The 68,618-nt window shown below is 38.7% G+C and overlaps 1 long non-coding RNA gene across 1 annotated transcript; it reads left to right on the forward strand.

Moving 5' to 3' along the window:
* The first annotated feature begins 30,872 nt into the window (after nt 1–30,872).
* Nucleotides 30,873–60,685, forward strand: LOC148189534 (uncharacterized). Its single transcript, XR_015776522.1, has 3 exons — nt 30,873–31,056; nt 31,710–31,896; nt 59,939–60,685. It is a non-coding gene; the product is annotated as an uncharacterized LOC148189534 (long non-coding RNA).
* The last annotated feature ends 7,933 nt before the right edge of the window (nt 60,686–68,618 follow it).

The raw sequence follows: 68,618 nt of genomic DNA on the forward strand, positions 1-68,618 counted from the left end.
CACTAAAAAGTTTGTCAGTGTATCATTGCTGCTCATTATGTTGTTGTTATTTTGCTTCCTCTTGTTTGCGCTATATTTCTCCTGCTTCTTCTTCTCCACTTTTGTGTACAATTTCCTTCTTCATTTTTTTTCCTGTTCTCCATCCTCTTCTTCCATATATTTTGCATGTATTATTTCTTATCAATGATGCTACAATCATCATAATCAATGAATGGACTTTGGCTTTCTGGACAATCAGAGTTCAGCTCTTGTAGTTCCATAGTGGAGTGCAGGGCAGTCTGTGGGTGAATTCACTAAATCGTGGACCGCTGGAACCAGAGTTGTGGATCTGAGTCACATGAATTGGACCCGAGTCGGACTGGAGTCACAAATTTAACAAAGTCTTGACAACCTGACAGCCCTAAAAAAGACTTCCAACTTAAATTGGGATACAACACTACTGACTCGTGATTTCGCATGGGAGAAAGCATTTTGACTTGAGAATACTTGATCCCCTCCCCCAAGTCCAAAGATTAAAAAATCAAATGTGTACCATGAATCAATTAATTTCCCTTAATTTCTTGATTCAACTAACTTTAAGGTTATTTATTTCCAGCAACTTGACACCTAATTCCCCAGATCCACCTTGTTTGAACCGATCTGACAGCCTCCAATTAAGCTGCATCAGAGAACCATGAAGAGCGTTACATTACTGAGCACCAGTTGGGGAAAAAAATTAGGCAAACAATGATTTTAATAGCGCACAAAAACTGCATAGTGGTCAATAGAAAAAGAATTGCAGTATGCAAAAAATGTGGATCGAATATTACAGTTGGAAAAGCAACAACAACCAGTGTTGCTCGAAATTTGAAGTTGCACAAATAAAGGTAAGCCAAGGTTAATACAAATACAAATAAAAATAATAATAAAAAGTTTAGTATATTATTTAGTATATTATTATTCTATTGTTAAAATTAGATCACATGTGGTGAAGAGCGTAAAGAATTATTTTAAATTTAAGGACTTTGGACTATACTTGGGACGTGAATGCAAAGACTTGAGACTTATTTGTGACTTACAAAACAATTACTTGGTCCCACTTACGTCTGGCACATTTCACAAGTGCATTAATTAATCTGAAAGGTTTCGGGGACCTCAGTTACTCTGGCATTGGGGCTTTAAATTAACTGTTCTAAGTAAACAAAACTGGACTTTGATACCAGCAGTAAAGGTCTACACTACACACATAATGTCTGGACATCACAGGGAGTAATGCAGCATCCAACAGAGTTGTTAACACGATGATGCTTTGTCTAAGGCAGAGTGTACCCGATTTATCTTTCTCTGATTTCTCTGATTTCTCTGATTTCTCTGACACAGGGGTGAGTAAGAGAGATTTGGACAGCCACATGCAACCAGATAGTGAAGCAGAAAATATATCTGCTTAGAGATATTCAGTTTTTTAGAAAATATGATGAAGATTTGATGTTTAATAGGTGTATAAACAGGCTTCTGTTGTGTTTTGTTGTATTTTATGAATGATTAGATATTTTGTGCTAATATTAAGCAGGCACAAGTCAGTCAGTATGCAGTCATAGCAATGGGAATGCTAAGGCTTTGAAATGGCAACCCAGGCAAATGAGAAAATGAAAGAGACTAGAGTTCGGGTTTAGAATGAGTCATGCATATATGGCGAGAGAACATAGAAGGATTTTGACTGAGTCCATGTCTGTGGGTGGATCTTTGGCTTTAGCTGCTGTGACCATAGTTACATTTGCGTCTCCATGATGTAATGCTTGATGACCCGAAGAAAATCCTCCAGGAGCCAGAAGTTGCCCCCTCATGGTCCATTTGAGCCGACACTTTGCGCTGTTGGCTTCAACATCTCCTTCTGCCCTTAAGTCCATCCTGCCCTTTGTTCTTTCCTTGTACTCCATCTTCCTGCTTTTCTTTTTACTGTATCATTTCTCTTTTCTTTCTTTTTTTTTAGTTTAGTAGTTTAGTTATGTTTTGTGAGGTCACAGTAACATTTGAATATCAAATTCAAACGAGTTCATTCTTAACTCAAAGTTGATGTTTGTACAAAATTTGACAACATTTCCCAAAGGTGTTTTTTAGATATTGCATTTTCGAAAATGAAACAGGTGCAAGGTCACACTGACCTTGACCTTTGACCTATGACCACCAAAATTCATAATTGAGTTCAAGTGAACGTTTGCGCCATATTTGGAGAAATTCCTTCAATTTGTTCTTGAGATATCACATTTAGGAGAATGGGACGGATGGACAACATGAAGACAAAATGCCTCTGGTCATGGTTATTGCTGGAGCTGAGGCATAACATGGTAATTTTTATAAAATAGAATTCACAGGATACAGACAAAGATCTGGCAAAACAAACTAACAAACAAAAACCTTCTATGATTTTTTTAAAATTCTCATTCAAAAGAAAACATCTAATATTTTGGCTTCTGTTTGAAGCAGAAAGATGAATTAAAAATTTAATGATGTGTTTTTTTTAAGCTTTAATAATGAGTTTGACATCCACCAGCAATTAAACTAATTGAGGATCCAAAGATAGAGGGGCTCATACGTTGTGCAGATTATGAAGCCCTCTGAGCAAAATTAGTGAATTGGGGCTTTAGGAATAAAATGACCTTACCAGCATCCATGAAGCAGAGAGTCAGTTCGGCATCTCTCTTCATAGAAATACATTCATTTGTTTGCATGACTCAATCAAAATGAATCACAGTGAACTGTCATACATTATGCACTCGCTGAAGTGCACTGCAGAGGAAATGAATGAAAATGAAATTAATGAAATGTGACAAGTTTGCCATGATCTCATGAACTTAAATAAAGGCCAATGAGGCAGAGTAAAATAAACTGACCGAAAGGAAAATATTTGGTTTAAAACGCAATAAAACTCACTCTAAGATACACCAACACAGCACTCAGAATTCCTCTTTGAGGTGACTTTCTGAACACAAACAAAGCTCCCTCTGGGCCGTCAATGATCAGGGGACGTGCCACATCACACAAACTCACAGGCCATGATCAATGTCCTATTTAACACGTCTGGTTTCAGGCCAAATCAATGCAAGGCAGGTGCTCCCTGACCAGCACACAGCAGTTTTTTTTATCTCTGCTGAATGAATTTAACCCCTCTTTGCAATTATATCTCACCATGATCCTGAAGTCTGCACAGGGAGTGCCCTGAAATTCTTTGTGTCTCTGCGTTGAGTATTGATTTAGTGTGTTTCAGGCTCAGGTTAATGAGAGCTTTTAAATAATGCAGACACAGCAGCGCCATGTACACAGCATCTCATGCCCGCCCCTTTTCTATGGGCGCTTTTTTCTTGCTTTTTTCCTCTTTTTTAACTCCCTCTCTCACTCTCTCATTAGCATTCCTTCCTTTTCCCAAACTCATTTTCTCCTCAAGACAACATCTGAGCATCCATTGGGGTAGGTTGAAGAAGGGTACCCCCGCCAGGAGCCTCTTCCTTCCAATCTCACCAGCTCTGATCCATTGTCTTCCTGACTGGTGTGGGATTCAAAGGCACACCTTACTCCCAGAGATGAGATATACCCTCGTGCAATAACAGCAGAACAAGAGGCTCCCAATTTAGTCGCTCCTTCTACCTCCCGTATCAGATTGGATCTGTTTCTACAGGTTTATTGGCTCTTTTGTCTTCAAGCTTGTCTCGGGCTATCTCACTGAAGGTGTGGTTTTATGAATTGTTAGCAATATCCCCTCAGACACAAAGCAAAGCGCTGTATTGTGTAATTACTGTAGTGTAATGAGCCTCCAGATGAATAAGCTCTTTTTAAACTGCATTTCATAAAACACAGTTCTGCGAAGCATAAGCAGAAACGCAGCTGAATAAGTTTCGCTTAATTAAAAATAACCACAAGTGCTCCGTTTCTCTTGCTTACCTCGCACTTTTCCCTGCAAGAGATGTGCCCACTTTTTGAGGTTGGTGAGGTAAATATTCCAGATATTCAAATCCTCAAAATATTACTCAACTATAGTTATGACAAAGTCTGAAAAGTAGACGAAAATACACTCACTGTTTTTTTTTTTTGTTGTTGCTTAAAATAGTAAACGGCGAATGTGAATTCCTCAGTAATTGTTATAAGATATTTGTTAGTAAGAAACTCGGTGGTTTTTGCTTACGGTGGAGGTGATGAGGTTCCCGGCAGATTCAGCAGAGGCCTCTGACAGATGCTTTGCAATGCAAATCACATCATTATGACAAAATGTGAGATTATTCTGGGATGTCTGTTGGCACCAGGGAGCTGTAATAAATGGCTTCTAATGTCATTTTTTTCTGGCGGGATGCACAAACTACACAAGTACACAAAATCTAATAAAGATAATCACGACTCTGCAGGCTTTTAAAAAAAAATTAAATAAAACTAAAAACACAGTCCAAAAACATCAACGCTATTCACAAACAGATGGCCTCCATATATTTTGCTTCTGAAAGTGTCATCAGATACTTATTAGACAATAATAATTGTCATTTGGCTTTAAATTGCTTTTGACAAGCAAGAAAACAGGTATTAGGAGGGATGAGTGTGCAGATGAATGCGTGCTAATTGTGAGCGCACTCTCCTGTGTTTGATTGTGATATGTGCATTGGAGGCAGGCAGGGGTTTCACTACACAAGCTGTGCTGCTTTGGCGTCTGCCCTCGCTGCTTCTCTCAGATTGGAAAGTATAGCATCTTCTCATCTCCGCTCCGCGCTGACTGCCTGTGACAGCTGGGGAGAATGTATGGAGAACAGTTGCTGGGGGTACATTATAGATGCTCTCACGCTTCACTGTTTCTTCCATTAAATCTACTCATGAATCAAATTAGCTTTCTTTCCTCGTCTGTCACTTTTTTTAGAGCCCACCAAAGGCACTAGCCCCGTGTTGTGGCCCTAATAAATGCTTTGATGGAATGAATAAATGGAGTTTCATGTAAATAGAATAAATAATAATAATAGTAGTATTTTGGGTAGGGGGGAGCACACCCTAATCAGCATCTACTGTGGCTGCTGGAACATTCATTAGCATACAGAAATATTCTTTTCCACTTTATTGGGTCCTAATTGTTGATTTCTCTGACTGGATGGCTGCCTCCCCCTGGATAATGATGCCATACCATCCTCCATATGTGAAGCCAGTAAGAGATAGAGAGGAAAAGAAAGCGGGAAGACATAGAGCGAAACCACTGAAGAAATGAAACCCTTCATTTACCCCCCCCATCTTTTCTTTTGACAGTTGAAAAACAAAGTGCATCCTGGCTCCAGTGTGTGAGCAGGAGACGGAGAGCAGAAATGGAATAAATATGGTGTAAGACATAGAGGATTGGACATCACAGCTCTTTACTTTGAAGACGACTACAGACAGGAGTCATCCGGAGCCGCCAGGATTCTTCTGACTTCAAAAGAAATGAAGTAATAAATATATGATAGGTGTCAACTGAACCAAAAACAACACTGCATGCACTTTCACTATAAAGAGAGCCACTGGAGCTTTAATGTATTTTTCATACATTTCAGTCTAAAAAATACTATTTACATCATATCTCGAGTCCCTTTTCTCTGTCAATAGATGTTATGTACAATGTTAAAGTCCAATTGAAATTAATAATGGAATCTCTTTTTTATGTCAACAATATGATTGTCTGGTTAATGTTCTCCCTCAGTTGCTTTAGAACCTAATGTACAAAACCAAGAATATCTTTATATCAATTTACCAATGCACAAGTATTTCACATTGAAATGGGCTTGGAAGGTAATGTGTGTGTATATATATATATATATGTGTGTGTGTGTGTGTGTGTGTGTTTGTGTGTGTGTAAACTAACACAAATTTGTATTAAATTAAAGGATTTATGTATGTATTATGAAACATGGAGTTGAGTGGGCAGCTACAAAGGAGCTCTTCTTGTAGGGGATATTGTCTGCAGAAACTCATGCCATGCCACTTCCTATTGTCATCTATATGTAACCTTGCAGCAGAAGTCATCACAACCCTGTTGATACCACAGATACAATTTGTGCGTCTCATACATTTGTTGATGATATGTATGATTACATGTTACATGTACATTACATGTCTATGAGCCGACTGTGTCACTTGAAGGTGGGGGGAATGGTGGATGGCGTAACACCTATGTAAGACGGCATCTGATGGCTGTCAAGCCGTAGAACTCAAAACCATTAGTATTTAGCAAAACATTTCCAGCGCAATTGGGCCAACAAAAGCAAATATTTTAAGCCCAAACATGATCTCGTCCTCACCAGAATCAAGTTGTTTTTGTGCAACATTATAACATACAAATGTTACATATCCATGGTCTGCAGACACATACAATGCCAACATTTATTCTATTGATTGGGTTAGTCAGTAACATAGCCATTATCCCATACGGCCTCTCGTCCATGTACATGGCCAATATTCAACAAGTTGTTTGTAACTACCCCAGAACGTCATATAGATATAATTATGTCATTGGCAGGCGGACATTATTATTTGTTTTTTAACTTCCCAAACTATTAGTTTAACATGTGACAACCACACAGTTATGGTTGTGTTAGATTTAGGCAGATTGTCATTTTTCTTGGTCTCACAGTATTAGATGAGGCACCTAGCAAAGATGCACAGTGAACAAAAAAATAACTTCAACACTTGTGTTTTTGCTCTCTGCCCCCCCCTTTTTTTCAAATTTAAGTTAAAGATGCGAGTGTGATATTCTGCCATGTTTCTGTTCATATGTTTGTGTCTGCTTCCTGTTTTATTTTGAAATGTGTTCGCATTGTGTTTAGTGCTACCTTTACTTCCTGAGTTTTTTGATTAAAAATTTGAGAAAATTTAGTCTTTTGTGCATAAAAAATCCTAAATATTTAACCTTTTAACCTTTTGAAACCTGCAGCAAATTGACTTGTATCCTTAAAAAAAAAAAACCATGAGAAGAAGACAATGAGCAACAACAACAAAAAAGAAATTACTCAAATATTAGCAAGAACTCTAAAAAGTACAAGAAAATTAACTGAAAATTATACCAAAGAAATCCAAAAACAAAAAAGGTATACATGAATTGGAAACGGTTCTTTAAAGTTATAATAATTCTGTACAATTTCACTATGTATGTATGTTTTTTTCCATAGTTTTTTTTTTTTTTTTAGCTTTTTAAACATTTTCTAAATCTACTAATTTCTTGCACTTGATGGAACAGTTTTTGGAAAGTTGTTCATTGCCTTTTCTCCCATGTTTTTGAAAGAAATTACTGCAATTTACTCAGCGTTCAAAGGTCTAAATACTTTTGAAAGGCGTCTGAAAGCAGCACAGGAAAAGTAATGTTGCTCCACGTTTCTAAAGGTTAGATAAACAGGAGCAAAAACAAAAGTGTTGCATTTTAATGTTTGTTCAGTGTAAATGCCGTCAATTGAACTTGGGCCTCTAGTGTGGTGCTCTTAAACTTTACTGGATGATACAATAAAAATGACTAGCATTTCATTGGCCTAAGTGCAGGCCATAACCAGGTGACTTTAACTTTGGCAAATGTTGATAACTCAAACAGTTAACACGAGGCAACTGTGTACAAGCAGCTCATATTGTATGTGAACATCATAAGAAGAAGACACTGGTGGATGAATGGTAATCCCTGCTTTTACTCCCCTCACTGCCCCTCCCCTCTCCTGACCGCAGTGTGCCCCGCCTGTCAGAAAAAGGTTTACCCAGGGGTGCTCATCTTGGAAGCTGCATGGGGGCCTTCAAGAGCCTTTGATGGCTCCTGGTTTCAAACACATCAAAATCTCTGGGATAATATGGGATGATCCAACTTTTGGCAAATAAAGAGACAATAATAATTTCATCACAATTTCATAATGTTTGAAGTAGTTGAGGTGAGCTTTATCGATCTTTCAAAACTCTTAAAGTGCCTTTAAAGGGAATACTTCAATCATAAGAAGAGATCAAACACTTTTTTAAAATTTTTGATGCTAGATTTATATTCCAAACTTGCTCAACGACTTATTCACCCATACTTAAATGGATCATGAATACATCTATAGCGCACATACATGTTCTCATTGTTTATTTCAACCAGGAGAGACAGACACATCAATTATTCATCACTTAACTTGTATTTATTTATGATGCAGAATAATTTGACATGAATCCTGGCTCACAGTTTTTAATAATTAAATGACAACTATTCAGGTGCATTTGTGTAGATAATAAACTGCCACTCACCCTGTAGTCAATCCAAGACACTGAATTCCTGCAATTTTGTAGCTGAACCTGACCTCTGACCTCCTCAGAGATGGGATTTGTTTAATGAAATGCTCCCACAAGCAGTAATAGATCATCACACAACAAATTTGAAGCCGTTCTATTCAAATGAAGTCGCAGAAAGCCGAGCTGCTGCCGTAGAGCCAATTTTTTCTGATTGAAATATCCCTGCTGTGAGCCACGTCAAACAGTGGAGAATATATTGCACCTGTGTACGTCTGCTAATCTGTCATACAGACATTAGCATTTAAATAAAGTTTTATAGCTCTGTTGAGGGAGATATTATAGTTGATAGATGTGGCTTATTCTATCAGGAACACAGCAGGAAGGGTGGGCCACTCCTCATCAGGAGAGACACGGCTGGCTATTATTAGTGACAGTAAGTCAGTTTGTGTGTATGAGAATGTGCAGAAGTGTAATCCATTATGCTGTAGGGTAATACAAACTATTTAACACTCCTTCGTCATCCAGACATTGGACAAAGGGGCCAGGGAAGGTACAATGGTACAGCACCTTCCCAGGGTATGGAGGTGCATATATGAAAGAGAGGGTGCGTTTAAGTGTTCTCCTGGGGGAAATTCTGAGCATCATACACTTAATTTCCTGAATTCTGGTGAATTGGTTTTCTGCCTCAATGTATTGTCTTAATTATATTTTACTGGAGGGCACAAATGTAACCCTCTCCCCGCAATTTAACTTTGCTTTAGTGTTTAGAACCAGTATTCAAACATTTGATGTATTTTTATATTCATAGAACCTCATAATAATAATAACAACCTAATAATAATAATAATAATAATAATAATAATAATAATAATAATAATAATAATAATAATAACAAACAGTAATACAGTAATTAACATCATTTATATAGCACAAAACCAAATTACAAAGTGCTTTACATGCTAAAACAGGAATCAAAAACATTTTAGGACTGCAATGAAATAAAATCTGACAATTACAGTAAAAACCTACAGTTAAAATGGACAGAAAATATCCAAAAGGTAATATAAAGTAAAATAAAGTAAAACTGACACACACATTATAAACAGCTGTTATCCTATTGAATGAAATTTAAAGAGACACACTTGAACAGACCCTTACGGAGTCTATAAAAAGAAAACAAACAATTAATTAGTCCACAAAATTCAATTAGTCCACAAAATCAGACTCCTTTCACTGATTATGAATCAGATCCAAACTTTATACCTAATGACGTCACTCGTTTGAGACTTACCTCTCTGGTTTCTGGCTTTGAGAGACAGAGAACCTCATATTTACAAATATTTAACTAAACTTTGCTCGGCCATGAAAAGAACAGATTGGAATTATTGATTAAGCGAGTGTTCTCGGCATTATAGTTGTTGACAATATATTTATAAAGACCTTATTATATTCTTTTATGTTTACTGCTTGTTAATGCGCCACCTATATAGAAGGGATTAAACTGAAGTGTTACTCAAACATACAGGAGTCTACTTTTGCATGCTGTTTTGAAAATTTCATGCAGAGATTGCATACATTTACAAGCTAACGTTGAATTAGCGGTACATATGCATGTAATAAAGTATTTATGGGCTGACGTTGCCTCAGCAAAGATATTGAACTAAATGATATATAGTCTTTGGCCCATCGCAGGCTTTCTGTTTCATCTTCAATGTGTAAAGTGGAGGGGAAAAAAAAGAACAAAAAGCAATGAAAATAAGGCAAGAGCTATAAAACTGAGAGTAGCAGAGTAGGGGTAATCCACAGGGAGAGAAAATTATAAGAATGGAGAGATGAAGGGGCTTGGGGCTGAGGCTGGTGGTTGAACCACTCGAGGAGGGGGCTGTAATGGCCTACTAATAACTTGGACACTGCTGAAATATGGAAAACACAAGAGCTGCAGTCCAGTCATAAATACCATTAGGAAGACTTGGGAAGGTGGGAACAATAGGGTAAGGACGAAATGAGGAATGATGTAGGATGGAGTGGAGGGTAATTACTGAGAATGGATGGTGAGAGGAAGGATAAAACAGAGCATGGAGTAGAGATGTTAGAGGAATTGGAGCCAGATGGGTTAAAGCAGCATAAATGAAGATGGAGACTACGGTAATATAGCAGCTGCTGGTGGGGATAAAGTAATACTGTAACTAGTAAAAATTATATGTATATATATATATATATACATATACATATACATATACATATACATATACATATACATATACATACATACATACATACATACATACATACATACAAACATACATACATACATACATACATACATACATTCATACATACATACATACATAAATTGATTTAGATTGTGCGATATTAAATATTGCTGATTAGTTTAATGCAGAATATCACCCAGTTTTACACTTTGAGATCAGTTCACTGGTTTAATAATGAAGAGAACCACTCAGCCTGTGAAAAATGTGGTATAATGTCCTCTGTGACCCTGGAGGAAGCTTTCATAAGTCTGACTAAACTAACCACAGTGGTTTATTTAGGGATTATCCGGGTTTTAGCTTGGAGACAACATATTTCAAAGAGTCTTAAACCTATTTTCCATGTCACATTCTTACTATGAGCAGAGGGATACTGTATGAACATGACATTTTCTGCCAAAGTTACAATTTTTGGTTGTTTCGCATGAAAGGTTTCTGTGTCTGTGTTGTTGTCTGAGCTTTTTTTATTGCTTTGACATAGGCAAGGCTTGGTTGGAAAAAAGGTGATGTCAGATGCTCCCATGGAATTGGTGCAGGCATGCGCATCAGTCAGGAATAAGTTCAAATTTTATCAAAATCTGATGGCATTTGGAAGGTTTATGGGTCACTGTTTATTACATCTGATCAAACCACACCTAAACAGTCATGATGAAGCAAATTAGATTAGTTCTTGAGAGTCAATAAATAATATTAAGGTTATTCAAGGCCTCAACAAGGCCTTGAGGAAATTTTCTGAAATTTGGCACAAACATCCACTTGGACTCAAGGTTGAACTGATTAGAATTTGTTGGTCATGGGTCACTGTGACCTCACAAACCATGTTTTTGACCATGACTCAAGAATGGCATTTCCATGGCAACAGCGGATGCCAGAGACAGAGAAAAACACATGGAGCTATGAGTGAGAGAAGAGCTTCAGGAGTTCAGGAGACTATCTCAAAATTAAAAGAACGGAAATGACATTGAGCAATGACTCATATGACTGGAAATAAGGGAGGTAACTTTAGAGCTATTCTCTTCTTTCCTTTAGAAATTCTGTAAATTATTGATTTAATAGATAAGTATAGTGGCTTATATTGGACTCATCTGGGAAATATGGAATGGACCTGTAAGTAGGACATTCCACCACTAGGGAGGGCACCAGCCATTTGGGGGGTTTTCCCCTCCACCCTCCAATGGGGCCTTTAGAGAGATAACAGTCCCTAATCTGGGAAGTTGTTTTACGTGTTCTGATGTTCTTGCGGGTGTGTTACTGTGTTGAGTAAAAGTATGGGAGATCTGTTTTTGTTGTCCTCAATATAAGAAATCTGCATCTATGGAGGATATTACTATTACTTTATACAACATGGCACTCAAAACTAAAAAACCTATAGGCATCACTGATGGAAATGTTCTAAATGTCAATAGTTGTCTCAATCCAGTCCAACACAACAAAACTCTTACAAAGCTTTGTATAGTGTGGGGGGTGTATAGTTCAAATGTTCCATTACATTGCTTGTAATATTTCACGTTATATATATGAAGAAGATATTCTGTTGTGAGTTGTCACGCTTTATTGAAGCACACTGGTTTGAGGAAAAGGTTTCAGGAAGCAGGAGGGGACAAGAGGGATGAGAGCGAGGGATGAGGGGAAAAAGTGAGGAGCCTAAAAATTGAGTGTAGGCTGTTTGTGTGTCTGTGTTTGTAGAAGTCTGAAAAAGAGGAAGAGAGAAAGCAATGCAAAGCAGACTCAAAGTTGCAGGGACACCCATGACTCTGTGTACCAGACTGCATGTTTGTACAAGGTGACTCATTTTCCAGTTCAGTGGTTAAATCATGTTTAAAACAGCACCCCAGGCATGATCTAACACACACAAACACACACACACACAAAGTCGCACAGAATACACTGCTAACAGTCCCAAGTCTCACAGACAATTAAATAAACAGCTGAGTTACTGGGAAAGGAAAGAAAAATGAGTCGTTTTAAAGAAAGCTATTATTTCTGTGCTGAGTGTGAGATTGCCTCTGACTGTGATCTATGAGACAAAGTCCTGACTCTCTTACTTTGAGATGTGATATGCCCCGGGACATTTATGACCAGCGTGCTGTCACTCGTATATTGCAACAGTTGTTGCTTTGTAATGACTGTACTTCCAAAGGAAGCCTTCCGAGTACTCATATTTTATCTACATAATTTACATATTTCTATCACTTTTTTTTTTTTGTGGTGCTGAAGACATGAGCTTATGTTATTCTGTCTCTTCAGCCGACACCATCTACCACTGAAGGCATAGTGCAACATAATTTATTAAATATCATGATGATAACTGACACAAGTCAGTGTCAAAGATGAACACGCATCTAGTCAAACTGGCATGTACAAAGAAGAGGTCAATAGTTTGGACATCTGAGCATATATAGGCAAATCAGTGAGCAATGGATGAGAGGTTGCATTGTATTGTCTGGACTGGACAATGAATATTATTAAAAGTTGTAATATGCAACTTAAAAAAAAACATTTACACACAAGTACACCACCTATATTTCAATTTATTATTACATCTATCTGAGTTTTTCAAATACGTGGCTGTGCTGGAAGAAAATGATAATCCAGCTCAATAACCTCAATGGTAATGATAACATGAAACCTGTGACATCAGACACGTCATCACCATGTAAGTCAAATCTCATTGCTAAGCAACCAGAAGTGTTTAGAGCAACTAAAGGAGTTGTGTGGTTTTACATGAGGACAAAAAGTGTCACAGAGCCACAATCTGGTCCCTTGGCTCAGAACTTGTGTCAGCACTGCCAAGCCGAGAAAAAAAAAGTTTTTATGCCTCATCCTCTGTTCAGCTCATTACTTGGGGTGTTTAACTTTTACTGGGTGTTGTGTACATGTACCAACATCACCAGAATGATGGTGAGTCTATTCGTCACAGACAACACACCCCCCATAAAAGTCACATCAGCAGAACTTGAAGAAAGGTCAGAGAGACAAAAAATATCATAAGAAAACACAAAATATCATATGAAATCATGGATGGATCATGGGCTCCTGGGAACAGATATGCAAAAGGCCCAACCGCCCTTCCTACAAAGCAGGACATACAGACTTTATGGTGTTCTTTGTTTGTTGTTGCCGATCCTGCTTACAATCCCAGAAAATGTGGTGTGGACACTGTCCTCAAGCTAGTAGCCATGCCAACAGGTGAGGCTGATCCATGTAGTGAACAACATAACTGCATTTTTATGGTGATTTTATCCATAAAATTTGCCCCTTCATTAAGAAAGAGTTAGCATGCAAGATGCTGCCATCAGGAGCACAGGGGTTTATTGGAGGAGCCAGCCCGGACAACTTGCCAAACCATTACAGTCACGCCCACATATCAGTTATAAAAAACATAAAGTGACAGGACATAACTTCTGAGTAAATTGAGACACTGGTTATACAAATTGCTTAAATTTCTCTGTTTCGTCCTCCTCTGTGTGGGTGTGTTCTAAATGCTAATGTGACTGGAGGCCTGCAAAAAAAAAAAAATCTTAATTTGACCAGTTAGCTGTGAATGGGTTTATGGCTCTGCCTCATCTTCTCCCCCCCAAATCCATTTAGTTTTAGATTGGTTCATTCTACTTTATGTCATGAGGGTGTACCGATCATAGTTAGCCATTGTTGGATGTCTAAATAAACATTTGCTTTGAAGGGGGTGACAGTGATTTTGCAGTTTGGAGGTCACAAGGGAAGAATGAGGTGACATTATTTGATAGGCAGACAGGGAGCTATTGGGGCGGATGCATTTGTAGCAGTTGTCAAATCTCATATGCACCCAGACACACACAGCTCGATGTGTTTAACCTCCTACAAACACACATACACACACACAAAACTAGCCCAGAGTCAATTTGCTCAGTCAGTTTGTTAACTTCCTCCTCTGCTTCCTCCTCTTTTCATCCTCCCCTCACTATCTTCAACAACAACAACAACAACAAAAACAACCTAGAATTGTATGTGTGTGTGTGTGTGTGTGTGAGTGTGTGTGTGTGTGAGTGTAACAAGCCGCTAATAATGGAGTCCACTCAGGCCTATCTGACACCATTGTTATTAGCCCCCTTCTCTAAATTACCAGCCACTAGTCACTGGGTGTACACTCTCTGACACACACACACCCATACACACACATGCATATTCACTCATGCGGGCACAAATGCAAACAAGACACAAGAAGATGAGAATATTTCAAACGGGGAAATTTGGATTGGAGGGTAATCGCTGTCCAATGAAGTCAAAAGTGACATAGAAAACTCAACCTCTGCTTTCGCCGCTGAGTGTTACCCAGCGCCGGCTGGCAGGGTATATGGGAAATTATGCAAATGAGGTTCAGGCGGCGTTTCCAGATGACTGACAGGCTCCCTAACTGGCAATTAGCATGTGTTGCTTTCTCATTGGCCAGAACCGTGTGACTGTCTGGTGACAAGTGAAATGGATTTACCCTCCTGGCTCTCAAGCATTTAATCACATCTCTCTATTTGTCTCTATCCCTCTGTCTCCCTCTGTGTTTATCTTCTGTCTCACTCTTGTTCAGTCCGTCTCCACCTCCTCAGTCTTCTACCTCAGTGTCATTCTCTGTCTCTCCTTTCACACTGTTTTCCCTCACAAACCAGTTCAAAACAAGACAAATTCAGTTTTCCTTCATGAAACAGCCAAATAACTGTGATGTAATCATGAATAAAATAGTAAGATAACAACTTCTTAAAGTGCTACTCCAGTGATTTAGTGCTCCATAAGGTTAGGAGATTCACAAGTTTAAAAATTGTCCTGACTTAAAACCTGACTTTTTGTTCTGACTGTGGGTAATTTTCCAAAATGCAACAAACAGAATCTTGTCTGTATGTTTTCCTGCCTGTTAAATGTTAAATTTCATGCTTACCAGTTTATATCACAGGCTCCATGTTAACATGTGTGGTGTTTATCCATTGGCAGATTGTGAGCTGTGAGATTTTGTGTCTTTTCCAATCATTTTATGTCTCTTTGCAGCCCTTTGCATCTCTTTGTAGTCATTTTGTGTCTCTTCTCAGTTCCTTTGCATGTCTTTGTGGTCTTGTGTCTCTGTGTGGTCATTATTTGTCTTTTTCTAGTCATTTTAGTTATCTTTGTACTTGTTTAAACTACTTTCAGTTGTTATTATTTTGTGTCTCTTTGCTTGTCTTTTGCATCTCTTGGTAGTCTTCTTATGTCTCATTTAGGTCATTTTGTGCCTTTTTTGTTAATTTTGTGTCTCTTTCTAGTCTGTTTGTGTTTCTGTGTACTGTTTTGGTCACTCTCAGCTATTATTTTGTGTGTCTCTTTGCAATTTTATTGCATCTCTTTGTGGTCATTTTGTGTCTCTTAAGTGTTGTTTTTGTGTTTTGTGTCTCTTTGTGGCTGCTGTTGCCACTTCTTGTTGGCTAGTTACATTTCTTTGCAGTGCCTTTGCATTCCTCTCTTTTTGTGTCTCCCTGTGATCATTATGTCTCCTTGGTTTGTAAATGTAAATTTGAATGACATTTTGCAGGTGAAGGTGTGGTGTATTATGCTCAGTTTCTTAAAGTTCCTAATTTGGGCAGGCAAGGAGGCCTCGAAGTTAGTGGTCTAGGGATGTTTAGGCCTGGAAGACAAGTGTGTAGAATACTGGCGCCAGGCTAGAAGTAACATGGAATAAGGCTCCTTCCAAATGAGGAGATGCTTGTGGGGTTTTGTGATTGATCACAGCAGGTAAAGAGTTGCTTTACGGACAAATGTATTGATGCCTGTACGTATATAAGAGACTTGCATGAGCTGAAAGGGAGAGATTCGCATTGGTCCTGAATCCTCTCCCAGGCAGACCATGGGGCCTGGTGGATGCTGAACTTTGCTGCAATAAATTGATTATTATGCAACCGAGTCGGTGTCCGCGGAGGTTTCTTCATCTTCCACACATCATTGCTACTTAAGAAACAACTACAAAGGCCAGGGTGAGCCATTATACTTTGGGCCCATGGGCCTGTGCCCAGTCGGTCTGTTCAGAAATACATCTATGTGTTTAAGCCCCAAATAAGATTTCATTATTGTGATTATTTTTCTTATACTTCACAAAGCTTCTCCAGAGCTGCAGAAGACATTATACAACTTACTTCACATGCTAAGTGCCTTGATTCTAGGTTTTGCTTATGGTTTGTTTCTTGTTTTATTTGGAAGGTCACTCTCCACATGTGTCATGTCTGTTTCCCACCTGTTTTTGTACACTCCTGCTTTCTCATTAGTCCTTCCCTATTCCAGAGCTTTTGCTGCACACCTGTCATGCATTGGTGTTATTTGCTCCACTCTTGTGTTACCTATAACACCCCAATTGTCTTCACTGTCAGCCAATCCCTGTGCTTCCCTCCCTTTGCCTGTGCCCACCTACTCCAGCTGTGTCTTATTCTTGTGATTAGCTGAATTCAATTGTTATTGAAAAAATTAGATTATTCTGTGTACGTATTCCTGTGTCATTCCCTTTTGTCAATGTGCCTGTTTGTTGTGTCTCTGGTTCATTTTCCCTGCATGTGTTGGTCTCTTGCATTCATTCGTGTTTTGTTTGAGCCACTGTGGTTTTATTCTCAGTGTAGTCTTGGTGCCTCTTTCTTTTATACCATACGTTAAAGTCTGCCTGCATTTTTAGTTTTTGTTGTCTGCCTGTTTTAGAGGTGTTTTACAAGCTGCACTAAAGCTTGCTTTTTATTCTCCTATCCTGCCCACTTGATGTTTGGCAATTGAGTCCTCTCTTCAACTTTTGTGAAACATAACACTAGTAGTCTCTGTGACCAGTAAACTATTGTGGTTCCTTATTAAAGGTCTGGGTTTGAGCTAAAAGCAAATTGCATCATCTAAATGTTGACCAATCAAAAAATTGCAACTATTTTCAGTCATATCAACACATTCCCATCCCAACTAATCACATATCACTGCATTGTCAGTGGACTTTCATGTGTACACATCACATGCTAGGTATTCTCCTGCATATGCTGTTGATGTTCCAGGATTTCGTAACCAAGAAAGGATGTCAAAAAAATCTTGTGGTTAGGTTTAAAAAAATTAAAATAAAACATGATGGTTTGGCTTCACATTCATATGTGATGCAAACACCGAGCTCCCAGGTGAAAATCAGGGATTTGTTGGACCTATCCATCACCCACATCATACTGCTGCAAAAGGTGGCTTTTGGCGACAGTGTCTGACGTCGAAATTTCAATGTCTCTCTCTGCAATAAATCCCACCTTTATGAGGGTTATAATGTTTACTTATTGACAGTTCAACTTTATGGTCATTATAGGGTCTTGATATGGTTTACTGTAATTGCCTCCCAGACAGAGATTATCCTAATATTGTGATTTCCCATATCAATTAGGGTAGACTAAGTATAACCCACTCTATAGCTTGAAGCTATTGAAGCTAAATGTAGAGAATTTCTATATTAAAACTAATCCTCAACAAAGTCACCCTTAGGCTTAAATCAGAATAATTAAGCATTTTGAAAAAAATAATATTTTTGGCTCAGTTGAAGTTTATACGCACTGAAATAGCTTGTTAATGGTCTAAACATTCCCTCAGAGCTTAGAGGGTGAAGCATCATGCATAAGTGATGTTTCCTTATAGCGTTCTATGGCTTAATATCATACACATGAAAAAAAATATTAATCACAAAATGGGCAAGTGCACAGCTGACTTATCTGCTTCTATAAATGGTCAAGGGGAAAATAGAAAGAGAAGAAACTGTGAAGAGATGCAGAGAGGAACGTCTTGCTTTAAAAACCCTAAGATGTGTTGTCTTCTCAGCAACAAAGACATTATCAAGGATTAGCCCTGCCTACGGAACACTGGATTTTATCAATGCAATCTAACAAGTCCAAATCCTGTTTTTAGTAAGCAAGCCTAATAATTCACTTAGCGTGAGTAAACACTGATTGTTAAAGCTGTGCTTGCAGTAGTTTGTTGAGAGTGTGCTGCTGCGAGCAAACATCTTAATCAGAGGAGCAACACGATGTGCTCTGTGGACACCGTCGTCCTCATCCGTCTTTGTGACAATGGAGCAGATTTCATACAGCTACAGCCCCAGGGTGGATTGCAACACACTGAATCTGCACTGGTGACTGTTGTCAAGTAGAAAATCAGAATTACCATAATTAGCAATAAGCTGGATGAAAGTCACATTCAGTGAAAGTGAAGCACCTTTTATATGTGAGTAAAGAGAGCAATGCATGATTATTAGTACACTAACTGGTGTGTTTGACATGTAAATTGTCTCATGATCTTAACTGCACACAGTTTATCTGCATGATTCTGCACACCAGCATAATGGAAATATAAATATTACTGAATAAATGTGTTTCATGGAAAATTTGAAAGGCATCTTAATGAAACCAGAAGAAAAATCAGAAAAATAAGATGTATAAATCGTATTCAGTCTTTGATTCTTTTTGAATCTGCAAAACATCTTCATTTCTCTCTTCTCTCGCTGTCTCTCTCCGTGTTGCACAACCACACTTTTTATCACTATTGCAGTGGAAGCGGCGCTAATTTTTGGTTTCCTACTGCTTTCTGGGGGGTAAGAAGCATGAATTTCACACCAAAGTCTGTGTGCTTGAACTCTCTCTTCTATCAAATCTGCCGAATCTCCTTGAGCGTTTCAGTCAAATCCCCCAACAGTGAGAGCAAACACATGGGTTTATATGTTCCAGGCCCACTGCCCTATGTCTAAGCCCGCACCCTGCCATATCATTTCAGCGTCACACTTACTTGGAAGGAAAAGGCTGACGCTATTTCTCCATAGAAAATGATCATGTCATGGTGGTAGGCTGGGTATAGTTTTGTCATGTTAGAGAAATCAGTGCTAGTTTCTTTACAACAGTCCTCTCACAAAAACAGAAGTATGAACCTATAAAATGTGAAAAACATGCTTAACAAACTATTCTCACTCCCGACTTCTCACGATGATGTGATGTTGTCATCAGAAACCAATGCACACGGGCTCCTTTTGTGGTGATATGACACACAAGTCCATTTCCATTTTTGGAGTGATTTCCACTTAAGATCACAATGCCGAAAGCTACCTTGCGCATCTGCAGGATATGCCACTGGATAACAATACTGAACGAAGCTGGACAGAACTGTTCCTGGTGTTATTGGCTACTAGATAGGCCCCACCAGCATTTGTGTATGTTGACATCCTGGCATTGGTCGCTATGTGCTGTTGTTGCCAAAACATAAATACCGATGCATAATCCCACCATGTAGCAGCATCCTGGAACATCAATAGCAGACGCAGAAGGATACCTAGAGTGTAATATGTATACTTCAAAGTGGGAATATGTGATGTCTTAGGATGAGAAAGTTTTGAATACACACTAGCGCCATCTATTTCTGCAGCAGTGGGCAACAACCCAACTCATCAAATACTGCCCCTTTGTCAATAGGTCTAGGCATCAGACACTAATGCACAGCAGCACCCTTCACTGCAGCATGATACGCACACAATAATATGCAGTTTACAGTGGAATTAATCCCCATGAAAATGACAGAAAATAAAGTCTGTGGGACAGGGACAATGTTTATGTAAAGCCACATTTTTGTTGAATTTTATCAATGTCACTTTTCAGTTAAAGTTAATTTTCTTCCATTTTCTATAAACCTTGGAAAATGAAACCAAAAGTAAATAGACACTTCTAAAGCCGAGCAAGAAAATATCTTTTTTTCTTTTATTTGAGTTTATTGGCTCTTTAGGTGTTACTTGAAAATGCATTGGATACATATATTTTCATTATTGTTTGTAGCAAATACAATATAGTACATATTGTTTTAGTACTGCCAGTAAATTGTGGTTAAATTTGAATATGCAAGACAAAGATTGGAAATCAGACAGAAAAAGTGACCTTAGTGTCAGACACAGAAACAGAGGATTGTGAGTTGCCGGTGCACTGAGATTGACCAAATCATAAGCCAATTCAGGACTTGTTGCGGGTAGAGATGGACCCGTTGTACTGATGCGTACATATCGGAGAGGGCAGTGCCGGAGCAGATGGAGAAATAAAGTGAGATAGAGAAAATCAATCCTATCAGACAGTAGTGGTGGTCATGTCATTTCAAATAAGGATCATATAGGGTGATCTACAGCTTCGCCCTGAGCCTCTTTCTTTTTTTCTTATTTTTTATTACTGGTTAGATATGTGCCTTACTACATCTAGCCTTCATATTCATACAGTTCATACAGATGTATAAAATATGTGGCAAAACCCTTGTTCTCTTATGCTCTCAAAAGAAATGGAGAGAGATGACTCCGTGGCATTTATATTAGATAGAAAAGAGAACAGGGTTGTCAGAAGATTTTTAATCTCATCACTTTCCATAAAGCTCAGCATTATCACTTATAGTTTATCACCTTTTTGCTCTTTTTAGTGCCTCTACTCTGTCCATGTTGATTTATTTTGCTCAAAGGGACCTGTGCACTTAAACTGCTCAGAGGAAAATGTTATCACTTGTATGAAAAGTTTTGCAATAGATTTTCAGGTAACTTTAAAGGAGAAAAGAAATCCTGCAGCAGCGATTGTTCGTCTCCCTGCTCTTCCTCTCTCCTAACATGTTTTTACTTTCCTACTACATCTGTTGCTGTTGTTGCTGCCAGGTAATCCTTGAAAAAGCAATCTAAGATCGTGGTGGAACTAAACAGGACAAAGATCCATGTAAGCCGCAAATGCAAACCAGTACAGTGTATGCTGTTCTGTTTGAATGGGCTCACCAGCAGCAACATTGCCTTCTATGGAAAGATTTTGATTTGAGATACCTCACCATTAAAGTTGTTCATGTCTTTGTTACTTCTGGAATATATCGAAAGATAAATGCATGTTTTCTTGATGACACTGATTTCCATTCAATCATATGGAATAAAGGGTTTTCCTCTACATATTGTCAACTAACCTAAATTCTGTTATTTTCTTGCAAAACAAACAGAAAGAATAACAAACCATAAATAAAAATGTGAATGTAAGAAACAGAAAAGAATATAAATCTAATTTTATGCTGCAAATTATATATTTATAATAAATGTCTGTTATGAACCATATATCTTTTATGTATGACACATTTTATGTATCCCGCTGTAAGCTCTCCAACCTAAGATTTTGGATATGGGTGATGAATGGTTGTCAGTTTTTATAAAATAAAAAGTGTAACCCTTCAGAGTAAATCTGATTCTCTCTAACTGCACAAACAGCATCAGATCTCTTATTCACTGAGGGTAGGGGGCGGTGTTTTCTTTCCACTTGTGCAATCAGCCTTCCGGCATTCAGGGAAGCAAAGGCATTGGTGTTTAACTGACACTGCAGATCACTGGCTTGTGCTACTTATATTGCTGCAGTGGAGATGGATTCAGAGATGCATCCAAAATACACCTGGTTGGTGCTCCTGGTGAAAAGATGTTAAGTCCAAATAGTGTGGATGAGTTCCAAGTTAACATCATCTAAGAGTCCTATATTTCATAATCTCTCCTGAGGTGTAGATCCTCTTTCCAGTGGCAATAAATAATAGAGAAAAAAGGATAATAAATACATGCTTTTCTGAGTCAGCACACCCTAAAGAAAATCATTTAAAGTAACATTATTTGGTATGTGAGAGACCTGGGCCAGGTTAATTGGAGCAAAAGTCCATAAACATCTATGTGTGGGCAAGATTACATTTATGGTTGAACTGGGTGAAAACACCATCAATGGATCCTTAAAAGTTTCAGTCTTTCAAGTTTCAAGCACAATCGTGCAGGGGAAAATGGTTTTGATGTAACAAAGGGACACTGATAGAAGCCTCATTTTTTCCCTTTTTTCCCAGATCTTAAGAGACTGAAAAGTTTTAGGTTCTTTTGATATATCAAAAGGAGAATAGATAATAAGAAAACAAAAAAACTTTTTCAACTGTGAAGGTTTTTCTTTGTCTTCCAGAGTCAACAGATGGTCACAATATAAATACTGGCTGCCCAAAAATATTAGTTAGTCATTTCCTCTTATAATTGCTTAAATCCTTGAGTTATTTTTCCATTACAACATTCATTTGGAAAAATAAAATGCACTGAAGCAGATAAAGAAATTTGGACTGAATGGAGTGTAATGGATCGAAGACATCAAGTTGGAAGTCATCTGCATATAAAGGCACATTGTACATATTTCCAGCTCTAGACTTTTCCATAAGATGAGTATTAGTGCATTCTCATAGAACAGTTCGTATGACATCATACAAATTAGCACTTCACAAATGACATTACGTCTTTAATGTGTTATGTAATTAACATACAGTTACTGAAGTTAGGTGTAGGCAATAATAAGTAACTATTATTGCCTACACCTAACTTCCGTTGGTTAGGTTTAGGAAACAAAACATGGTTGGGTGACTTTACTTTAAGTGCCTCTAAGCGCACATGCTTTTGAACATGTGTCTCCAAGGGAAAGTCCTGGACGAAAGTCTAGTGTTTTGTAACAGATCCACCACACTAACCTGCCTTGTTCCACTCAGGACTGCTTCCTTTTTTACTCCCGTCAGCACATTGATCACATGGTGGCAGCCTTTCAAAATATATAGGATATGCAAGAATTTGGGTGAATTTATTTTTTGTAGGAAAATGTGCGAACTGTTTGTGAATAGCCTGTATAAATAGTCCCACCCTCCTAGGCCATTACTATAAAATAAACAGGTTTGTAACTACAGGAAGAAGGTGCTTGCCAGCAACAAAAATAGCCATGAGTAGGACTTGTCTGTCTGTGTGTGTGCTCGTGCGTGCGTGCATTTTTGTGCATGTTTAGCAGACAGATAGGACTGAATTGCATATGTCTTTGCATGTTCATACTCTGGTATTAGATCAATATGGTTCTGAGGCATGTCGTTTCAGTGTTCAGGTATTTTTAGATGAAACAGGTTTTTCATCCTGCTACACGGTAGAGTACAAATGAGCTAACAATGGTGGAGGTTTCTCAGGGAGAGCCTGGAAGTTGGCACAGTTACATTTCTTCTTCTGGCACATACACTGAAAATCACTGTAACACCACAAAGATACTGTAGATGTGATAAGATGAATAGAAGTTAGACAAAAGTAGTAAAAGTAAGGAAAGAGAGGATGCATTCTATTATGGTAGGTGAGAGTTAGGCATCAGAAAAACAAAAAAAAGTGTAAAGAGGTGGAGGGTATTGGAGAAGAGATGAGTGAAAGTGTTTTGTGTAAAGAGCCATTGGAGGACAATGGATGTGTGTTTGTGTGCTATTGGTTGCGAAAGGTGTGGCATGTGTCCATGTGACGTTAGGGGTCATCCCAATACATCTGCGGCTCAGATAAATGTCACCCGTTGATGAGTGCAGACACTGCCGACGTGTCCTTTGTGGCTGTCACTCTGATGTGGCATGCAAAGATTGCAATCTTGTTTACTCATCGACCTATACCTGCCCTGCAGTGTGTATGTGTGATTGTGAGCAACTGTTTGCGTACTTGAAGCAGAGTCTTCCTTTTTTCCCCAAAAGACCTTCAACAATGCTGTGAAGTCAACAGAAAAAAATAAATGACAAACAGCAAAAAAAATTATACTGCTATTATAATTCTACCTCCTGTCATAGCGTGCCATGGATGTCTCTGAACACTTTGTGCAGCTTCTCTGAAGCGAACCGAGAGGACACTGGGGCATTTAATACTTGCGAACACCTACAAACAGCATGCCGCAAGGGACAGCAGACATGACAAGGGACAAGGCCATCATGCTAACCTCAGGGCCCAACTACATATGTCAGTCACACACTCATGTTGTCAAGATCAACAACATCAGGAAAAAGAGGTCACACAATCTAAAGATACAAATGTGTCAGTGTGAATCTATATGTATATATTCTGTACAGTACATGTTTGAGTGTGTATGTGTGTGTAAGTGAGAGAGAGACAAAGACAGGCATTCAGAAGTGTGACCTTCACAGCTTTTCCTTTTGCTGCTGAATGAACCATTGAACAGAATTCACTAAAGCAGAATCACTGCATATAAATCTTAGAAGATGAGGTTGCAGACATATATGTTTAACATCTGTGTCCTTGTTAATGCATTCCTTTGTGCTGGGGAAACACTGCCATGCTTTCAGCAGTCTCATGACTCAAAGCGAAGAGACAATGTAGACACACAGCTTCTGAAGTTGTCAGGGTCCTTCCTATAGTTCATCAGTATAAATCTATGTGTGTGAATAAACACTCAGCAGTGTGCTTGTGTGAATAATTGTGTGAAGGAACTGTGTGCTGTTTCACAGGGGATGATGTGTGTCAGAAAACTCTGTCTTTCTCTCATTAGACTTAACTTTGCAAAACAAGACATCAGCTACATCCATCCGTTACCCTAACCGAATGATACTGGTGGGGCACAAGAGAATCAGTTGTTTCAGTAAATAACCCCAAATTGAATTTCTTCACATTCGTGTGCAAAAAGTCCCCCACTGGCCTCTAGTAACATTAAAACTACTTTCTCAATTGCTCCCGGTGGATGCAAGTCATTGTCTGAAGTGTCAAGTTATTATAAAGTGGAAAATTCAGCAGCAGAGGTCAGGGTGGGTCAAAAAAAAAAAAGAAAAACGTCAGACAACAACACAAGAGGACACTGTTTGCTTCCTGTTTTTTTACCACCAGTCATTGTTGGTTTAGTTTCACTTTAGTTACTATGGTAACCATGATGAAGAACTGTGATTCATCCTGTTGAAAAATGAAGAAAGATCGGAAGAAACTTAAATCCATCACTGGCAAGGGCATGGTTCAACACACAACAAAGTTCAACACACAACAACATGACAGTTGGCTGTAGAAAAGTAGTCCCAAAAACTGATTTCCACCACATTGTTTCAGCTGTTTCATATTTCGAAGTAGTCTGGCATCCCTGTATTCTCAGTACCGTTAGGCTATTGGCCTGATGACAATTTAGTCATTTGGAGCAATGGCCAATACCATGGGGGTCCCAGTGAAGCCAGCTGATATGAACACATATTTGGGTTAACACTTTGAAACCTGGATTGACATCAGTTTTTAAAGTATTTAAACCTTTGAACCATAAATTGGTTTGATTTCTTTCAAAAACATGAGAAAAAAGGTAATGAGCAACTTGGCAAGAAATTAGTAGATTTAGAAATTATTTTTTCAAAAAGCTAGGGAAAAGTTTCCAGAAAACTATATTCAAAATATATTTAAAATTATTTTTATAGAATTATTACAATTTTAAGCAGTTTTTCCAGGTCAGTTCCTTGTATTTTTATTGTCTTTTTTTACTCTCCTGTTTTGTGGTTGTTTTTTTTTTGTTTGGTTGGTTTTGGGGTTTATTTTAGTTAATCAGGTAATTTTCTTGTACTTTTAATTAATTTCTCGCTATTTTCTGGGTCATTTATTCTTAAGTCGGTAATTGCCTTCTGCCTGTGTTTTTGAAAGAACTCAAGTCAATTTGCCCAGGTTTCAAAGGGTTTAGACTTCCTCCTGTGCACTGGTCATTGTCCTTCTATTTCTATAAACAGATATCTGTATTTTTATGTAGATACATTTTAAAATAGATACTAAAAGGCTCAACCGTCATCAAACCATAGCCAGTGGGTTCTGGAATTGCATTTTGTTCAATGTTTTCTATCTTTTTTGCTCTCTATAAGGGCCGTAGACATAATTGTTCAATACTACTGAGTGCACACAGTCTACAAACAAATTCTGCATTTATATGCATGATCTGTTTATTGAGATTAGGGTCTCTTTTATGAGATTTTTCAGTCACTGGCCAATACAAAGTACTTAATTATAATTTTAACACTTTCAAGTTCTTGACACGTAGCATAACATTGTCTTCTGAAACCCTGCAAACTCTCAAATGCATTTTCATTTCTTGTGGCTGATTAGTGCTCCTCTTATGTTGACAACTATGGAAGCCCAGAAAAGAGGTCTAATCGAAACAAAAGAAAACACCTTGATGGTTTTCAATCTGATGATCATTTGATCAATTATGAGTTCAGCAGAGATTGACTTTCCAACAAGATCTGGTGAAAACATCTTTTTGACAAGATCTGGTAAAAAAAAACAAAATGCTAACATGGCATATAAAACTAAACTAATAATAATAATGCAGCACCCATTGAACAACCTATGAGAAAACATTGGTCCTGCAAGTAAAATCTCTCTTCTCACTGAGTGTGTGTAATTGATATACTGTTGGTCTTACTGGCTGGTGAGCTTGCTGTCACCATAATGTGCTGCTCCAAGGTGGCCGGTCTGTGTTATATGTCTGGATTGTTGCATGTTTCATGATGAACTAGCCAGACACTTGTTTACTGTTCATGAGGAACCTGATTTAAAATCCACGTTATTTTAAGGAAGGGCTGCTCTGTGCAAAAGCCCACAGTGCCTCTTTGAAATGTTAATAGAGCCATGTGAAATAACAGATGTAGGTAAGGAGGAAGGGAGAGGAGGATGGGTAGGTACAAAATAATGTTGGGATTTAGAAGATGGGCCTGTGGATGCAGAATATGAGGATAAGTGTTTGTTGGCAGGGAGTGATTTTAAGAGTAGAAAGATGGCGTAGACTAAATAAAGAGATGGACAAATTAATGCAAGAAGGAAAAGAAGAAAAAGTAATCAGGGATGGCCAAATTTAGATAATGACTTTGGTACAGGAAATAAATAATAGAAGGGATGGAGGGATGAGTGAAGGACGAATGAGTGAGGAAATGGAAAGAGTGGCCTAGAGATATTGGGTTGGGTGGACTGTGAACTTATTTACATCTACCCTCTCCTCTCCCTTACTTTGCCTCTCTTGGAGATAGTGACCGCCAGCGTATACCCAAACCTTGAAGCAGGAATAACAATTTTGTTGAATTAGCATATGTTATCATTTAATGCATGGCAGTGCACTCAATATTTATGAATAAAAACAATTTTCTACCAAAGTTAGACATGCAACATCCAGTGCTTTCATCTAATAGCCTGGAGCTATGCCATTGACTAACAAATAAGGGGCTGACTTTGTGACTCATGCAAACTTTATTTAGGGCTGTTTTGGTTAAGAAGTTGATAATGCTATAAAATGAGACCTGAAATATATTAAACTTTTATTGTGGTAACTGTCACTGTCAGCTTGTTATTTTAAAGTAACAGTGTAAGATTTAAGGGAACATAGTGGCATCTGGTAGTGAAATTTGAAGATTCCTTCAGTGTTCATTGTTCAAGAGATTTGAATTTAGAACCAAATCACCTGCAGAGATTTCTTCCTCTCCAAAACAAAGGGACTAGGTGATTGAAACCGGTAAAAACACAGAATAAAGTAGTTTCACTTTACAATTCAGTGTTTCTGTGACACTTTGTCATATCAGAGAAGGGCAGCTAAAGAACGACTTTGTTATTTAGGTATGAGGACTGTAAGAGCTCAGTCATTTGGTTCAAATAGTTAATAATCATGTGAACAAATAGTTAAATTTTGGGGGGAGGAGGACGAAGGTAACTAAACCCTTTATTTGATAAATTCTCCCTGTCTCTGAACTTGTGGAAATATGAAGTCAGTGAGAGTTGCAATGTATTTCAAAACAGAAGAAAAAAATTACAGATTCAAGGATATTTTTTCCTCAAAGGCTCTCCATTCTGCCAGAAGCAGAAGGCAGGCATAAAGGGAAAAAAATAGATTAAAATGCAGTTTAGGAGTTCTTGAGATAGCACTCCACAACATTGTGATGCATGTACCAAAATAAACATAACACTGTTGAACTTTGTATTATTTTTTTTTTGACTCTTTGTTTTGCAGTCTGATCTGGATGACAAAGAAGGTCACGAGTACTTTGATGGGACCCTCAACATGTTGCCGACACAGATGAGAGGCTTTTGAGTATGAAGGAGAGATGACAGCAGTACCTAGGTTTATATTTATCTCTATTTGGGCACTTATACAACCTCATATCTCTCTGTGCAGAACTGCATCCCAGTCTTCATGATTCTAAAAAAGAAGAGTTGCAACAACTCTTTCTACAAAACTACCTTTTGTAGAAAATGCATAAACGATGCAGTAGAACAGCCTGACAGTCCAAAAGTCCAAAGTGACATCCTTAAATTGCTTATTTTGTCCAACAAACAGCACAAAAATACACAATTTATAAGCAAGAGACAGATAACGGTTCTGTCGATTCAACAATCGATTAATCAGCCAATAGTCGTTGCACTAATTGGAATCAGAAACCTGTTAGTCTCAAATTCCTGAGCAGCACACAAACAGTTTGATGTTATGAGGTTTCCACAAAGCAAAAAAAAGGAGGTTGGCTGAATTTTGCATTTAACTATGACATTTCACTTTATCTATGTGAAGCAGGCACTCAGGCTCCCATACATTACTCTCCCCACACACTCATGCCTACTTCCACTGCTGATTTGCATCGACAACATATTCCTCGCTGCTGTGCAACCATTTTTCCATCGGCCCCCTCATCATCTCTCTGCACTTGGAACAAAGGGACTTTTTGGCCTTTAGATGTGTGTCAGCCCTCAAAATGTGTCTGCGCCATGCAGTCTTAATTATACCGCATTAGCCGCCATATCACGCGGAAAGGCGTCTGAGTAAAAGGAGTCACTAAACACATTTGGCCTGTAGCTTTAATCCTGTGGGTGTTTGGAGTCTGGCTCCTGTGCGTGAGTGTGTCAGTGAGTCAGTGTGTGACTACATGGAGTTGCATGTCAGCAAGTGAGGGCTTGTGTGTAGATGAGTGTCCTTGTGTATGGATATGTGTTGTGTGTAGCTGTGTGTGTGGTATCCTTTTTTATGATGTGACATTTGAACTACGTACTCAAGTGTATGCAGACAGTCATATAAATGCATATTACTTGGCTAGAGGGTCTATATATAGGTGTGTGTGTGTGTGTGCATGTGTGTAGTCTCCAACCAAGTGCATGCATCTTGTCAGTCTGTCGGCCCATGATGCATACCATTTGATCCACATTTCTCAGTCAAATTGCAGGCAGTGTCATACAGACATGTATTGCCCAGGGGTTTCTATCCATCTCTTTCAATCCTCTGCTACCATGCAGCTCTGTGGTCTGTGAACAGATGTAAACCAAACAGGTCATCTGAAATTAATTTTCTCTCTGTCCTTTGAGATTTAGCCAGCAGTTTACAATGCTAACTGATAGGGTTTGTTTCTACACTTAATCTCCCCTCCTGTTAAAATTATCTTTCAAACTGCTGTGTAATCTTCCAGGGGATTATTCCTGTAAAAACAGCAAGGATATCCTGCTGCCTTCATAACCCCTGCCACCAACTGTCTCCTCTCACACAAAAAGATGATAGGAGTAGTGATCTAACTTTCCTTTGACGTCATTCGGCATTATGTTTTGGGATGATTAAGTAGAACTATTGCTGTGGTCTATCTACACATCTATAGTCAGTCCCTCTGGGAGTTTACAGGTTATTTGGGGAGATTGTAGCAGTGTGACTCATTGCAGCTTTTCTAAAAAAAAAAAAAAAAAAAAGGTGCAAAAAAAAAAAAACTATGTTAAGCATCCATTTTCAATGAAATCTGAGGAGCAAGTGAAAATTTCAAAAGTAGTCTTTTTTTAAATATATATGTTTTAAAATTTTTGCATAACTGATTAAGAATTGAAGGTAACCTGTTCCAGTGACAGTAAAACCACACTGTTCTGAATTTACACTGCACTAACAATACCACAAAGCATGGATATTTAATCTAACTCACCTTATTTTTTTTTTTTAGCATTTGCAACATATTTGGATGCAACAGCCTCTATCACTGATTTTTCTTGTCTTGTCAATGCATTTCAGCCATTCTTTGGGTGTGTTTCGCGGGAGTTAAGTCTTTTTCAGTCAATGACTTCCATGAAACAATTTACCCCCACTTTCATGCAGAACATCAAGGCATTAACTTGGCAATTATTTTTGTTGGTAAATGTGAGAGATGTTGGAACATTCACAACCAGAAAAGTGGATACAGTGATGTTGTGTGGGGGACTGTTATGATTGGTGAAACTCAGGGGAAACTATTATGATTGAATTTGCAGAAAAAATTGCAGTGGTTGGAGAAAACAGCAAGTAGAGGAAGGAGGATTAAAAGGTTATTAGATAGATAAAGAGAGCTTAAATGATATATATAAATAAATGACACCTTAATAATTTAACAGTACTAATGATAATACGTGACTAAATATTAAAATGAAATTTAAAAAAGAGTGAATTTAACAGTGTTTAAATACAGTCTATGGTAAATAGACGTACATTGTTGATTTTGATGAACAACCAATTGTTATCTGGTGTCGTCCTCATTGTCCAATGAGATTGTTTATCCCGCCCATCATGTATCAAGTTAGATTAAGTTGGTAAGGTGAAAGGGCAGACCATCACACTTGGTTGAACCTGAGGGAGAAACCGGTACAAAGCTGCGTTAAAGTTAATGTTGAGTTAGCATGTGTTGGTTCATATTTAACGCTGACAATAGAAACCACAGTGTGGATAAAAAAGGGAGTGCACCGGCCGGAGCAGCGTAAGCACCGAGGTCGACGCCTTTTACAATGCGAATATGCCCGCTGGTGAGTTGAATTAGCAGCGAGCCGTGATGCTAATTTTCGCTATGTTAAACATCATTTACTTATGCTAAAAACATTAGCGGCTAATCTCCGCTAGCTTCGGTGCTAAATTAGGTCCATGTTAAATCTCAGTCGATTATGCTAGAGCTGTTGGCAACTGACAAGCATGAAATTTAGTAAGATTAAAAATGCCAATACTGCCAATACTCAGTATGTTCTGTTATGTTAGTTTAGTAACGATAGTTTACTGTCAATAATTTTGTCTTTATACACATTTTTATTGCTGCAACCTAGCTGCTCCTTAAAGTGTGCTTTGCGAGTAAATTTTACTGTTAACATGGATATTTTTATTTACTGCCTATAGGGAATGTATGGGTATTTTAAAGGTGCGCTGAATGTACTAAATGTTTAGTGTTTGTATTTTATATTATGCACCTGAACCTCAAATGATAATTAGGGTAAGTGTATCTTCGTGTAGCTTAAGCTAGTTATTTTGTTTGGATATGAGTGAAATTGTGATGGTGAAAAATAAGTTCAACTAGCCTGCAAATGTTGTACAACAAAAGTTGTGAAATAGAGCATTGGGTTAACTATATTAGCTGTGTTTTTTAGCTTATAGAAGAAGCATAAAGGTAACAATCTGGTCTCATTTATAGGTACGTTTTTCGGAGGCCCTCTGAGACAAGTCATGACTTTGGAAAAAATCTCAGAGCCATTGGAGAAAGTCAAAGTGATTTAAAGACAATTTAGGGAGAACCTTTTTCCTGCACTGAATAACAAGGCCATCCCACGAGAGCCAGAACCTGCCACTGCAGTGAGGAGGCTTTGAGCTGAACGCCTACAGTAGGTTTTAACACACATACAGCTCTGAGGATATATATATATATATATATGTGTATTTTAGATTCATGTTTGTACAGTTTATTTTTTTAGGGTGTTTTCGAAGTGATTCTGTGAATATATTTACATGGCAATTTGAACTTAGTTATTGAACTTACCATGGGTATTATGCGTGTTTATCACTTTTTCTAAGAATTCAATATACGCAATCAATATCCTTAATTTGAGTCATATGTTTCTGTTCTCTATGGTCTTCCATCCTTGTGGCTACCGTGGTTACCATTCTTAGAGTTTTCTCTTGTCTTGTCCAATCTTTACATGTACATGTGACAACATCCCTTTTCTGTACTTAGTGTTATTTATTTCCTGGCTTGACTACACAGCACCTGTCAGAATATCCATGTAGGATTATATCCAATTATCCCACTGCCATTGCATGCAGTGAACCAGTGTTCACCCAATGTGCTGACAGAGCATTTCACATGGGTCCACTTCTTTTTTCTAAATTATATCTTTATATGCTGGTCTTTTTTTGACCTGCAGCTGCTGCTCCTTGCAGCTGAAATTCACCCATAGATGTATATAAATACCCATTTTTTATTGATAGTTGATTTTAAATTAATATATATATGTATATATTCAATGAGTATAGAATCATAAAACATCTGTTGTCAATTCCAAATGAGCTGCGCATGTTTGTGAAATTGCTTGTGAAACATATAAAATATAATCAAACTCCTCAATACTGTATCACAAATGTGTCTGTCGATGACTGCTTTTGACACACTGCTCCTTAAAAGCTTCATCGAGACACTAAGTGTGACAGGTAGGTGATGGAGCTGTGGCACAACCGTAGCTGCATCCAGCAGACATCCAAGGGAACATATTGTAACAATGACAGTGTGGAAAGTGCATGAAATGTGGGTGTAGACAGTGTGTGCACAGAGCAGTCATAATTTGTAAAATGACTGTGTAATCTCATTGAACATGAAGTGAAATGATGCTTTAATAAGATGTCCACTAGAGGCACGGGGTCAGTTGTCTTTCCTGCAGGCACTGTAAATGAGTCTTGTCTGAAAATTAACTAATAGTCTCCAGTTAAATTCCTTTTTCAAGTAAACATGTTGGCCCTATTCTGTACTGCAGTAGTGGATAAATGGATGCAGTCTGCAGTCCTCACAGTCATCTAATTTAGTGGACAGTCTCTGTATAATAACACAATGAAGAGACAAAGAGTTAAAACTCTCCTGAAATCTTCTCAATCTATGCAAATAAAAGTTTTAAAAAAGAGTTAAAAATGGTTGAGGAATATACAGAAACTAACTGGAAAGGACCTTTGACCCATTTTTGAAACCATTTTCTGGTCTATAAATAAGGTTTTAGTGTGAAGTAACTGCAGCTTCAGCACAAACTGACCCAGTCACAGGGTCACTGCCTTTTCCACCAGCCAACCCTCCCTTAGGGCCCAGGGAGAGATTTGTTTAAAATAAAAATGGATGGCTATTCCAACGGTTTTCAGCTCATAGTCATTTATTGTAAATGGGTGGATGCATTAACACTGAGGGGGAGAGGTATGAATCACTTCTATGGCACTGAAATAAAACTCTATTCCAGTCTTTTCCATTCTCATTGTCTGTTTCTGTCTTTTTGTGCTGCTAACGTGGGTTTTTCTCTGCTTCATTCCCCATGCAGTATTATTAGTCTTAGTTTTGGCTCTTTCTGTTTGCACACAAAGCCCACTGACTAATTCAAAGTTGAAATTGTACGCATTTCCATTCATGAATGTTCCCTCATTAGTAGAAAGCCATGTCGCTGTGAATGAACTGCTGTAATATTCTGGCAGCTGTTTACTTGCTTTTCTGCAGTTTATGTTGATTAGTCTCTACTGAGAGACAGACAAAACACTCTGGAGGATGTCAATTTATGGGTTTTTTCCTCCAACACAGACTCCTTAATTAAGCACAGTCAGCCTCTTCAGCGTTGATTTACTATAATAAGAATTAAGATCTTTATTCCATGAATCCAGGATGCCAGTAAGTACTCCTCAGAAATCACTTGGGTTGCCACCTGCTTGTTTGCTTGTCAAGATATGGGCACCCGATAAACGAGTGCTAGGGGTGTGATTAAAATCGCAATTTTGGATTGTCAAGTACCTTGATGGAGTGGAAGGAGCTCCAGATAGTTTCAATTAGATAACTTCCATTGAGGAATCAAAATATTGACTTCTACATTTAAAAAGAAAAATAGAAAAGGCAATCACTCTTGTCATATATAATCTCAGAGAAACAATAGTTCTTCTTTAATGGTTTTTCATTGTTAAAAGGAACTTGCATGTGTTATTCTGTTTATATATCTTGTAAAAGCTGATTAAGCAAGAAAATACAGAAATGCAGTGCAGAAATACTCTAACCTACTTTAGAATAGTAATAGAATAGTAATACATGTTATTTCATTTAAAACTGCTGTAATTCAAATTTCTTTGGGGGGAATGACTATTGATGAAATTACTATGTGTATTATGTAATGCTTTACACATAGTAAGGAATTCACACATTGTTGTCTCCAGGGAAGGAAATTAACTTTTTTGTCCACCTGCCTTTATGGCTGGTGATAAAAAAAAATCTACCACCCACTCAGTAGATTACTATTGTTTTGTTGGCTGATGAGTGAAGCAAATATAGCAGCCACTTGCATATTTTACCAGCATTTGACTAGTGGCTGGTGCTAATTCCCAACCCTAGTTGTCTCCTGACTCTTTCTGATTGTTTTGATAGACCCAATTGACTTTTTCTGCACATGCCAGTGATGCTATTTGTTGGTGGACTCACATTGTGAAGAGAAGCTGGTGGAGACAAGACACAGAGCTAAAAGGGAGGGGGAAGATTCAGTGCAAATGTTGCTTTGTGTCTGTTGGATGTGCAAATATGAAGCTGTTTGGTATATCAGCATTATTAGGTGATAATATGTCATTCTATCTATCTATCTATCTATCTATCTATCTATCTATCTAGCGCTTTTCGTCTCATCTGCCTCGACCTCTCTTGGTACTGCTCTGTCATTCTACAATCATTCATCTCAAAGAGGCGTTAACGTCTCCACATTATCTCAGGGCCGTCTTTGCACCAGCCGAGTGATGGATGGGAGGGACTGTTTGCGCTGGCAGATGAGTGGAGGTCTAAGGTCTTCTTTATCCATCCACTACCTGTCATTCCCTCACATCAGGTCTTTCATATGTTGTTTCTTTATTTCTCCCTCCCTCTCTCTCTCTCCGTCCTCCCCTCCTGACTTGTACGCTTTCATTATATTGTGCCAGGGTTAAAAGGTGAGAGCGCTCAGGTCCCCTCCATATTGCCTGGCGCTACAGTGCGACTAGTCATCGATCTGGCTTTTAAACTGACTTGCAGCCCACCCATGGGTCTGTAACAGTGACACTGAAGAGTCACATGGGGGCTGAGAGATATGGTCAGTGTCCGCAAACTGATGGACTGTCTGAACACTGTGGCAGCGGCTGTCTGCGGGGAGATAAGCTAGTGTAGCACAGTCGTGTCAACTCCACAGACAGGCCCCTCGGCAGATGCTACTGTAGGGAGCTCTGAATTTGTTCTATTTAATTAGCTTTTTAAGTATCTTTACTGAAAGAATTCTTTTGCACTATAGCCTTTAATTTCATTAGGATTCTGATAAATAGAAAATAGTGAATAAAATATGATGTGAAAAGCACACCAGCTGCATATTTATGTCTTTGTTGTTTTCTTTATTTACATATGACATGCAAGATTGATTAGTGACAGCCCCTGCCCCCTCAAACTCTCCCTGAATCCATTTTCCTGACATGTCATGCATTACCGTAGAATAATTATTCCAAATCACTCCTCCATTCTTAATGCATAAGATTGATATTTTGTAAAAAGAAAAACAGTTTCAAGCTAGCAGCCATGCACTCTTATCTTCAGTATTGGTATTGATCCATGATGTCAGTCAAGCGGTTTTCCCGAACTCTCCCTCTGGCCAGTCAACACACCATGATGATATGTCCATCGGCCCGTTCTGAATTTAACCTTGTCGCTTCTCTTCCATGTTTATGGATGAGAAATATGGAAAACATGGAGACACAAACTGAATATAAATCGCTGTCATCCAAAAGAAATCTCGTATCTCCTAAAAAAGTCATTGGATTGAAACATGGTCACATTTATCACAGTGCAATCTGAATATTTTGGCTTTTCTCACGTGTCTTCAGTGTGTAATTTTGGTTTCCAGCATGTGCAGTAAACAGAAAACAGGCAAAAGTGGCGACACAAGGTTTAAATTAAAATTCTGAAATGGTTACAAGAGACTGAAAAATTACTGTCTTGTTTTGGCTAAAGAGGAGACAAACTATTCTGTCACCAGGAGTTAACCCTAACCTTGGTCTAACAAAACTCTGATTTGTAATCACGGTCATTGAATTTGTTTTCCAATTCACCTTTGCAGTTGCTTCTAGTAATGATTTCTAAATCCAATAACCTATCTTCAGCCTTTACTGGATGTGTCTTTAGCTCACTACACAGCTGTGCACATATATGAAGAGGGCAGAAGATGTAGTGTTGAAAGTGGATGTTGGTTGCATCAAAAAAGACATCTGGGGCCAGTTGCACCAACAGGACTTAAACCTAGTCTGTTTGCGCTGGCAGATGAGTGGAGAGCTAAGTTTGACCTCATAGTTATCCTGATTGCTCCAACACGGCTTAAGCCTTCTCCTCGCTAAGACCAGGTGTAAGTCATACACCAAGTCAGAAGCAGGCGTACAGTCAAAATCTCAGTTGCATCAGCAGCTTGATACACAGAACAAGAGCAACAAAAATTGAAAAGCAACCTGTGTTGACCTTCCTGCTAAAGTCTCTTTTTTATCTAGCTAAAATACACACAAGACAACACAAGTAACCACATAACCAAGGACTCAGGCTTCATATGCATTGTACACATGTAGCCTGGATGAAATGAAATCAATCTTTCCATTCAAAACACAGGCAAGCCTGAATAATGTTTTTTCAAACCACATATAGCTTAACCTTGCTCAGCCCTGCCTCTGAATACACTATATGCAGACATTCCCATGTGTAGTACATACTCTATAATGTGCAAATGATTGCAGCTGAGCAAAAGGTCAATCCACTTTTAGATTTCCATTCTTAAAATTTATAGATAAGCCAGTGGAGAAAAAACTGTTGCATCTTCTGATATTCAAGGTCACTTTGTGCCAGCTTCTCTCATTAATGGGAAGTGGTTTATTGGCTGCAGAAATGTTTAGAACCACAGCTCTGCACTCTTAAAATGTCCATATCATTTTTTAGCTACATGAGTTGAGTTCTTCGCGTTTTTGTGTTTGAAGAGCCTACACATATAGAAAAAGGTGAAGGCTTTGACTGTGGTATTACAGTAACCACAGAAAATACCTCCCCAGTATTGATCAGTTACATTTAAACCATTATTTGACATCATTTAGTTAAATGATGTGGTTTGTTGATTACTTACATGTTTGTGATGAATCAACGAGTGGTCATTTATGTAAATATGTAGATTAATGTTTTTTAATGGTTAGTTTATTATAGCACAAGAGCGAAAAGATTACCTGAGCAAATCAGCACTCAACAACCAGCCAACTTCATGAGCATATTCACAGTGACAAGGCTGCTTTTACAGGGGCGTGATTATTTTCACATATCATACCTTATTGCTGCTGGAAAAGACGTACATTTCTGTGACATGAGTTGCTAAATTACACCAGTGGATTTGACTTGGTGGATTTACCCTTGTCTCTAATTTATAGCTCTTAGACTGTTGTACACAATATTAATTAAAGCATTGATTAAAAAAAATGCCTTGGGATTATGCTCAAATGAGCATGTGCACTCTCTTTCAGGTTTGTGGGCATTGTGGGCAGGCAGGCGGCAGATTATTTATAGAAGAGTCAAAGCAGCTGGTTTGCAGCATGCCTGTACTGCTAATGAGGCCTCCTGTGTGTGTGTGTGTGTGTGTGTGTGTGTGTGTGTGTGTGTGTGTGTGTGTGTGTGGAGATTAGTAATATGCTATGTGTTTAGATGTGTCAGCGCAACTCCTGAGAGTGTTTTATTCTGCATGTGTGTGTGAATGTGAAAGAGAAATGGTGCCAGAGAAAATTTCTCAGAGTAGTGAGTGGGGAACATTTAACCGGTCTTTGTCCAGAACATATTTTAAAATGAAAATGAAAAAGAGACAAAAAAGACAATATTTTACTAATTTTACAGTCTCCTCTGGGACATTTTGGTTAGACTAGAAATTTTTACACACATCAAAGCTTTGTAGAACTTGAAAAGTTTAAAGAGCAAATGGATTACTTGATTGCGCATGCCAGTGATAGATATAGATTATAAGCAGATGACGCCACAATTTTCAGTGCAGACTGAAAACTGTTACTGGTGCACAGCAGTTTCTGCCAGGTGAAATCATGACTCTGGCTGGTACATGGTATTTTAGAGTTTCCTTTTAGGGGAAAGCTCTCTTTAAAGAACAGTCTCTGGGTGTCAGAGCCCTGCATCCTCTGTAAAATTTTTGTCAATGCACTGTTGTGTGTGTGTGTGTGTGAGTGAGTGTGTGTGTGCGAGCATGCACGTGTGTGGGAGCACACCTGTGCTCTAACGTGTCTGTCAGTGAATCCCGGCTTGTCATTGTGTCAGTGTGGTTCTCTCTGTTCCTCTCTCTGACCAGCACCTTGTCCAATTACAGCATCTCTCAGGCTGTTCTTCTCTAAGCTGCCTGTTCAATTCCCTGTGGTGTGTCATTTTTATTTCTGTCCTAGATCCACCTTTGTTCTCTGCTCTCTGTTAATCGCCTCTAGGTCACACTCCGTGTTCTCTTTTTCCCCTCTCTGTCACTCTGCACTCCCTCCTTTCTCCAACTGAATTTCATGTTGTGTGCATATATATATGTATATACACACATATGTTTTTATCTATTCTGTTATTTCCTACATCTTTAGTCTATAGAGCAGAAGTTTTTGTTTCTTAAAGGGATGATGAGATATAAGATCATTGACAGCCTGGGCTCATGTATGAAAATATCAATTTAGAAAAACAAACAAAAAGAAGACTGCAAGTGAATGGTGTTTAACAACAGACTACATGTACTGAAAGTTTGTCATCCTAATCTGATTGTCTTCACAGAGAGTTTGAGTTATGGATTATATCTTTTCCTCAGTTTGCATTGTAACACATTGAGAGGAAGGATAAGACATAAACAGGTGGCTGGTGTGTACATGTGTGTGCAAGGATATGTGCATGTTTGTGAATACTCACACATACGCAACACTGTTTATGTTTACTGCACATGTTATTCTGCATTCTCATCTTCGTATTCAAAGTCTTTTTTTGCTTTTCTTTTCATATAAGTCCGATTAAGCTCACTCTAATCGGGTAATACACCGCACAACACAAGAACAAATACTGTAAGTCATGCTCCATGTCTCCTTGCAGCATTTGCTTATAGCTGGCTTCCTCAGCCCCAAACTAGGATTATTTCTTAAAGTATAAATTGAGCTGATTATACCCTGACACAGAGAGTTCTGTGTGCAACCAGATTAAATTTAACAGAAAATATAAATTTCAATCATGCGCTGTATTTCTGTAATCAACTAAATACATGAACGTTGTGTGCACCAAGAGTTTGGGACTGTTGGTATAAGAAAATACCTGCTTCTGATACTTGATAGATTAGTAGCTATGCATTGATGATCATAAAAGGGCAGTTTTTCGTATATTTGTGGACAGGTTTAGTCTGCAGTGTTCACCTTACATAAGTGTACAGGATTAATACAAAATACATGATCCGGCTGTTGCTGGAACTACAGGCTGTACTTCTGCCTTTTGCATTTTTATATTTCCCAACACCCATGCTGCCACTGCGGGCACAAAGAGTATAGAAGCAGACCCCCCAACATGCTAATTTCTGCTGATATCACAGACCGATATATATATATATATATATATATATATATATATATATGTTTGGGGTTTTTTTTACCAACCAAGATTCTATTACTTAGTTGCCAATTTCTTGCCTCTTATGTCTTCAGAAACACGTTTTAGCTTACGGTTTATCTGTAGTATGAGATTGTTTCTCGCTGGCCAGAAGCGATTGTTTCACCTGTGCAAGTTTCCATTATGCCCCCCCCCAGTGGGAGCGTCTATTGGTCTGGTGCAACTTGATGCATTTTGGTAATTGTGGGTTTTCTAACTCTTGAACAAAAGTATCCTTTTTCTCTGTTTTATCTTGTCATGTAGCACCAATTGAAAACTTATTTGCATATTTCTACCCCACAGACATCTTAGTTTTATTAAAAGGCTATCTTTCCAGCAGTGAAATTATTCTTTAAGTGGAAGCATTCTGCCAAAGCATCCATTATTTTTTTTCTTTTGTGTTCTGATGTTATTCTTGAATAGTGACTTTTTTCCTCATATCTCTAAAAACAAATATAATCCTTCAGAATGCAATGCCAAATGTCAAGAAATCATGGACCATCATCAGTACTAAAAAAAAAAAAAAATCTATTTTTCTATTTTTTCAAAACACTTGAAAAGTTGACATTTGAATGATGCACGTTTTTGGCAAGGCCTGGGTGGTTTGGCAGTAGTTGTGGTTCCATTTCCTCTAAGCCCTTATTTTCACATGAAGATTGGATATCATCAAAATTCATCGCCTTTGAGAAATTTCCTCCTGGCAATTTCTCCAGTCCATCTCTTTTCATCTTCCCATCAAATAAGATGGACAGAGACGGAGAGAAAAAGGGAGGAACACGAGCTAATTTGCGCTCCTCTATCTAGATTTTAGTGGGCGAGAGGAAGAAAGAATTCAATCATCATAAGAAGATAACCTTTAGACTGCAGCTGTTTGCCTGCAGAGTAATTGTTTCCTTGAAAACTTGTTTCTCTGCTGATTCTTTGGGTTTTGTCACTTCTATCTCTCCTTCCTCCTATTCATCTGCCTCTTTCTCTCTCTCTGTCTTTTCTCTTCAGTTTTCCCCTCTCTTCCTTTTCCTCTCCCAAAATTCTCACTCTCAGTCTCACACACTCACACACTCCCTCTGTCTGCTGTTCAAGCATAATTGGGAGTTTTACAGCATTTTGGTCACAGTAATGACTGCACGTACAGCATCCACACATCTTTATTTTCGTTCTCCCTTCTTTGCCATTTTTTTTGCTGTCAATCCTCCGTTCTTTGTCTCTTTATTCTCACTCCTCTCTCTTTCTCTAAACATTACACCCTCCTTTTCCTGCATTTTCTCTCTATTTCAACCTTCTTCTTTTACATCATCACCCACCCTCTGCTCTCTATCCTCGCCCTCTGTTCTCTGCCTTGTTTGATGACGCTTTTGATGGAAGAGCAGTCTGAGGAATAGCTGATGGATTCCTCCTTCCCGTGAAATGCAAATAGTTTCATCTGTTATGATGAAAGAAACACAGTGATCCTCTGCCATCCAACACATTACTATTTTTACACTGATTTGAATACAATGAGTGTCATTTGAATATAAGCCTGATAAGCAATTTCCCACACACCCTGAGGTTTGGTGGCAGACTGTCATGGGGAAATATATATACAGCATAAAATTGTGCAAGATTTGTGTTTCAGTTTGTTTTTGGGATTTTGAAATTCAATGATTTTAGGCTTTTACATTCACTCACAGGAAACTGAGGAAAAAGAAGCAGATATTCAGTTTAGTTCACTCAAAAATGTGTTTTGCTTATTCTTACTATATTTGGATGTTTGACCTTCACTGTGCAGAGTTTGACACGAGAGGGCTGTTGTCACATCCATCTGCTGAATGGACAAAGTTTTGTCTATGCTTGTCTTAAATCTTAAGATGTGCAAGAGTTAACATGCATCTGGGCTAATTCAGAAGCCAGTTGTAGTCTGATACTGTAGTCCTGACTATTTTATAATTCATAATCTATAGTGCATGGCGCAATTGCAATTAGGACACGTTCAACTTCTTGTTAGCTAGCTAAACGGGCAAAAGTAAGAAATAAGGGGAGAGGCAGTCCCTTAATTATTCATAGATATGTTCTGGGCATAAGCTCTATTACAGTGTCATCTCCTATTCCCTTAAAAAGTCAGGTGCATCAGCGCCTGGTGCACTGCAATCTATTTGACAGATCCTGCAAATTGCAGAAGTGAGTAGTTTTCTGCAGTAAGAGGAGTTATGCCACTGCAGCAAATACTTTGGGACATTTAAACAGCAGAACTTAAATATGTAGTCATAAAATTGAGGAAACAGAACTAAAATTTTTGCATCTGAAATCATCAGTGAAGTTATGCTGCTCCATGTGCATAAATGTGCAAAGCGTCTCTGTAAATGTCAGACAGCAGCTCTGCTCTGCTCTCTGCTATGTTAACATTTTAGAGAATGCCATTAATATTTTCCCCATTAATTATGTATTATTGCACCCACAACCTAGCTGTGCATCCCTGTGTGTTTAAGAAGAAGAATGTATGCGCGTTGTGAACCTGACTATGTCGGTGCATCATGCTATCTCAATAATGTGTCCTTTAAAAAGAAGGAAAATACTATTCTACTTATGCATGAGCAGTGGTCTTACAGTGAAAATTAAGAAGCTCTACATACCCCTCCATGTCACTTTTGGACACTCAGGGACGGCGTGTCAATTTACAAAGTGTGACATGAATTGTATCTTTATTAAAAAATAAATTTTCAAAATAAAGTTTTCAAATGAGTTTTATAATTTATGCATGTTAAATGCATGCAGTTGCTTTTCAAAATAAATGTGAGATTTATTTCCTTAGGTTAAGGCAGCAAAAAAAAAAAAAGAAAAAAAACATTGCTTTGCTTAAAATGTAGCATCATATGACATACATCACATGACACATGCTACTGGTCCAGTATGCTACACATAGCAGCACACTAAACTGTTGTTAAAATAGTTTGACTGACTTTTATTTTCATACAAAAGAAGAAGAGGGGAATCCTTGGTGAAAGTTTGTTTATTTGAAACATTTTGTGTCCACGGAATGAAACTTTTGACATGAATTCCATTTGCATATTCATAGATTCTGGATGTTTTTAACGAGGGAGAAGTAGTAGATATGTAGAGATGATAAATTTTAACTCGGTGTATGGAGGGATCCTTAAAATGCTGTAGAGATAACAAATTAGAGACATGGATGGTGGACAGAATGAGGATATGAACATTTCACAACGATTGCAACCAACAACTTATTTGGCCATTAAAAACCTTTCCTCATTATGTTAATGAAAAATTTAATCCAATTAAGACTGTATCTTTCATAAAACACTTGCTGTTGCAAATTCATAGTATGTGACTGCAGTTTTTAGGAAATAATGTTGCAATAGCACACCAACAGAAGGCATGACTTTGAGGTTTTTGATAAACTAAACAAATTTGACTCTGACACATTTTCCTTATCCACGGTAACATCCATAATGCGACTAATAGGGATCATTTTAAACCAATATGAATGTCTACCTTCAAAGACAATTCTGATGTGAGTGAGAAATCTTCATAATATGGCTATCAATTTTTGCTGCACAGCAACACCTCAAGAAGTAGCAAATGCAAGATTCAAAGGCAGATTGTCTCAGCAGAGCAAGATTAGCCTGCAGTCAATTTGTCAGGGGAAAAACACAGAAAACAATCAGCCACACCAGTGGAACTGCACTGTGGGCAATTAATCACTGTGATTTCCTTTCTCTCCACACCTGTGGTTATGTGGCTATTATGTCCTTCCACCCTAAATCCCCCCAGCAATATTATTGTATCACTGGACACTTGGTGCAATTTTTCTTAGTTGTCAACGTTTCAGAAATGCAAGAGAAGTCAATAATGCCTCCAAGTGTGCTAAGAGGTAAAAAGTGAGATTTAAACACCCCAATCATTTATGTGATTAGTTAAATTCTCACAAAGTGGTGTTTCATCCATCTCAATCAAACATGTCATTAAAAGTTTAGTTGATTTACGTGACTTTATTATTTAACCCTTTGAAACCTGGAACAACATTACTTTTCTTGTGCTACGTTCAGACACCCTTGAAACCTGAGCTAAATGGTTTGGTTTCTTTTGAAAACATGGCTAAGAAGGCAATGATAAACTTGACAAGACATGTCCCACAAATTGCAAGATATTAGAAAAAGACCTGAACATAAGCTTTTAAAAAAAGGGAGTGAGATGGAGACAGACAATTATTAGAAGATAATAATTATTATAATAATTATATTATAATATAATTATTAAAAACTATATTTATTATTAAAATGTTCTCTTTTTGTGCTAAATTTCAGGTAATTTTCTTTTAACTTTTAACTGGTAACTTTTTTTCAATAAATCAAGCCAATTTGTTGAGGTTTCAAAGAATTAAAAACAACTGGAAAAGTGTAGATTATATGACTTTTCTAATGATTAATCCTTTAAATGACCAATACCAAAGTTATAGCAACCAACCATGTTTGCAGATCCACCACTGCAGGAAAGAGATACTGTGGCCAAATATGGGTAAAAATAGATTGAATCAGATGTCACATTATTAAGCTCCAATTCTGGGGCTGATGTTCCGGTGGTGTAGCGATGGGATTGGGGCTAGAAGAGGGCACGAGGCTGGATGCCTGGATCAGTGCCCTGGCTCACTGCTAAATCCCATCGCTCATCCCTATCAGTATGGAAGAGATGAAGCAGGTCTTTACCCCCCTCCCAGAGAAAGAAAGAGGGAGAGTGATAATTAAATGTTTAAATGTGAAACAGGCTATTAGTGAACCACTAAAATACAAACATTTTAAGATGCATGCAGATTAAGGACGTCTTTGATGGGCGAGAACCGTTGCATAGCAATGGTGCTGCCACATACGTTCTATTGGTGTGCATTTAAGCACCAGCCTGATCTCTGACTCCAGTCCACACTTCACACTTTCCTCTTTCCCACCGTTGGAGGGCTGACATGACTTAGTCAGGAGCCATGGAGCCAAGCCCCAAAATGCTGCTCTGGTTTTAAATAGATGGCTGAGGTTACGGTTAGCTGCCTGTCACTCTCTCTACCTCCCTCTGCTCAATTCTCTCATTCTAACATTGTTTCTTTCTCCCTTCCTCCTATTTTGTAATATGTGTCTCAGACTGCCTGCCCTTTACTTTCCCTGTCTTTACACTCTCCTTTTTTCATATCTGTCTCATTAGTGGATGTGCCCTGCTTGCCCATGGCAACTTGATGCCATCCTGTGACCCTGTATCTCAGCAGGCCCCTAATCAACACTGCAGGTGGCTCAGAATAGAGTAGCATCCCTTTCTTTCACCCCACCCTCAAGATGTTCCCTCTCCCTATGTCGATGCACCATCCCTCCTTTCTTACCTCTCCTCTTCTACATTCATTTGCACCATTAGGGGTTGATGTTTCCTCTCATCTAGTGCGCCACATTTTAATTATAAGTATGTGTACACCACACCTGTTATCAGACTCAAATTAGTGACATATTGTCAAGATGAAGGGACAATATGAGCCACTAATAGTAAATGAGGAGGAGTCTGTAGCACCTATTAGGGGATACTGTTTAATTTTAATAAGAACTGCTCCAAATCTAGACCCAGAACCTTCTATAGATGGCACTCCAGCGCATGTGAGGTTTTCATGCAGCAGCAGCGTAGTGAAAACACCAAAGCAGGACATGCAGTAAAATGGAGCTGGAGCTATATCTGGGCCATATATCTGTTAAAGCAGCTTTATTTGGCTCAGTTCAGGCAAGTTGGGGCCAAAACAAAGTGTGACAGAGACAGATTAAAATGGCTTTATCAGCCACGTGGAGCAGAGGACCATGGAAATCCCATGGTATTATTTTCAGTGATTTCTTCACCTGCTTCCTATTTTTTTTTTCTTTGAGGTCACATTAAATGGTGCAGATTATTTGAGTTATAGATAATAAAGCACAAAAGGAAGGTGTACATACTGGTGCCAGGTTGCCAAAATGACTAATATACTCAAATTGCTTATTTTGCCCAAAAGCAAGAAACTCCAAGGTTTATGAAAAATAAACATAGCATTGCATAAAATAAATCAAGTTTGTAGGATGACTAGTAGGGGTGTAACATACTTTTTTACAAGGATACGATGCATGTTACGATACATGGTTGGCGATACAATACAAGAACAATATGGGCTCACTGAGAGCGATATGATACGAAACAATGCCTAGAAATTGAAATATAGTAATTTGTTTTTGCCAAATATAGAAGAAACTAAAATTCATATTTTTCTTTTTAGTATGTGTGAAATAAATACCTGGATACAGGGCAGTAAAGGTTAGGACTCAGCAGTTTTTTGCAAGGCAGTCAGAGATAAATCAACACAAGTTAACAACAACAATGAAATAGGAAATTGCCATTGTATTTGATCCTGCATATGCATATACAGGATATGTGTATGTAAGTGCAAAAAATACATCCACATGCAGGGCCTGATGCTGACTTTTTACCCAAGGCGCACATGTGCTCCTAAGATAAACAATTGTGGAAGCACATTAGAACTTTAGGGCCTCTATGAAAAAAAACCTTCCTACATATAATCTTTACACTTGCACTTCAGGGGAAAACACTAGCGCGACATTTACAAAATGCTACAGTTAAAATATGATGCATTATTATTTAATAAGCTATCAAGCATTGAATAAGAATTAAAAGGTCCACCTTGAACAGATTTTAAGTAAACTGAATTACATTGTGCAAAGAATTCCTCTCCTGAATGCACGACTTTGACGATAATTTTTTATTATATCTTTGTGCTACTAATAGTTTTACTAAAGATAATTTGCACTCATCTATTTCTTGTTGAAAATGTGAGTGATGAACTTGCACTTTTGAGCCCTGACATAACGTTTGACTAAATACTAGGTGCAAATTCTTAGTGTCATTACAATCGATTTATGCCTTGAAAAATGATTTTAGATTGATACATGTCACACTAGAAAGACGACTTGCTGTTTACCTGTCAGTGTACTATGATTACAGGAATATGAATTGATACATTGATACAACAGATGTATCACTGATGACTGACACCTGTGCCCAATAGCATGCTTTCTATTGTCTGTTTAGCAGTTTGCATATCAGTATTACCCAATAAACTGCATACATAGAGCTGTGCATGGCGATCTGCTGAATCACACTAGCTATCTGCGCTGTATGCTATTGTTTCTGTGAATTGATACTGTAGTTTATGGTGCTTATGATTTGTGTAAGGTGGAGGAGGTATCTGCTGAGTGTTAATAATATTTTCTCCTCCACTAATGTAAACAAGATGGACAAAATATTGGAAACATCTTTGAACTAAATGAAGTTTGGTGTACTACCACCACTACAAAGTAAAACCTCTAAATGCCCCATAGAATCTAGTTGATACAAAACTTCCAAAGTAGGAGTAAATGCACATTTTTAGGGTCATTATTACAGGGCTATTGCAATTCACTAAGTCATAATCCAAAACAAAACATCAATACATCATCTCTGGTATTTCTGGCCACTCAGTGTAGATCTGAATAGATGAAACTTGACAAACTTTCTCTCTGAGAGTGTTGTGCTAGGGAAGTATTATCTTTAGAATCTTTGAATCAGATTGTGAGTGACATTACACTAATCAAAAGATAATGTTGATAATATTGTTGAGAAGGTAATCAAGGACATCATCAGGAGTCCAGAGCACGCAGTTACACGCTGCTTGATTGACCAGTTCACTGAAAATTCTTGCATATTTGTACACTGAGTCACAGATTTGACCTTATTATTTGAATGCATTGTTTGCTTAACCAAACTGCCAGTGTCTCAGTATATTCTTCTTGCTTTCCTCCTTTTATCATTCAATCATCCAGCATGCACATATACACCAGTACAGTAAATACACTTGTTTGAACCACTGGAAACATTGCTCCATGTTAGTCATTTGCATGATGCTCAGTAGAGATAAGCATGCAGCACATCTGGCATCTGTGCTGTAGACCAAGCATTGAGACTTCCAGGTGAGGCTACTATTTATAGACATTTTTGTACTTAGTCTCTCTTAATAAGGCTTGTAGCACCCAATAATGTAATAATTTACTGAAAATGTAATAAAATTTACACATTCTTTACTTAGGTATTTTTTTTACAGATTTTTACAGGATTGCAGAACCTTTTCACTGTTTTTGCCATTTGTCTTATAGAAAACCTCTGTTACTTGAAGTACTGTTTACAATATCCACTTTATTTTTGTAAGAATTTTTGTACTTCTGAGGCACTATCCTTACTTCTGTTGTTCTTCTGCACAGGAAATGCTCAAAAATTACATTATATCTTTGCTTTTGTCGTTGTTGTTGTTTTTTTTAAATCAATTTAGTTTTGCTAAGGGACTACAAAACCCATTCAGAAACACTTCCATTATAAGCTTTACACCGCGACATTTATACCGCGATATATACCGTTACCGTGAAGCGATTCAATTTATACAGTGATATGAATTTTGGGTCATACTGCCCAGCCCTAGGTTCTTTGTTTATTTAATCATTAATTTGGCTCCCCTGAGACAAATAGGGAGATGAGGCTGTAGTGCCCCTTTTCCACCGAGCTCCAGTGCTTAAGTTGAACTGCCACCGCTGCTCCGACGCACTGCCATTCCGAAACTCAGATATTGATTTTGAAGTCCATCTTCCTACATCAAAAATATAGGCCTATTAGTGATCAGCGGGTCGGCTTTTTTTTTTTTTTTAACAGCCGCCATAGGATTTGCACTGTATTCACAGTAGGCCTAAAGATGATGACACAATTTCATAAAAGATGAATTGGGTACCAAACAACCATGATGACTCTGTAAGGTCCAGTGCTGCTCAAAAACTATACCAGAATTCCAGCTCAGATATATCTGAGCTGGAATTCTGGTCACCGAAGGAGGTAAGTCCATCACACACTCAGCAGGACCAGGATGTCCCTGAGCATGTGCATATAGCTGTATGGTATAGGTCTGCAATTCAGTCATTCTGTTGTTTCAAATCCAGTGTAGGCTATATAACAGTCTTGGATTCTCAAGGCACAAAATGTAGAACTCTATATTACATTATCTGTCAAGTTTTACATTATATTTTTTTAAAAAAAAGACCCACCTGAAGATGTAATAAATCTCCAATAATGTAATAAGGTATTACGTTATGGGTAAAAATCTTATTACAATATCAGTCAGAATATTTTATTACATTATTGGTCAAGTTATTGCATTATTGGGTTTTATTACATTTTCGATTGAGTTAAGTGCAAATGTTATTGCATTTTCAGGCATTATTACATTTTCAGTAAATTATTACATTATTGGGTGCTACAAGCCTGCTGGCTACCTAACCCAAATATTAACACTGAAGCTTGATGTCATGCTCTGTCTGCAACATATAATGGCCCTAATGTCTTTATTTGTGAAAGGTCTGTGGATTCATGCTGTTGGAGATTTGTGCATGCTTTTTGCAAGAAATGAACTGGTTCAACAATCTGAAATGCAACAGAAGCCATGTCACAGTGACCTTAATTGTTGACCATCAAATTCTAATCAATTCATCATTGAGTCCAACATTTGTGCCAAATTTAAAGAAATTCCCTCAAGGCTTTCATGAGATATTGAATTCACGAGATTGTTAAGGACAGACGGACAACCCAAAAACATAATGACTCTGGCCGGCTATAGCAGAAACATAAAAATCATGATCTTATCTAATAACATTGGTCTTTTTAACAAAAATGCATGATCTTACTGATATTTCTGATAATCTACATGCAGGATTGCGTTCCTGTCAGAAAACTCTTTGTCCTTCAGGTTTAATCCTGCGAAGGTTGGGTTGTAATAAACCCTCATTGCACAAGACTTAATCTGTTTGAACAGTTGGGAAAATGAGAACAATGTTGTTGTGCGATGTCCACTGGGTGACTGGAGCAATCAACAATCACACATGTGAGGCTTGTTGAAGATTATTTGAGGGGGATAAGGACTCTACATTCATGGTGCCAAGAGCCATAGTACCAAACTCTATGACATGAATTTTTAAAAAAAACTAAACTAAATTTGAAGCAAAGCAAGCAATGTTTTCAAAAGCTGTGTACCCATTAAACTCTGTCTTCCTCTTTCTTTCTTTCTCTCTCTCTCTCCCTCCAACTCTCTCTCTCTCTTTCTCTCTCTCTCTCTCTTTCTCTCTCTCTCACACACTCGCACACACACACACACACACACACACACACACACACACATTGCTGCCTATTTACTTGGGAGCTCCAAACTAAAGACAAAGCCTCTGTCAAGTGGGATTTAGCAGCGACATGGGCAGAGTTGGCTGGAACTGTGAGTGACATCATTTGGAAGTGGTGCCTCTTCTGCATGAACAGTAGGGTTATAAAAGGAGCTGAAGGAGGACAGGGAGCAGTGTGATGTGTTAGACATGTTTAGTGAGTGTGAGAGAGAAAGAGAGAGAGCGGGAACGAGCCTGTGTGTGTGTGTGTGTGTGTGTGTGTGTGTGTGTGTGTGTGTGTGTGTGTGTGTGTGTGTGTGTGTGTGTGTGTGTGTGTTTATATGCCCTGCCTTGCATGATTCTTGTCTGTCTGTCTGTGAGACTTTCAACATGAGATAAGCCTGATGGATGCCATCACAGTTGTCTGGCAGGTTTATAATCATAGTCATTACTGAGAGATACAGAGATACAGAGAAAGAGTGGAGACAAAGACACTCAGCTCATTCCAGGTTGTACACAATATTAACAGCAAAGCAATGCCATCCTTGTCAGAGATCTCACTTGTGTTCTGTGTACCCATTATATCCAACATTCGTGCTCACACCGGGATCACGCTTGATCTGTCATTCAGTTTTTGTGCTGAGATTTGTTTGTCGAGTCCTATAGAAGGATCCCCTTCTGCAAATAGTGATATAAGACTATTTAGACAAAGTACTTAATTGCAACATCCCAGACAAACCAGCAGAAAATGGGATAACAGTTGCTGTAGTTTTTGCTTGGGCTTTCAGTGTCTACACAAACTAAATTAATTCTTCTCCACTTGCATTTTGCTGTAACAGACTCTCTTGTTTGAGCGCTCTAAGATCCTCACCTCAGAATGGGAGGAACAGGAATAGACCAACTTGCATGTGCCAGTCAAAGCTGCTCTGCACCGACTCTGTCTCTACTCTGCCCTGTCTGTCATCTGCAATTCCACGGAGGCCCCCAAAAATTGTCACAGTCTTTCTATTAATCTGGGTAAACACTTCCTGGATGCTCACTGAGCTGGGCCATTATGATGACAAAATCAACACAGCCCAGAACTGCAGTCCATCAGTCAATATGCATAGGGGCAAATTTGATGGAAATGCAAACAGCTGCCGTGTGATAACAACTTATTGGGTTTTACCCCCAAAGAATGATGTGCCTCAAACTGTATGAGTGAGGAGTCTTGTAAATATTTTGCCAAACTCCATATTTGGATAATAAAGGATAATAATAATTCTTCTTTGTACAACCATTTCCATAAATACATCCGTATGTTGATTGTATTCCCATCGCTAATGTTTGCCAACCAATGATTCTCTTTTTTTTTTTTTTGCTGTTTTCAGATGCAAATTCTGCTTCACTCACATATGAACTTTGCTATATTGGACGACTGAAATTTTAAAGCCCAACAACTTAAGGGAGTATCATGACACAAAATCCCAGAGGACATTACTTGAAAGAATTACTAAAAACACTTATTCGAAAGTGGTCTTTGATGCAACAACAAACACATTACATGGAAACAGACAAATCAATAGAAATGAACTCCGTGGTCATGGTTCAGACTCGTTGCCTTAAAAGTAAACCATTGACACTTCTCACACAGCCACCTAAACTTTTGTTTCAAAAATCAGCTTTATTTTGCCTAAGGTCAGCTGTGGTTGAGTAGGTAGAGTGATTGGTCCACTAATTGGAGGATCGGTGGTTGGAGCCCCAGTTTGCTTGTCAAAGTATCCTTGATCAAGATATTGAACCCCAAATTGCTCCTGATGGCTGTTTCATCGCAGTGTGAATGTCTAAAATACTGAGTAGCAGGTGGCACCTTGTACAGTAGCCTCTGCCAACAGTGTGTGAATGTGTGTGTAATTGTGACTCGTAGTTTAAAAAGCACTTTAAATGGTTGTAAGACTAGAAGGGTGCTTTAGAAGTGCAGGTCTATTTGCCATTCAGAGGCAGGGGAAGATTGTTCCATAATCCCAGTGTGGAAGAATTAGGTTTTTGCCATTTTACCTTAAAACAAGGAACACTGCATGATGTAATTTTTGCTTCTGTTTTGCAATTATGTTGGCACCCAACCATGTCAATCTGACATATATTCTGGGGCATTTTGTAAATTATATCAAACATTTGGTTAAGTTTGAATTGTTTAACAAGATTTTCAACAAATAATATCCCAATGTACTTCATTTGTGCAAGTATCATTGTGCATGTATCTGATAATATTATTTTGCACTACCCTTAACTTATGTACAGTGTGAGGGGTACCCCTGCCCTTATCTGCAAATTGTCATTTAAGTTACAGACCAGGAAGTGACTCAAAATTAGACAAGACCACAAAGAAATACCAAGACAGTGCAAAGAGACACAAAATAACTGAACAAAATAACGAAACAACCACAAAGGAGTTAAAAATGATCAGAAAGTACTGCTATAATTGATGAGGTGTTTTTTTAAAAAGTAGTAAACTTTCTCGAAAGGATTGATTTCCTTAAGTTAAAGTAAGTATTTCTAAAGAACACCTAAGGCTCAGTGCCCTGCAGTCACTGTGTTTGGGAGTACCTGTTTCACAGCACCTGGTGAGAAGTTAAGAGGATAATGGAGGTTGGGAGGGCAAAGCCTCTCACATAGAAGGGAACTACCAATTCCAACAATGTCAAGATCCTGAGATAAACTGGCTAAACATCACTGCAAAGTCGAGGTTGAGGATCACAAGGTTAAGTTGTAACAATGTCTTTGCACTGTTTCAACAAGACTCAGAGCCAAATGGTTTTTGGATTCTGTCTCTACTTTTTTCACTCTGTTTTTTCCTGCGCATTACTATATTGCTGCTGAATTGGAATGAAATATATATGCGTCTCGGCCTGCTGTTTTGATTGATGTTGAAAATGAAGTGCTGCTTCAGGGAACAACCCTTGCATTGTCTTTGTAAATGTAATTAATATTACAAGGCCTGTTTGTGAGGGGAAGCACAAGCAGGTACAGCAGCAGCTTCTCTTACACCTTGCCATACTTTGTGTGTTTTTGGATTCTCTGCGCTGTGCAAACACCATATGGTCAGGATTTTTCAAACCAAACGGAATTACGTCAGTCATCCTGGGAACAAATCTAATGAAACAAATGGCTCTGCTGTCATGTGGGGGACCTGGGAGGAAAACGCCTCTGACCCTTTTTTTTGTCTTGCTGCAGACCATTAGTTTAAGAAACCAGGGCATATGGTGTTGGTTGTGGGGTTTATTTTGTGTTTGGGCTGGGAAAAGGGAGATTGAGTTAAACAGTTGTGTTCAGAAGGAGATGTGTTTGGTGGCATTATGTAGCCTGGAGCGACAGCGCGCTGACTAAAATCAGCCAACCACAATTCTCTTCTATTTCTTCCTCAAATTAATGTTAATGCAAGGATAAGCCTGCCTGTGTGATTGCTGCTATTAGCACCACAAAACATATATGTTGAGTACATTGTATTGTCCATACAATGTACGAAACAAAACAAAAGAAATCCTTTTTGGCCATAGCAAACAAGTGGATGTTTACTATGTTCTTTTCCCACCAATCTCCTTTCTTTAAGGTATTCAGGCTAGGTTTTAGGGTTGACAAAGGCCATCTTGCCAAAGCTTCACTTGACCTATTTTAATCGCCTCTTGTTGGGCTTAGGCACCATGGTGCCAGCACGTGGTGGTCTAAGCTGACCCCTATCATAGAGCACAGGAGGGACTCAGCCAAAGAACAGACCAGAGCCCCATTCTCGCTGTCTAAGTCCTTCCACTTAATCCCCCAGGGAGGTTGTTTGTGAGCGATATCACTACAAGAGTATAGCAAAACCCCCTGCGGAGAAAACCAACCGCAGTGTGTTGCCAGTGCTTCTCTGCTCTCTCCTCCTTCATTTTCACAGTTTCTCTCTTTCTACAACGTCAACTGCAACTCAAATCTTTGTTGTTGTGCACGCAAACACACACGCCTCGCTCTCAGAAATACATTGCTTGTACATATTCACACTTGCACACAGCCTCCATCAATCTGTGCCCTTCAGGTCTGGCTCATTGCCCCCCTGCAGGAACAAAACACACACACACACATACACGAGCATGTACATGCATGCACACACACCTGCTAAACCCTTGTAAGTGACATCACTCACTTTAATATGGTGAGCCGAGTCAGCAGCTTTCTTTCTCTCTGTGATTTCCTTTCTCAGCCCAGCTCAAAATTTATCATTCTTCTTCTGTGCTCTCAATATGTAGGAATGATTCAAACTATACTTCATCCCAAACACGGGAAATGCATTCTATTGATTACAAGATATCAGTCCTCAAACCACTAGACTGCAAATATCCAATTATAGTTTACAGTTTAGTGCTAAATACAGATCAGCATCCCCAGAGGGTTCAGTGTTTAGCTTTACACTTCAGGAGGACAGAAGAGCATCAAGACGCAAGGAAACAACTAAGTGGTTTCAAGAGTCCAGGGCTCATATAGTAAACGTTCACCTCCAGCAACAGATAGAAAAACATTACAGGCAAGACTGAAAGGATTATCGCTATTACCACTTTTTTTTTAGTTTGCTATAGACACAAAAGAGACCATTACTTTTTGTTTTTTACTCTTCTCCTGATGCTGTTTACTGCTCGGACAGAAGGATTAGGCCTGATCTCAATTTTCTTGTCTTCATCCCCTTGTTCTTAATTCCGTTTAAATGCCTGTCTGAACACAAGCCAGGTCAGCCCTATAGCCTTCTTTCCATCTCACTTCATTAACATTGTTGCTGCACTCCAGTTAAATCCCTGCTGAATAACAAATAATTGGGCATCCCTGCTGTTTCAGTGGGTGATGACACATTGCGCACTCATGGTGTCATGACTCGTGACCTCTGCTGCATGTTCACTTCCTCTGTCCTCTTGTACAATAAACACCATAATGTGCAATAGAGAGAATCAACATGTGAGTTTTGTGTGTGATATTGCACATTTATATCATCGGCGTATTATAGGACAATCGCCTCTGTGAACAGATACACAAAGGGCCCCACTACCTCTACTACTTAGAGGAAAGACAGACTATGTGGTGGATCTGCATCTGTAGTTTTGTAGTTTTGTGTCTCTTTGTAGTTCCTTTGTGTCTTTATGCGGATGTTTTGTGTCTCTTTGTAGTTTGGGGTGATTTTGTCTCTTGATTAGGATAGTTTGTGTCTTTTTTTGGTTGTTTTGAATCACTTTGTAATAATTTTGTGTCCTCTTGTGGTTGTTTTGTGTTTTCTTGAAGTCAGTTTGTTTCTTTTTTGAGACTTTTTGCAGTTGTTTGGGTCTCTGTGGGGTAATTTTGTGTCTTATTGGGGTAATTTTGTGTCTCTTTGAGGGAATTTGGTCTTTGTACTTATTTTGTTTCTTTTTGTAGTTGTTTGGGTTTCTGTGGGGTAATTTATGTGTCTTTTTGGTTGTTTTGTGTCACTTCGTAATCATTTTGTCTTTTTTGTGGTTGTTTTGAGTCTCTTTGTGAATGTTTTACCCATTTTGTTGTCATTTTGTGTTTTTTTTGCACTTCTTGTACATCTCTTTGTGGTTTGTGGTCAGAAGGTGTTACTTGAGTGATATTTTGTAAATGAAGGCCAGGTTGCCTTCTGACACTTTGAGCCCCTGGTTGCTTAATTTGCTCCCTGTTTCTTAATAGCTCTTATACAGTCTCACTGTTACTTGTTATCCTACAATACAGTTTTACATTTGGTGTGACATTTCCAAAGACTTTGTTACTTTTATGTGTTGTGTTTCTTTCATAGAAGTGGAAAGGTTGAGATGTTTTACAAGGATGTGTTAACATTTTTCTAAATGGTAAAAATGCTAGCAAACATTTAATGAACATCTGAAATATCAATAGAAAGTATTTTCCTCATAATATGAGAAAAGCCTGGGGTGGAAATTGTACAAACCGAAATCACCGTATGAAATTACTCACCTATTTGGATGGAAAGCAACGAAGTTTCATGTGCGTACATGGAAATTAGACACAGAGTGTTAGGGAAAATAATTGGAAATGCCATTTATGATTTGCATTTAGATGAGCAGATTTTCATTTTGTACTGATATTATAATGATCAGGCCTTTGGGAAATAACCATGCAGGTGAGAGAGAGTCGGTCGTGCTGACCGAGCAAGGTTCAGTGCAACAGAAATAAGACCTCATAGACACACAGTCGTGCCTATGGAGACTGAAAGCTATTAATAGCTTTATTTGCTGGTACCATTGTTGGTTAAAATGATTGGAAGTGAATAAAGTGTCATAAGTACATAAACTGCTTGTGGCAAAAGCAAAATTACTGTGAGACTGGGTTATGGGGGTTGGGGGGTGCGTAGACTGGCCAATCATAGCGCAGCATTGGCCAGATCTGACAACGGATCTGACAATGTCATGGCTGTGCTCCATAGAATCTCATGGAACAGTTTTGGATTTTCTTCATTTTTACCTAGCTGACACTGCTAAAGAATGTAAACACATGCAGCTCTCTTTAATAATAATAATGATGACTAAAGACCTACCCTCTTTTATAGGAACAATGGAGGAAATCAGAAAAACATTTTCTATAACTATTCAACCAGCCGTGTGTCAAGTCAAGTCAATTTTATTTATAAAGCCCATTATCACAAATCGTAGTTTTCCTCGGAGGGCTTTACAGCATACAACATCCCTCTGTCCGTAGACCCTAATCGCACTGCATGTAAATGAACCATGTTTAGCTTCCCTTCAAACCGCCGGCAGCGCCCTGTCCTCCCCCGTTCCTCCCCTGGAGCTCCCAGCTTGTCAAAAATAAATAAAGTTTCCCTTTATTTTCCTTGTCTCCTGTCTCGATTGGTATAGGTAATGTGGTGGTTTACACTGTTATCTGTATGTAAGGCTTTAGCTTCTAACTTTATGTTTTTAACTTATTTTTGCTGCTGAGTGAGGCTGACATCCTGGATATATTCTGTAGTCCCTTCAGTGTGCTGCTCATTTTCATTTTCTCCAAAATTAAATAATATTCCTTCTGGGTTACAGTGTGAGCTCTGTGCTCGCTCTCTCACAGCTTGACAGACCATCACAAAGGGTTAGCAAAGGGTCAATTTTAATGTTGGCAATGGCATATGATTGCTGATGTTATATTTCAATCTAGACATAAAATGACAGACAGAAAGAAAATATAATAAATTCACATGAAGTCAATGTCAAAGTCGCATTAAGCAGTTCTCCTGACAACAAACAAAATAAGTCACTCACAAGGCAACCGTGGGTGATCTAAGACTTTACCGAGCATGGGTAATGCCTGTGGGTTGTGTGCCTCAGAAAAACATGAGTCATTGTAGCAGTCAACTGAATTCTACTCTGGCTCTCTGCACATCTCCTAATCACGCGGATGTACCTCTAAGATTAAGAGTTTTTAAGACATGTAAGACATGAGAAGAAGATGTACAAATCAATATTTGCTAAGCCAGCTCAAGCTGTGAGAACTTTTGACTCATCTGACTCCTCCTCTCCTCTCCTCTCCTCTCCTCTCCTCTCCTCTCCTCTCCTCTCCTCTCCGGTTCACTGCTTCCCGACTACCCCCTGCTGTGACCTTTCACCTCTGCCTGCCTAATGATCTGACCTCTCCTTTTAGCTCCCTCCGTACCATCTCTCCTTCCCTCTCCTTTGTCTCCCAGGGGATCGCGCGATTGAGGACTCAGAGGGAACAGGGCAGATTGGGTCTGTCCTTTCTGTCTGCGTTGTCTCCTTTCACCTTCACCTCTGCCTACCCTCTCCAATCGCCTCTTTTTCTCTCTTCTCCTATCTGTCTTTCCTCTATCTCTTGGTTACTTCTCTCCTTTTTGCCTCTCTCTATCTTCATTCACCAGAGAGTCCAATCTGAATAAGCAATGCTGCTCACTCTTTACCCTAATGTGTAGGTTGGGACCCGATGGAGCGGGTTATGTTAGAGGAATACTGATGGCAATGAGGGGAAAAGCTAAAGTAGTCACACACAGACATCTGGCAGATGCACAATAGCAAAAAAGGAAAGCAGTCCGTATTTAATTCAAACAGCCAAGAGTGAGAAATTGGCTCTGATGATGCGAAGATAGAGTAGAATAAAGCTTATTCCCTGTTATTTTAACAACAATTTTAACATTCATGAGTGTTATTCAATAGAAATAGGCCTCATAAATGTGAAATTTGTTTTTTGTTCCTTTCTTTTTGGCATAATTTCTGAATATGCAGATTAAAAGCCCCAAAGAATTTAGGGGCTTTCCCTTAAACAACCAACCTATCGCAGCGTGATCGCTCCTGATTAAATTGTCTGCGTCAAAGTCACAGCTCAGACGGGGGGCTGGGGTGGAGTAAACAGCCCTATTAGCTGTTAACAAAGCCTCCCAGATATGAAAACCATGGCTGCGTTTGGTGCTAAAGCCAATGGGAGATTATCCACACTGCAAATACATGGGCGACTGAGATGCCCTTTGTACCGCACAACAGAGGGCATTTCATGGGCAGAGCGCTGATCCCCTTACTGGTGTGCGGTTGAGGCAATGTAATCCCAAATTATTTAACCAGATTACTAGAGCATGAGAAAAAAATTCTGCCTTTGAATTATGTATGGTGGTGGTGGGAGGGGGGGGGGTATGTGGTTATGTGGTAAGATATAAATTCCAGTGTCAGTGTAATGGGAGATGGTCTGCAGATGTTATCAGAATGCAGGTGAAGGACGAGAAAGCACACATACAGATTTAGTATGACATTAAAGGGACAGTTTAGGTTTTTGGAGGTGGGGCTGTAAGAGGTTCTTATCTGTAGTCAATGTACATACAATTACTAGCAGTTTAGAGAAGCAGGCTGCAGTAGGATATGAAAGCTAAGCAATGTCCTGTTTGGACTCCCCTAAGGCACATAGAAACACAAACTAAGTGATTGAAGCCACAGTGGACCAGCAGCTCCTGTGTTGAGCGAGCTTAAATGACTGTTTTTGCAAATGGAGTCTGGTGGCTTTGTTGAGACCTTAGATGGGGAACTGAAGCCATTAACAGTTTCCCTGTCAGAATGGACGGCTGACTGCCAGGTACAGTAGCGAAAGTACTTTCAGTATAGCATACACTGACACTGATGTTTATCTTTTTAGGTGGGCCTTTTTTAGGTGGCCATAATACATTTTGTTCCTGACCCCCATCCATAGCAGCACAATGCTTAACATCCATGCTGGAGTCGGGGTGTGACGACTGAAATCTGCTGTAGTCAATAAACTGTCTTAGTACCCCTTACCCTGTACAATCCTACTTCAAAAAACCTGAACTGTCCCTTTAAGAATAGCAAAAACAGTGAGAAATATTGAGAGACAATAAAACACAAAAGTGCAGTTCTGAATATAATTACTTACTTGGCAGATACCAACCTCATAAACAAAGACTATTTTGTCAATTTAACTGAAAAGAAACAGATATTTCACTGCCAGAAAAATAGGCGGCGAGGTTCATTCAACGCGGCTCATGTACGGCATGAGCCATTACAGGCTGTTTGGCAAGGAATGTCGCTGTTGGGTTAGACCCAGACTGAATCTGCCTGCCAAATAAAAGCTTCTACATCCTGGTAAATACAAGAGAAAATCAAGGCTTTATTTGTTTAAAAAGTAAAGTCAAAAATCGAATTGTTCTCAAACAGCTTTGACAGCAAAGTCCTGGTCCTGTTGCAGCCATTTTGAAATATGGCATCACTTTCTCTCTGTTTGTTATGTTATGCATTGTTTACCACATTAGTCGTGTCTCTTTTCTCTCCTCAGTGACTGGATGCAGCTGCTGACCCCTCAGTGTTTGATTGAAACACTAGTTCTGACAGCTCCAGCTGAGGCCTGGCTGCTCTCACTGAGCGGACGCACTCATCCTGGAAGCTTGACCCACACTTTTTCACTGCCTCGCCATCCAAATCCAGCGTGAAGGAGAATTACATCACATGTTAGGAGATGGCAGTGTTCGGATTCAAAGCAAAACAAAGGGTGAGGACCCGTGTAGCCATGTGAAGGTTAGACATCAGCACATGCACAGTCACACTGTAGGGGTCGGGGGTGCGTTAAAAAAGGTTTAAAGCATTGATTTGAATAGATATAGGACCTTTCTTAAGAAAGTGACGATGCAAAACAGTCAGATTTACTCATTATTCAATCTCAGCAAAGTAATCTGATTACAACATGTTGACACACAATGAAACACAGCACAGATATCAGAAGTCAGTCACTTTGTGGTTTAGGCGCTTGCCATTTTATTGTGGGTCTGTGATCATGAATATTTATCTTTTAAAAAATGTTTTAAACTTAATAATTGGTTATTTTAGTTTACTTCTGTATGATCTCATGTTCAGAAGTATATAGTAATGTTCAAATTAAAGAAGATTTCACTTTAGATTAACCCTTTCTTGGTTCATCTTCAAATGCATCATATCCCTAAAATCTATACAACCTAAGATAAAAGGTTATGTAAGTCAATAGAACACAATAATTGATAATAGAATTGAAATGTTTTTTTTCATCTGATTTTACACTATTAAAACACAAAACATACTGATCCAAAATATTTTAAAATTTAGAAACATGAGCCAATATTTTGTAGCATTTAGTTATTTAAATTATGTACATTATTTAGTTTTTCAGATATTCAAATTTTTCTGAGCAGAGTAAAAAAGCTTTGTAATAGTCAACATTACAACCATGCATTTTTGCATGTTTGCTCCACACATAATGTAGCACAGTGATGTAATTGAAAGCCTATGAGGTGATGAAATGGAAGACGAATGCCTCATCTTTTGCTACAAATGAATGAATGCTCCATTGTAGTTTTCATTTTACATTGATATATAGGGGGGTTTATGCGAAACAACCATCTCCTGCAGCTATTACATGGAAATTTTGTAATTATGGTGAAATACTTTGTATGCACTGTGCGTAAGGTCTGCTGACGTAAGGTCATGAAGTGATGACGAGACAGAAACCTCAGCTTTCTGCAGCGATTATAATGAATGCTCTAGCTATCATGGTTATTATTTTAGTTCTGTCTAAACATGATCGTGCTATCAACGAACTCCCGCAGCTGTCTTCATTTTTTAGGGGTTAAATCCAAAGCTGTCCAAAACGTATTTTAAACATAAAGTAATCATACTAAATATAAGCAAGTCAAAGGATATGCATTAGAAATTACTCTGTAATGATTAATTAATCATCTGTAATGGATTACATTTGACTGTAAGCACCCCAACCCGGCCCTGCCTCTGCTGCCATATTGTCTGATGACGCAATGATGTCCAGATCTCATCCATCGCCCTCTCCCTGCAGCAGGCACCTGGCCAGCTATCGACCAAACCTCACTCATGGTTTTTGGGTCACAAGCTGTGACAGGAAAGCGGATGACTCTCCTGTCCTGTATCCAACACTGTACCACACACACACACACACACACACACATACACACACGCTGATGCACCCCGGGAAAGACAGAAGATTTGCTGACCACCGACTCTGTTGCCTTTTTTCCAAAGCACTATCTGTCTTGGGCCAGAGAGAGGGAGCAGAGGAGTGAGAGAGGCAGAAAGAATGAAAGACAAAAAGAGGATGCAAGGAGGGAGGGAGGAAAGGATGATGAGGGAGGAGGAGAACAGGAGGAGAAAAGGCAGAGATGGAGATTAAAAAGGGAAGAGAAAACAGTCCCGGCGACCAGCGCAGACAAAGAGAGGCAGAGAGAGAGAGAGATAAAGAGACAGCAGAGGAAAGTAATCATCTTAAAGGTCTGAAGGTCTCAGTCGGACTCACTCACTGTCCTGCGGCAAAGATGAATGCAAGAGTTAGCTCCAGCTGTGTGTGCAGGGATGAAAGATGAACACAATTTCAGCATTGACCTCAAGGGGTAAAAATCAGAAGCAGTCGAATGTGAGTGTAGAAACACGATGACAGTGTGGCGCTGCAATGTGACTGCCCTGCTGCTCTACCTCACCTCAGAGACACAACAGCAGACCGCACACATGTCCCCCCTGTTGTACTGTCTCTGTATCTCGTGGAACTGCCAAAGTCCTTTTTCCTGATTGATGAATTCAGCAAAATCTGTTGCATTCATGGTTTTCTCCACTGGGCTGGGAAAAGAATATAAATTCACATAGTGATGCTGTAGTAACACAAGCAGCCTACAATAGGAGATAATGTTTTCATGTAATTGGTGAGAGCTACTGGTTTTCATACAGAATTTTTTACCATTGTAAGTTGTTTTTTTTAGCAAAATGCTCTGTTCCTCAGCATAGAGACACTGTAGTCCCCAAGATAATTGAACACTAGTTTATGCTAGAGCTGTCAGTTTTAATATTACAGCATTCTTCTGTCATGTCTTTTCTGTCAGTTTGGTTTGGTGGATGGTTCTAAATACTACCCTATGATACCCATAATCCTCAGCTCCTAATGCTAAGGAATAGAAACCAATCAGAAGTGTCAATCTGAACTGTAACAAACTCAGAACACTTTGTTGTGAACAGATTTAAACATGATCTTTTGGCTACTTCAGCAAAAACTGTGAGCACAACACCTATATTTAATTGATATGGCAAACATGTTAGCAAACAGTTGCCTATGTTGGTGAAGATTCTCGGTCATCCAGGTCATTGGAATTCTAAGTCCTATATTGTAGGCGGCTGGGCTTGCTTGAGTTTCTTTAAGACGTTTCATGTCTCATCCAAGAGGCCTCTTCAGTTTGAACTGACTGCTGGGGGAGTCGCGAGCTTTAAACCCTGTGTGGGTGTGAACTCTCGTAGAGTCGTTGAGATCACCGTCGTTGAGATCATCAGTCGTTAGGGTCACATGCAAATCGTTGACCTACCCGGCCATTATGTGGCAGTTGCACACTTAAACATCAAACGTACAGTAAGCATTACAATTCAGTTAGAGTTGAGTTTCTGACCACTTGATAAGCCCAAGTCAGATATTAACTCTTGTCTCTGCTCTCTTTGGGACTTCACTGACCACTGAAGGAAATATCTGTTTTTGCTGCTGAATTCTCCACTGTGCTCATCGGCTAGTGGCTAACTTTGTCAACTATCTGGTGCTGGGCAAAAAGCTTATGGTGGAATTAGTGGAGCTTTTGTGCTAAAAACAGCTGCCTGCTGCGTGTGAAAACAATGCTAATGAGAGATGCTAAAAGCTGCTTGGAGCTTAGGAGAAGTGCCAGGCACAGGCCCAGGGGCCTAAGTGTCAAGGAGCTCCCTTGCCGTAACTTGCAAATTGTCACTCAAATTAACATGTACTGACCAGGCTGATTCAAAATGACAACAATTACAAAGGAACTGCAGAGAGAGACACAAAATAACTACAAAAAAAGAAAATGATGAAGAGACATGAAACAACCAAAAAAGACATAAAAAATGATCTCAGACACATGAAATAACAAAAATAGATGTAAAAATTACCCAAAAGAGACGCGAAATTACCACAGAGACCCTAAACAACCAAATAAAGACATAAAATTACCTCAGAGGCAAAAGTGACTATGAAAAGACACAAAAGAACAACCAAGAGTACACAAACTTACTTCAAAGAGACACAAAACCACAAGGAAACCTAAAATGACCAGAGAAACTCAAAACAACCAAAGAAAAAAATAACAAAGAGACACAAAATGACCAAAAAAGACATCAAATTTATGTAAGAGACACAAAATGCCATAAAAGACAAGACAACAACAAATACACAAAAATATGCATAATGATTACAAAGAGATGCAAAACCACTACAGTCTGTGTGTCTTGCTCTTAGGGAAGGTAGTGGGGCCCTTTGCATTTCTGTGTCCAGGGTCCCATTGTCCCAAAATCTGCCTATGAGATTAACACATACCTTAAAATTGTTAATGAAGGCAATAACCATGAGTCCTCATGCCTTGCAACTCGGTGGTAATGATGCGCTGTATGTTTAATATACTTAAAATGGATTGTTTATTGAGGCAGTCCTTCATTGTCTTAACAGCTGAGCAAATATCACAGTACAAAGCTGATCACACAGTGCACCTTTTGCAACCTATGTTTACTTTTTTCCTCTCTAAAACAGCATTTGCTACTTGCTACCAGTAATGAGAAGTAATATTGTATAATTTCTATTAACAAAGCCAGTAATTTGCATTAGCCTTTTTGACTGATGGCATATTTATTTTAAGCCGTTTGTCCGCACGTTACTGCTGGCAGCTGTCTAGCGAGTCTGGACAGAAAACTTGCTTTGGCTCTTCTGCTCTAATTCATGCCTGTCCCTGGGCTCATTCCTACTGCAGGGCTGCACTGTAGGTATGCTACATCACACATGGTTTAATCCCCCAGGTTTGATGGATTAAAGATGACATACGGTATACATATGTAGTAGTTGTACATACATGAAATACGTTGTGCATAACTTCAACATGTATGATAGCACTCTGACGATGTAGCACCAGCTGTTTTTCTAGTCCATGATGTTGGAGACCATCTGATATTAGACGGAATAGAAATAGTGCCAGCAGTTATGGAGCTTATCGTGTACATACAAACATTTTGACAACAAGACTTTCAGTAACTTGGACATGATGCTTGAGTAAACTGGCATAATACAGGACTTTTCCTTATGTGGTGTATTTTTCCCTTGAGGGGAAACTTTGCAACAACATTACACCGGTAGCAGTCATTGTGAAAGTGATGCAAAGACTTATTATGAACATTTTCAGCACCTGTGCCAGCCTTTTAATGTTTCATTCACTCTCCTCTTATTGAATAATGCATAAGAGGCAAGAATGGTGTTTTTTTCCCCTCTATTTATATGACAGTTTTATTCAATATTCATGTGTTGATTCATGTGTTAAAGTCATTTCATGTACACGAGCCATGTTGAACTACAGCAAATCAAAACTGAACTCTGCCTGCATCGTACAGCCGTACAAACCTGCCTGTTTCCCTTCCATTGCACACACTTTTGATTCGATTCAAATCCTCTTCATACTCTGAATATGTTTGGTCACTTTACTGCGCTGAGGTAACTCTGCAGATATGACTGTACATGCCCTCAGCTTTGTTTCATTAAACGATGGTCATTGGCTGCCTCAACAATTGTGATTATCTTAGCCAGCTGACAATCTCTCAGTGCCAGTATAGCACATGTAGTGCTTATGGATTTTTTTCATCTAAAGAAATGCCATTACAGTCACTCAAGTGTTTAATAAGCCTCCTTAAGAAGACGTGAACCGAAAGTAACCCTTATTAAATTCCTTTGAAGGTATAAAGAAACAGCTTCAGCTTGAGGCAATTGCGAACCAAAAGAGGATAAAAAATTTTAGAGCCAACGGTGTGCCTGTTTCTCTCATAGTTTATGTTGTTTCCCATGGCAACAGATGCAAAAGATGCTGGAGCATGGCAGTTCTAGTGTTAATGTTTACACGTACAGTATGATTGGATTAGGGATGGTGATTTCTAATGTTACTGGTATTAAAATGAAATTTACATTACATATCACATGACTAGTCTAAAAAGAGACTAAAAAGATAGAATACAGGACTATCAGTAAGACAGATAAAGAGAAATAAATAAAACTGAATCTATATTTGGGACTTTTGGGGTGCACATGAAAGATTTTTGCATGCATGGTCAAATTAACATTTGCTCACATTTTCATGCATGAAATTTCATCCAACGATTTTCCCTGTCTCAGTGGCACCACTGGATGGGCTCTCTGTCAAAAAACAAAATGAACAAAAAAAACCTTCACTGGGCCTAATAATTAAATATTTTAGGGCACATTGATTGACATTTTGGAAATGCTCATAATTGCTTTCTTGCCAAGAGAAAGACAATACGATTTATACCGCTGTCATTCATATCTATCTGTTAAATTTGAAGCAACAGCCAGGAGACAACTTAACCTGGCATTGAGACTGGGATCAGGAGGGAAACAGCCAGCCTGGTTCTGTCCGCACGTCCACTCCATAGATGGATATTAATATCTACGTACTGAACTCCAAGATGGTGCCTATTTAGTCCAGTTGAACTGCTTACCTGGTGCATATGCCAAAACCAGGCTTCCGAGTTTACTTCGTTACATGTTGCTCACTGAATAAGCGCACTGGTGTTTCTCCTGTTGGCCTTGCTTGTAAGTTCCTGTGCAGCTCATAGATTTTACTTTGTGAGGACATAACAGAATTTTGAATCGTTTTTTCTGGTGTCTTGCTGTCACCCTGAGTTAACTAGCAATGATTCCTGGGAACCAAATTTCACTTTTACTAATTTGTGTTTTGGTTGATGTAACAGCTAAACTAAAAAAAATGCTGCAGGGATGTCGTTTTTTTGAAGGCACATGTGAAGGTTAGCATTGCTCTGGTTCCTTTGTGAAAAAGCCAAGTGGATTTTGGATTACTGCATAAAAAAAGCTCTGTGACAGACAAAAGTTTGTGTAACTTAGGCCCACACATATCTTTCAGCAATACAATCTTCACATATAGCTACAACTTTTGTGATTTTTGTAGCTTAAATGCAATAGCCAGTAAAAGGTCAATGTTAGACTATAACCAAACTTCACTACGGTCGTATGATTTCGACATTGCCACCACAATGAAGCTGGAAAGCCATGTTCAGCATGATGAAGTTCTGCAGTCTCATTTAGCCACTCTTTAGCTACCGCAATTTATATAACACAAGAAGCTTCAAAATTCATTTCCGTGTTTGGACAGAGCCAAGGCTAGCTGTTTTCCCTCATTTCCATTCCTCAAGCTAAGCAAACTACCCAATGGCTGTTACTCCAAATAGATAGTGGAGGAGCATACCTATGTTTCCAGAGCCATATGTTCCAAAACTCAGAATCCTCTATATGATCCATTAAGGAGACCTTACAAAAGGTTTTATGCAGTGGGGTAGTGGGGGGCATATGCAGGTATACAGGTTATACCCACCTCTTTTTCTGGCCATTTGCAGTATACACATTTATCAGCCAAAAAAAAACATTGCAATATTTAGTATAGTATATACTATAGTATTGTATATCTCCTCTGTAACCTACACTTCTACCTAGTAGGAACACCCACCTCATCAAGTATCACCAGCTTAATGTACTCAGTAATATTTTCCCCAGATGAAATGTTAAGTGTGTGTTTCTCTGGTTCAATATGTTGAGATCACCCCACAGCTAATTGCCTATTGATGGTATACACCTTTAAATAACACCTTCAAGACATGTTTTCTTCATTTTTAGACACTGATTTCTCCACAGTAGCTCAACAGATTTTTTCCCCCATTCAAACTGCATTTTAACATTTTAAAGGTCCAGATCCATTCGTTCTTTTGCAATTTGCCCCTGCGAAGCTTGCCTGTACCAATATCTTACAGTGTCAGTTTATATCAAGGGACATAGACCCCTAGGAACATACGACCCAGGGAACATTTGACCCTGGGGACATATGGATGACCACATTGGTGATCCAGAATAACATCATCTTCTTGTTTATCTCTCAGAAAGAAAATGGAAAAAAATATCCATGAATGTTGAACTATTTATTTGACAAAGCTTATATTTGTAAGTGTTTCAACAATGATTTTGCAGGTCCGTCACAGGCTATATAAAATCCCAAAAGTTTATCCACAGCTCTGCTTTGAGTGACACAGCTGTAACTGCAGATATGACCTCTGCTGATTAACAACCGTTTTTATGTTAGTTTCTCTACCAGCTACACTGAGTGCTTCAGGGATGACTGTAGGCCAACCTGAAAGCTAATATTGCCCTGGCTCCCTTGTCAAAAAGTTTATGGGATTAATCAGCTGGAATTTGGATCATTGTAGAAAATAAGCTTTGTGGTAAACAATCATTTATCATGTTTAGGCTACACGTTTTGTTCATTAAGATAATCTTCACACCACTTTCAGGATTTTTGAAATCTAAATGCAGTCGCCAGAAGGTAAAAGCTATTGCTTGGCTAAAACAAACTGCACTGCGGTCACGCCATGTACGGCATGACGTTCTATAGTCTCATTTAGCCACTTGTTAACAACTGTCTTTTTTAAGACACATCAACACATCAAAGCTCCAAAATTTGCCAGCGGGATATTTAGTGGCATATATTATATCTGTGAAGCCACGAACTAATAGACTCTTATTTTCTTTTGACTCTTGTGTTGTGACCTAGAGTTATGTTATTTAAGTAGCAAAAGAAAGTAGTGGTGAGCTGATTAATAGGTATAGTAACTCAGGCTCCTGGTGATGCAGGTGGAGAGAGAGAGATGCTGCCTCGCTTCAGTGTAATCAATATCAGCTGTGCGTCTGTGCTTCCTCTGTCTCCTGTGAAGAGAAACAGGAAAGTTTGCATCAATGCTCAGTCAACCACAGAGATGCTTTTGTTATGTGTATGTTTGTATATATTGCTTTACAATAAAGTTAATAATGCCTTACCCCAACTTAATCATGTATGTAGTGTGCGAGAAGTGTTGTTTCACAAGTG

This window comes from Plectropomus leopardus, chromosome 5, assembly GCF_026936395.1.
Source record: "Plectropomus leopardus strain MGB_pleo_1.0 chromosome 5, ASM2693639v1, whole genome shotgun sequence".
Lineage (NCBI taxonomy): Eukaryota > Metazoa > Chordata > Actinopteri > Perciformes > Serranidae > Plectropomus > Plectropomus leopardus.